We start from the raw sequence: 61,941 nt of genomic DNA, 5'->3' as shown, positions 1-61,941 counted from the left end.
GTGGCACACACCTGTAATCCCAGCTACTGTGGACACTGAGGCAGGAGAATCGCTTGAACCTGGGACGGGGAGGTTGCAGTGAGCCAAGATCACACCATTGCACTCTAGCCTGGGGGACAGAGCAAAAACTCTGTCTCAAAAAAATTAAAATAAATAAATAAAAGGGAATACAACTAGGATAGGAATGTAATAAACACCTTAGCATCATTACTTCATGTTAGGCCTTCATGCATTTTTGTTACCTGCCTTGCTCCCAAAAGCATTTGAGTTTGCTGTAGTGTAGACTCTTCCCTTAGCTTCTCAGACCTTTTTCTTGGTCTCTAAGCAGTGTGGTATAGTGAACAGGACATAGGCTCTGGAGTCAAGACAGAGCCAGCTTTGAATCCTAGACCTTTCTCTTCCCAGCTATATGAATTTGGACAAGTTACCTAACCTCTCTGAGTCTCAGTTCTCTCATGAGTCTCATCTCTCATGGCTAAAATGAGGATAATTAGCCAATATGCAGAGTAAAGGTGGCTGTGAATATTAGATAATGTGCCTAAGGCAGCAGTTAAAACAATGCCTTTTGACCGGATGCAGTTGCTCGCGCCTGTAATCCCAGCACTCTGGGAAACCAAGGCATTTGGGAGGGCAAGGATTGCTTGAGGCCAAGAGTTTGGGTAACCTGGGCAACATAGTGAGACCCTCTCTACAAAAAATAAAAAAAATTAGCTAAGCGCAGTGGCTTACACCTATAGTCCTAGCTACTTAGGAGGCAGAGGCAAGAGGATTGCTTGAGCCCAAGAATTTGAAGTTAGTGAACTATGATCAGGCTACTGCACTCCAGTTGGGGCAACAGAGCAAGATCCTGTCTCTAAAAAAACAACCAGCCAAACCAACCAACCAACCAACCAACCAACCGAAAAACACACAAATGCCTTTGCAGTAGGGCCTGATCCATTAAAATGTGTTCCTTTTTCTTTCCTTCCCCTTGGCTAGCCCCCTTAACTGTTAGTACCTGGCCCTCTGACACACTACCTCTAAGTAGCTGTGGCCACTTGGAAGTCCTGGCCCATTAAAGGCTTTCCCTACAGTTCCTGGAAGTGATATCTGAATAGTGGATCTTCAGTTCTGAGCCTCTCATTTCTGCTTCTGCAGACACCCAGGCTCTGTTCTACCCCTACTTCACCTTCTCCTCCAGCTCAGCTGCTCCTTCTGACTTAGGCTAAGCTCTCAGGGATCATCCTTCCCATCCAGACATGGTCCTTTTTTCTTATATACTCCATCCCTGGGCAGTTTCACTTATACCCATGGGCTCAATCACCCAACAACTCGCAAACCTCTCTAGTCCAGACCTCTCTACTGAGTCCTAGATCTAAACTTCCAACTGCTCTTTGGATAGCACTTTAGCACACCTTTCTCCCTTTTTGGCTTTCCTCAGTGGCTTCCCTTCCCAGAGTGAAGTCCAATGTATTTCTCCAGTGTTATGGGCCGAATGTGTCCCTGACCAAATTCATATGTCGAAGCCCTAACTCCAATGTTACAGTATTTAGAGATGGGGCTTCTCAGAGTTAACTAGGGTTACATAAGGTCGTGAGTACGGCCCTCATGACGGGATTAGTGGCCTTGTAAGAGAGTGAGCTTTCCCCACTGCATGGACCAAGGGAAAGGCCATGTGATGACATTGAGAAGGTGGCTTTTCCAAGCTAGGAAGAGTCCTCACCTGAAACTGAATTTGCTGGTACTCTGATCTTGGAATCCCCAGCCACCAGAACTGTGAAAAAACGAACTCAAAATAAAAATCCTGTGAAGTCACCTAATCTATGGTATTTTGTTATGGCAGGCTGAGACACCCAGAAAGCTCTACATCACCTGGTATTTGCCTACCCCTCTGACCTTGTCTTCTTACTATTCTCTTTGTTCTGTTTTAGACACATTGTCTTCCTTGGGTTCTTCAAACATACCAAGCATGCTCAGGCTTCAAGGTGTTGGCACTTAACTTGGTGTAAATGGATGGGCTTTATGGGGAACGGGGATCCATAACTCCCTAGAATTTATAAGCAATGCTTTGCATATGCTTCCTGGGGATAGGACTTGTAGTTTTGATCAGATTCTCTACGTGAACACCGATATCCCCCAGCCCCAGTACACTGCTCTGATCTCTCCTCCTTCCATCTACCATCCACACAGCTGTTGCTTAACTATCTAAAACACAGACCTGTTAATTGCCATCATTCCTTCAGTTTTAAAACTTGAACTGTCTCCCCACTCCCTAGTGGACAGTGTACAATCTTCTCAGCCTAGCATATAAAGCTTCTCACACTTCAGCTTCAGCTTACCTTTCAAGCTTTATTTCTCATTCTCCCCGTTCTCTGAATACAGCATGCCTCTCTAGACTTCCTTGCCTTTGTACTTGCAATCCCTTCTGCCCAGGAGGCCTTCCCTTCCTGTCTCTATATAGTGAATTCCTACTCATCCTTTAGGACCCAGTCCAGAAGGCAGCTCCTACAGCAGTTCTTCCCACCCAGCCGGCCACACTTCCACTGTGCTGTCACGTGCTCTGTCTTGCCTCCACTGACACACATCACCTGGATGACAGGTACTTGTTTGTATGAGTGTGTGGGAGGCATGTCATGAGTGTGTATCCTCTGGTGGGTGAGGCAGGGACTCTGCCTCAGAAAACTCTGGGATCTCAGAGCTGAATGAAAGAATAAATTCCTTCTCCTCCTCAGGCCAAAAAGAGCCCCATCATCTCTCCTATCATTCTTCAAGACAGAAAGAAATGATTGAACAGAATTTATTGGCTGTCTTTGAGTGTCTTTGGTATGGCTTTGGCAGGGCTGTCTGGGTTCCTCCGCTTTGCTTGTTTTTGGGCTGCTGCTGCAGCCTTTAAGGCTCTTCGTCGCTTCTTCAGCTTTTGAGTCTCCTGGAAAACCTGGGGGTGAAAAGGGGCAGAAAAAGACCTGGTAATCCTGTGCAAAACCTCAGACTTGGAACAAGTGGGATGGGAACTATTTCCCCCAGATGGTAACCCCAGCCTTTCTCCATGGGGTTGGTGGCCTGTGACCTCCCTGGATCCATTCCAGGGCCTGGGGCCAGTTCCATGCCTCTAACAGAAACAGATGATCCCTCCCTTCTGCTTCCTCCATCCCAGTCCCTGAGTGGGGCCAAGCAAAGCAGCAATTCTGACTCGTACCCGAATGCACAGAGCCTTCTTGGTCACGAATCGGCGGTGGGCTCTTCGGTAATACAGAGGGGGGAAGGTGTACTCAATCCCCAGCCCCAAGCATATCTTCTCAAAGACATCATAGTTGGTGTTACGGAGGTTTTTGAGCATCTTTTTCCTCTGGTCAATGCTCATTAGCAGATAGCGTTTGTGGGCTTTGTCCTGCAAGAGATTCTCATTACTTTTAGTATTATATAAGTGTTACTGTTGTTCACAGTAACAAACAATGGTCATTTTATTATTTCACTGAAATTTCTCAGTAATCTTATGCAAATATTAATGCAATTCTGAAGGAGGTATTATCATTGTTATTCCCATTTTACAGATGAGAAAACAAAGGTTTAAAGATGTTATCTGATTCACAAAAGGTCTTTAGAACTGTGAGTGCTGAGATAGGGTCTTGAATCTCTATCTATTGGTCTGACTTCAAACCTCATGCTCTTTCTCCTACACTACCCACTCAGACTCTCCATAGCTTAGCAAACTGTCAGCTGGGGTAGAGAGGAAGGAAGGCCTTGTGCTCTTCCTGGAAATGCCTACCCACAGCTGGCTGCTGCCCTGTGAAGGACCTCTGCAGTAGGGCTGCTGTCCCACACCTCAAATAAGCAAAACTGTGATCTTTAAGAAGCAGGCTCCAGGGAACACTGAGGTGCCAGGCATGGTGCTGGACCAGTCTGTATTCACAATCATGTGTTTATTAAAAATAACAGCATTTGCCTAATTACAGCAGCTCTGTGCCAGACACTGTGCTGAGATATGGTATAATGGTTAAGAATATGGCTGGCCATGGTGGCTCACACCTGTAATCTCAGCACTTTGGGAGGCCGAGGTGGGGAGATCACGAGGTCAGGAGATTGGGACCATCCTGGCTAACACAGTGAAACCCTGTCTCTACTAAAAATACAAAAAATTAGCTGGGCGTGGTGGCACGCGCCTGTAGTCCCAGCTACTCAGGAGGCTGAGGCAGGAGAGTTGCTTGAACCTGGGAGGCGGAGCCTGCAGTGAGCCGAGATCGCACCTCTGCACTCCAGCCTAGGTGACAGAGCAAGGCTCTGTATCAGGAAAAAAAAAAAAAAAAATATATATATGGGTCTCGGAGCAAGACTGCCTTGTTTCAAGGTCTCAGTACATCACTTCCCAGTGCTATGCCTTAAGGAATAACTTAATCATTCCATGACTAGATTATTCCTCATTAAGATGGGAAAAAAAGTCATGAGAGTCAAATAAGAAGATGCATGTGAAGTACTTAGCACAGGGCCTAAAGACTTTATATGCACCACATTGGCTGTTATTATTATTTCACAGAATCCTTGCAATCCTGTGAGCAAGTATTTGTATGATCTCCATCTTATTGAAAAGAAAACTGAGGCTGAGACCTGTACTTCCCTAATATCACACAGCTAGTTAAGTGGAAGTGGCAGAGCTCGGATTTGAACCCAGGGCAATCTGACTCCATTCATGCATTCAACAAATATTTACTGAGCACTCAGCATGTGCCAGACACAGTGATCATGCTCTCAAGTTTGTGTTCTTAACCCCTGGTGACACTCAGCATGGCCTTGTAAGGCTCCAAGTCCTCTGGAGGCAGGAGGGAAGCATTTTTCCCACGGGAGCTGAGGGGTGGGCACTCTGGTGCTACAGCCCAATGGCTTCTAAGCCTCCTTCTCTGGACCCAGAGCCCTTCCCCTCCGGACCCCTTTCCCCCAGGCTGCTGCTGTTTAACTGTGAATGACGTCCAGAGTTTACCTTTCGATGTTTCTCCAAGTGTTCTTCATAACTGCGGATCTTGACAGACAAGGCAATAACTGAAACCACAAACCACAGAGGATGAGAGTTGGGCACAGAGGAAGGAAGGGCCCAGGCCTGGTTTACGTTTTAAGAACTCAAGGAATAACAATCACCAATGCTCTGTACAGCTCTCTATAAATCCCAAATCACTCTGAATTTCAAGATTTCAAAGGCTTATCTTAGACATTACCTTCCCTTAAAAAGCAAAATCCAAGGAAGGGACATCCCTTAATATTATAAAGATATCATCCAAAAATCATAGCAAATAGTATTCTTTTTTTTTGAGACGGAGTCTCGCTCTGTTGCCCAGGCTGGAGTGCAGTGGTGCGATCTCGGCTCACCACAGCCTCTGCCTCCCAGGTTCAGGTGACTCTCTTGCCTCAGCCTCCAGAGCAGCTGGGATTACAGGCGCCCGCCACCACACACGGCTAATTTTTCTATTTTTAGTAGAGACGGGGTTTCATCATGTTGGCCAGGCTGGTCTCAAACTCCTGACCTCAAGTGATCCACCTGCCTTGGCCTCCCAAAGTGGTGGGGTTACAGGTGTGAGCCACCATGCCTGGCCGCAAATAGCATTCTTAATGGTAAGACTAGCCATTCAATTCAGGAATTAGACCAGGATACAGTGCTATCATGGTTAACAATTCAACATTGTATTAGAGGTCCAAGCCAATGCAGTAAAGTATTTTGGCACAAATAAGATTCTAAAACTGTCATGGGTCTACTCCTTGCCTCTGCCCTTCCTGCTGCCACCCTTATCTCCATGCTTTGACTAATGAATTTTCAGAATTATCAGCTCCCACTTGTCTCTCAAGAACCCAGGATATCCTTCATTCAGGCATCCTCTTGTTTAATTTACCCCCTGTACTGCAAAGATGGGGGCAAAAGCAGAAGCTGGCCCCAAAGAGAGGCTGTCACTACAGCAGGCCCTTCCCAGTACATATTGAGTTCTGGGAGCACTGCGGAAAGTGCAGTGGGAACCCTGACCCCGACCACATGGCTCCATCACAGCAACTTAAGTGTTGAGTGGAACAACACAGAAAGATGGGCCTTGGTTCCTGAGGGGTTCTCTAGAGCAGGCACTATGCTAGAAGCAACTGGCATTCAGAAAACTGAGTAATAATGGAAAGGCAGAAGTGACATCTGTGGGCTGGGCGTGGCGGCTCATGCCTGTAATCCCAGCACTTTGGGAGGCTGAGGCAGGTGAATTGCTTGAGCTCAGGAGTTCGAGATCAGCCTGGGCAATATGATGAAATCCTGTCTCTACCAAAAACACAAAAATTAGCTTGACATGGTTGTGCATGCCTTTGGTCCCAGCTACTTGGGAGCCTGAGGTAGAATTGCTGGAGCCCCAGAAGTTGTGCTGTAGTGAGCCATGATCACGCCTGCCACTGACTGCATTCCAGCCTGAGTGACAGAGTGAGATCCGGTCTAAAAAAAAAAAAAAAAAAAAAAAAAAGAATCAAAACTTGTGCTTAAAGACGACCCCAGTAACCACCTTGCCAGTCCAGGCCATTTGTTCCTGCCAACCTGGGGATTTCAGTAGTGATAATGCAGAAACAGGTGAGGAAAGATAAGCAGGCCTTTTGTGGCCGAGCTGGTCCCTAGCCCAGGGCTTTAGCAGGGCAAGGGAAGCTGAAACTCATCTTCTCAAAAGGGGCTATGGAGGACCCTTGAGTCCAGTTCTCAGTGGGGTTTTAGTATCCAAGATGAACTCACCAGACTTTAATCCCTGGCAGAGGGAGAAGAAAAGAATGAAGGGAGAAGAATGAAGGCAGGAGGGTGGAAGAGGAGGAGGAGGCTGTAATATAGGCCAATGGCAAAGGAGAGAAAGTGTGCAGATCCTCTGCAGGTCCACTAGTCTACCTCACTTGCTCTCAGTGGGCAATGAAGAGAAACTGCACCCAGAGAGAGGGGGAAATGGTGGCGCTTTTCACTCACATCTAATGAGGACTACTGCCAGTTCTAGCCCGAACCAAAGTAGCAACATTATTCCCTTGGGAATGCACCATGGTGTCTGTCTGGCACAAGAGGGTTCAAAATGTTGGTCTTACTATTATTTTTTTATTTTCGAGACGGAGTCTCGCTCTGTTGCCCAGGCGAGAGTGCAGTGGCGCGATCTCGGCTCACTGCAAGCTCCGCCTCCCAGGTTCACGCCATTCTCCTGCCTCAGCCCCAGTAGCTAGGACTACAGGCGCCCGCCACCACGCCCGGCTAATTTTTTGTATTTTTAGTAGAGACGGGGTTTCACCGTGTTAGCCAGGATGGTCTTGATCTCCTGACCTCGTGATCCGCCTGCTTGGCCTCCCAAAGTGCTGGGATTACAGGCGTGAGCCACCGCGCCTGGCCTAGTCTTACTATTATTATCACACATCGTGAGCTTTAGTTTCCAAGGTGTGTTTACATCCCCTAGCTGCCTCTCGCAATGCTGCCATGAGGTGGGTAACATTACCTCTGCTCTGCTCTCCCTTATTCCCCCATTTCCAGATGAGGAAGCAGGGGCTCCAAGAGAGGGTTGGTGACTTACCCAAGCTCACACAGTGGTACAAGGTCCAACTGGGTGTTGACTCCAGCATCAGAGCTTGGGATACAGGGTCCAATTTTCATTGCCCTAGGTCCTTCATGTCTCTCCCTTTCCCCAGCCCATGTGCATGTGCTTGTAGACAAGAGCCCTAGATCAGGTCCCAGCTAGCAGGCTTCCCTACACCCCCACTCCCCAAGGGTCCCCGACCAACTTCGAGCCTCCAGGGATCTGGTGTCCTCCGGGTTTGCAACAATCTTCTTCATAAACTGTTCTTGCTTGATTTTTAGCATCTCCTTCTGTTGAAGACAGAGACAGAGAAACTCTGTGGAGTCTGCCACCCTCTATGAACTAGCCCTCCTCCCCCCAAGGGCCCTGGCTACAGTTATAGCAACTAGGGCCATAAGGCTCAGGGCCTGACTTCACTCTGCTCACTGTGGCCTTGACCAACCACATGGCTATCCACATCCAGGTGAGCCCAAAGCCAAAGCCACTGACAGAGGAAATGACTTGTTGCATGAATGTCCCCAAAGCTTGCTCATTCATTTATGCTCATTCATTCATTCACTGAGCACCTGTTTGTCAGGTGCTAGGGGTATGGTGGGGGAACAAAAGTGTCCCTGCCCTGAAGATGCTCTGTCTAGGGATATTGACAAATGGAGGCAGAATGACAGTGGGCTAAGTGCTGTGACTGGAGAAGCATGAGATGCGGGGTGCTAATCAGGGTAGAAGGGAGTCCCAGAGGAGAAGACTGCGGGAGGCTGAGGCTTGGCAGAGGCTGCTCACCTTGTTGGCCATTTCCAAAGACAAGAGTCTTTTCACGACATCATCAACCCTGTGGATAAACCACAGCAATGAGACAGACATGGGGGGAGAAGAGGAGAGGAAAGCAATGCTGGTTTCATTTTAGTTTGAAAAGCAAAGATGATTGAAAAATTCCTTCTGTAGCAAATGAATCTCCCTGGAGGTGGGGAGCCATTTCCCAGGGATTAAAAGTCAGTGTGGATCTGGCTTGCTGGGCTGAAAACTATAGAAACTGGGGCTGTCAGCTCGACTGTTCCGGTCTCATCACAGGGAGGGCAAGGAGAGGATTTCCATTTTAGCTACAACATGGTTCAATCTGTTTTGAGACATTTCAAGTTAAATTGCACAGTGGGAGGGACTGACCAGCTCCCACCACACTGCATAGGAGCTGAGCAGAGGGCCTCTGGCTTTGGTGTCAGTCAGCCCTGGATTCAAACTCTAGCTCTGCCCTTTAGAACTGTATGACACTGGACAGCTTGAAAAATCTATAAAATGGGGACATACAGCTTTTGTGAGGAACAAGAGATGAGAGATTTCTACAAAGACCTGTGAAGTATGTTAGCTCCTTGGAATCTAGTGGTACAGGGTGTTCATCTAGAGTACAAAAAAAACCCCAAGTAGCCGAGCTCCATGATTGCCATCTGCCTTGCTGACCACCCACCCTCACACCTGGACACCTGGGCCCCTGCCTCCTTCAAGATCAAGCTTCAGCTACAGCAAGCCAAGTCTGAAAGCCACTGTCTTTCCCCACTCCCCGACAATCCTCCCAGGGCCCCCTGCCTCCTCTACTAGGTTTCTTCCTGCTTACTTCTCAATTCCAGGGACATTCTGGTAGTCTTTGAGCAGCGTAGAAGGAGGTGGGTCATCATCCAGCCTAGACTGGGCTGTCAAGTAAATATGGGGATAGAAAACACCCAGAGTCAACTCTCACTGCCCACCCTCCCAGACCTGGCTCTTTTCACCCACTCTCCAATTCCAGAAGGGACATCCAGGGTCTCAAGCAAAGCACTGGATATCTCTCGGCTCAGTTTCTCCTTTGCAAACTCTGTGGGCACCTGCTTTGATATTTCATGCTGGGAGTAGGTGGCTTTTCCCAAGACCCTACACTGTGCCTGCACCTTTCACATACCTATCTGGCTCTACAGTTCTCAGATCCCCCACTAGGATGGGTCCTCCTGTGGATAGGACAGAGTTTGACTCCCTTGGAATCCACCATAGTCTGGCCCATGGCTCAGCCTAGACTAGGCACTCAACAAACACTTGCTGGCTGACTGCATGTATGAATTAAGGGGTTTGAGGAAAGGCAGCTAGCTGTACGATGCCTGAAATGTAAGCACCAAGTACAGATCACAGGAAAACCTCAGTCTTGGTGTGTGCACCCTTGCTATCCCTTGGAGATGAGGAAGAGGAATAGAGTAGATGGACTTATCCTCTCCAGTCAGACCCTGCTATGCAAATAACATTAATGGGCCTCTTCTGTCTGTAACAGCTCAAGTTGGTTCTGACAGGGAGGCAGAAAAGAATTATATTAAAAATATATTAATAGCAATAAATTCTACTTATTTTATTTTTTGTAGAGACTGGGTCTTGCTATGTTGCCCAGGCTGGTCTTGAACTCCTGGCCTCAAGTGACCCTCCAGCCTTGGCCTCCCAAAATGTTGGGGCCATGTCCATCTTTCTTTTTTGTTTTTTTGAGATGGAGTCTCGCTCTGTCACCCAGGCTGGAGTGCAGTGGCATGATCGGCTCACTGCAACCTCCACCTCCCAGGTTCAAGCGATTCTCCTGCCTCAGCCTCCTGAGTAGCTGGGATTACAGGCGCGCACTACCATACCTGGCTAATTTTTTTGTATTTTTAGTAGAGACGAGGTTTCACCATGTTGGCCAGGCTGGTCTCGAACTCCTGAACTCAAGTGATCCGCCCACCTTGGCCTCCCAAAGTGTTGGGATTACAGGCGTAAGCCACCGCGTCCGGCCCCAGATAATAAATTCTAATATATACTATCAATATATTTAATTGAGCACAGTGTTAAGGATGCTTTTCGTGTATTATCGCTGAATCCTAACAATCCTTGCAAATGGATACTTTCACACTCATTTTAGAAATAAGAATCAGAGAGAGGAAGTACCTTGCCCCATATCATTTACCTAATAAGAAGGATCTTAACTACTACGCATACTGAGTTGCAATGGGAAATTACATCCTGCATCTCAGAAATGCAGACACAAAGTGCCATACTCTAGGTAGGCCTGGGTGGTGCCAGCCATGCACTCCCTCTGGCAAGCTCATTTTCACTCATTCACCTGGAAAGCTCCTGCTTCCGCCCTTCACACCCCTCTGTCCCCATACAGGCTGCAGGCCTAGGGCTTTGTGTAAGGTGGACGTGGGGTCTTTTGCTCAGGACCTCTGGCTCACCTCATCTAGTGGCTCTAACTCGCCACATCGGTCCCCTTACCCACCCCAGCCTTCCAGGAGGTCTCTCTTCCGCCCCAAGTCCCACCTTAGGAACTCCTACCTGGTTTCCGGATGACATATCCGCGCGCCGCCTGGAGGAGGAGACCTACGCAGAAAAGAGAGGGCTGAGGCCCATCTCCTTAAATAGTCCACCCTCAATTCCTTTCTGTGCCCCTCGCATTGCCCGTCCGCCATGGTCTATGCGCTTCTGAACCTAACCGCTGCCCCATTTCTTCCCTACCCCTTGTCTCTCACATCTTGTTTCACCTCTTGCGCAACCACCGCCCTTTCCCCCTTATCCTGACCGCTGTATATCTCCCCTACTCCTGTGCTTCCTTCTCCCCTACTCCTGTGCTTCCTTATTCCCTATCTTCGCCGAACCCTGTTTCCCTACGCCCGCCGTCCCATTTCTCAGCTCCTCACTTCGAGGCTGCAGGCCCCACTGGTTGAAAGGAAACTTGGCGCTCCCACCGCCCGGCAGCCCGGGTACTAGGGCCTGGGTAACTGCCTGGGTCCGAATCAAACTCAGCGTCCTCCACGCGACCCTCAGCATGGTGACCTCTAACCCCCGCGGGGCCCGCGCCGCGGCCGCCGTTCGCTTTGCGGCACGGACCGGGTTACATGGGCGCCGCCATGCTGGCCCAGGATCGACCAATCGAGGCAGTTGCAATACCGGAGCAGACGAAGACCGAGAGAATGGATTAGGTGGCGTGACTCTGATGCCGCAACGCACGGGGCGGAGCTCAGAGACCGGGTTCCCGCTGCGCGTGATCGGGCCGTGGTGGTTGTGTGCCCACGTTTAGCAGCGTGCTGGGGTGCTGTATAAATTCTAAAATGCCACTTTTTGGAGGGCATGCGTTCCGTCCTTAATCTCATTCCTGGCCCTCGGGCCAGGGTTATTTTGGGAGGTCCATGGCGCCTGCGGTAGCCTTCTACCCCCAACCCAATCCCCTCTCCACCCCACCTCACCCCTCCCTTAGTCAAGGATGGGACCGTGTAAGAACTACTACTGGGTTTCAGCCATGTCTCTGGCAGCCTCGTAGCCCGGAGACTAAAGTCGCTGAGTTTGGAATCGCACAGTCCTGGTCTGGAATCCTAACTCAGCCATTTACTCAACGTGTGATCTTGTGGGCAAGTCACTTAACCTTTGTGGGCCCTGTAGGGATAGTAATAACAATATCTCTCTTTTAGGTTGTTGAGAGGATTAACTGAGGCAGTTGTATGCAGACCACCTGGTATATAGTGAGCATTTAGTAAATCTTTACGGTGATGTTATTTGTGAAATGAGTGGTGTAAGGGTGAATACAAATTAGAAGTAAGAAAAAGAAAATTTAATTTTCCCTGGCGCAAAAAGGGAAAAGACTCCTTCCCCTCACTTTTCTGAGAGCATTTACTTTAGAAAACTTGTAATTGTGAATACTTTCTCTACTGCTTTGCGATGAATGTAAATCTTCTTAAAAGGTAAATAAACCTCTTGCCAGTTTTACAACCCCGGAATGTTTTTCTCAAGGACCTGGGGGCCAACCCTTTGAAATGTAATAATTAAGGAAGATAGTGCTCTCTCTCTCTCAGTTCCTGTGGGAGGGTAGGAGCCTAACTTCAGTTGGTGCCTAGCTCTTAGTTGCAACCTACCCTTTGTTATAAAGATAGGGGAAATCGATTTTTCCTTTGGATAAAGGCAATTAGCAGACAGGTGGCTTCCCACTTACCAGGTAAATTTAGAGTGAGGTGCAGCCAAGTCCTCTTGCTTGAGGACCAGTTATTGTTTATCTTGAGAAAATGGATACAATAAGTTGTATTCACTTGGCTACATAAAAGAGTAAGATTTTTGTCTCTTTGCAGTCTCTTTAGTGGATCACCAGTGTATCACATTCCGGTTTAATGCTTATTCAATAATAACACTGTTTTCTTTCTTTTCTACCCTTGTGAAGAGGTTTTCTGCGTTGGCAGGGGATTTTGTCTTTAATTTTATTTCCCCAACAGGGGTTAGTTTTTCCAAAGTCTCTTCACCGTGTCCCACCGCACTGTCACTCCCCCGATGTAACCCATGCCACTGTGCCCTAAGGATCAGTTTTCAAGTCTCCACCACTAGAATGCAGCTCTCTGAGGGTGAACTGAGCTGAGTCATTTGCATAGGGCCTAGATGCTGAGAGCTAGCAGAAGGAAGCAAGGGAAGGAAGGAGGGCAGGAAGGAAGGGAAAGGAAGGAAGGGAAGGGAGGAAGGAAGGGAGGGAGGAAGAAAGGACCAACTCTGAGAAGTTTCCCCCTGACTGCTGGGCCCTGAAAAATAAATAACAGAGACTCAGGTACACCCAAGAGTGTCTATAAACAACAACAAAAACTGCAAACCAAAAACTAGTTTACAATACTGAAGTTATAGGAAACAAGCACAAAAGCCCGTTGGGTGGGGCTGGATGGAGCATGATCTGGTCCTTGAAGTATGCAGATCGCCTGGGAGGCCCAGCCTATGGAGATTGGGAGGAGAGGGGGATGCTGGTGACTGGAGATGGTGAGAGTCTGGGCTGGGGTAGTTTTTAGTCATGGGCTTATGGACCCTCCCCTCTTCTCCAGTTAGCTCAGGCCTTTAAGAGGCAGGCCCAAGAAGGGAACCTCAGGAAGCCCTAGAAGCTCCCCAGCGCCTCCATCCCATGGACCCGGATCCCCTGCAGGAGGGGGAAGTTGAGCAGTGGCCCAAAGACACAGTCGTCCTCCTGGCTTGGGGCTGGGGTTACCAGGGTCCCCAAGGGGCTGGCCTGGAACCAGAGGTTCTCATAGGACTTGGGGCTGGGGGTGAGGCCCGCCAAGAGAGGCTGAGTGGAGTCACAGCGGAGATAGTGCCCTGGCCCTGGGCTTGTGGGGCTGCCCAGCAGCTGCCCATAAAGGACCTGATCGCTGGTGCCAGACTGGGATTGGGGCTGGGTGGAAGCTGCTCTTGGGTCCCCCTGGAGCACATAGGTCTGGACCAGAGTAGGGAGGCCACAGGTCTCTGAGCTGTTATGGGACTCCCAGGGCACCGGCTTCTTCTCATCCTCCTCCAGCACTGTGAGCTTGGTGATGGGTGGCGTGCCAAGGCCGGGCAGCTGGAAGGCATCCTGCACACAAGGATGTGGGGTGAGAGCACGGCTCATTTCAGATGTCTGCCCCAGCCACCGTCCCTGTCTGGGTCCGGGCAGTTGTGGGGACATTCAACTGTTGTTACTGGTGGAACACAAAGGGTTCCACTTGCAAAGCACTAGTATGTTCATCACACATGCCTGACACATGCCATGCGCCGTTCAGACTCAGCATGGTCAGTTTTTCCATATCACAGGGAGGTGACTGAGGCTTTGAGATGGACAGAGGTGGGATTCAAAGTTGGGTCTGCTTCAGTCCAAAGGGACGAGATGTTGCCGGAAGTGACAGGAAGGCCTGAGTACTTGGCTTCAGAAGGTGTCCCTTCACTGAGCCTGGGCCGACATCCCCATCTCATTTCCCTCTCCCTCCTGGATTCTCACCTCCTCCATGACTGTGGGCACCCAGGAGCCCAGGCTGCTGTGAGCTGGGTCTGGGACACTTGGCCAGAGGGGATTCTTCCTGCTGGAGAAGGGGGCAGGTGGAGGCTGGGTCAGACACACCCTCCGATCTTTCCATTTTTTGTCCCACCCACCCCACCTGAAGAGGTGCAGCTGCCCTTAGTGCAGAGAGAAGAAGCTGAGGGCTGGGACTCTCAGACATGGGCCCCAAAGTTTGGGAAGGCTGGAAGGGACTTAGATGGGCCCACCTGGACCTGAGGTTCCCTGTGGGTGGGGGAAGCAGGATCTCAGGTCTCTCAAAGGGACTCACTTGGGGCTGCAGCAGAGCCAGGCAGTTCCACAGAGGCAGGTGAGCAACAGCAGGAGGCCGAACAGGCCCAGGATGATGTGTAGCTCCGACCCCTCTGCAGTGAGGGCAGGGCCGGAAGAAGTTAGAATGCATGTTGGGAAGGCTGGGTCTCCTCCCTCCGACCAGGGGATTCAAAGTCAGTCCCCAGCTACTCTCAAAATCAGCATCCTTTGGGTGGGGTACCCTCCAAACAGCCATCTCTGCCCAGCCCCCGTCTCCCCTTACCTGGGGTCAAGGTCATCAGGGTGAGGACTGTACTGTTGGTGGCCCCAGCCTGGCTGGCAGCCATGAGGTGGATGTGATACAGACTGGCGGGCTCCAGGCCATGGAGGACAAAGCCACGGGAGGAGGCATTCAGGATGGCGGCTGGGAGGGGTGTACGGTCAGCATAGGCCTGGGTGGTAAAGCTGCCTCCGTGGCAGCTGAGCACCCCCTCCCAGGCCTTCTGGGGCTGTGGGGGAACTGAGGATAGACTCACAGAAGGACTGGTTCTGAGCGTTGGTACAGAAGATGGTGTAGTGGGTAAGGGGGCTCTTCCCCAGCTCAGGGGGCTCAGGCACCCACTCCAGCTGTGCCCAGGTCTTGCCAATGTGCTTTAGATGCAGCTCTGGGGCATGGGAGGGAGCTGTGGGAAGAGAGAGGTGCGGGGGCTGAAGGGAGTGGGGCAGAGCAAGAGCCTGATTGGACTTCTTGTGGCTTCCCAGACACTGTGGGGTGGGTGAGAAAAGAGTCAGTCCAAGGGGACTCATGCCCAAGCCTCATTTTTCCCAGGGATTTAATCCAGATTCCATGTACTGCTAATAAGTGTCTGAGCCAGGATTTGAACCTGGCTCTGCTTGACTCTAAAGCCTCACTTTCTGATTTCTACCAGGCCTGATTTCATCTGATTTACTCTCTGATTTCTGCCACTCACTCTCTGAATTTATGCCAGGTCCTTTGTCCAATTTCTTTTTGTTTTTGAGACAGGGTCTCGCTCTGTCACCCAGGCTGGAGTGCAGTGGCGCCATCTTGGCTCACTACAGCCTCGACCTCCTGGGCTCAAGCCCTCCAATCCTCCCACCTCAGCCTCTCAAGTAGCTGGGGTTACAGGCATGTGTCGCTGCACCCAGCTAATTTTTGGTTTGTTTGTTTGTTTATTTATTTATTTATTTATTTATTTTTCTGTAGAGACAAGGTTGCCTAGGCTGGTCTCAAACTCTTGAACTCAGGGGATCTGCCTGCCCTGGCCTCCCAGAGTGTTAGGATTACAGGTGTGAGCCACTGCACCCGGCCCCTCTGTCCAATTTCTGTTACATATAACACCTTATTTTTGTCTGGGAAATGGTTTGATTTTTGCCAGGTTTGCTCCTTGAATTGTGCCAACTCCCTACTCAATTTCTATCCCAGCACCTGATTTCTGTCCAGCTGTAGGGATCCAGTGTAAGCCAGGGGATTGGGAGAGATCCTCTCCAGGACTGGAAGTATGGTAGGAAGGCAATGTTCCCTATACTTCTGATTGCTCAGGACCAGGCAGAGCCTTGGGAGAGAGAGGAGAGGATTCTGGAAAGGGGCCTGATAGTTGACAAACCCATTTCTTGGGAGTAGGCATAGACATGCTGGGAGGGTCCCATGGTGTCCTGGTACAAGGGAGTCACGGTGATCTCATAGAGCTGAAAGGGCCTGATGTTCTCTGTAGAGAGAAAATGGGGTAGGCACTTCTGTTAGGGCCTAACCTGTGCTAATGATCAGGAGCTAGCCTCAGACCTCTAGTGAGGGCTAACCTGGCCTCATGATTCAGGGTTAACCTCCACAATATCTTCTTTAGATCATTTGATGAGAATTAGGGAAGAAAAGTGGAAGAGAGAGCTAGAAGGGTGGCAGAGTCAGGGCTATAGAAAAAGGATCAGGTTAGACTGTAGGAAGAACTTCCCGATTATGAGGATATGAAATGAGAACAACGAAGGATCAAGAAAGGCTGGAGAATCCATGTCTCTTGGGCAGTTCAGGTTGTCCCATGCCTATTGTCAGATAAGCACTGCCTCCCTTTGTCCCTGGCCCTGCCCAACTTTCCAGGCCAGCCTCACCCTTCAGCAGAAACCCCGTGGCTCTCCCATTCTGTTCCATCCTCCAGGTCTTGTTGCTATTGCTCGCACTGGGGGGGCCCAGGCCCCACTCAATCACATAGCCCTGAGGCCATGGACTGGGGGGCTCCCAGCCTACCCAGAGGCTGTGAGGGTCTCGGGCCATGGCATGGAGTCTTGTCAGGGCTGGGCCTGGAGACAGGGTGGGAAATGGTGGAATGAAGGTGAAAAGAATGCAGGCCCTTGAGCCAGAAGCCTGGGTTCAAATCCTGGCTTTGCTACTTACAGGCTGGGTGACCTTTGGTAGGTCAACATCTTAGCCTCAGTTTCCTCATCTGTAAAGTGGAAATGATGATAAAAGTTCCTACCTCATAGGGTCTTAGTGCAGATTAAATGACTTGATGCACGAAACAAGCCTGGCATAGTGCCTGGCATGGAGTAGTTCTTGTTAGTGATAACAGCTAACACTCTATTGTTCTTGGTATGTGTCAGGCGTAGTCCTTGATTTATTTTATTTTATTTTACTTTACTTTACCTTACTTTATTTTATTTTTTATGCAGAGACTTGCTCTGTCGCCCAAGCTGGAGTGCAGTGGCGCCATCTCGGCTCATTGCAACCTCCACCTCCCAGGCTCAAGTGATTCTCCTGCCGCAGCCTCCCGACTAGCTGGGATTACAGGCAACTACCACCATGCCCGGCTAATTTTTGTATTTGTAGTAGAGATGGGGTTTCACTATGTTGGCCAGGCTGGTCTTGACCTCCTGACCTCAGGTGATCCGCCTGCCTCAGCCTCCCAAAGTGCTGGGATTACAGGTGTGAGCCACCATACTGGACTCCTTGATACATTTTAATTCACTGAGTCCTCTAATAGTCATACCCAGGAAGTACTACTCTTTTCCCCATTTTACTAATGAGAAAACTGAGAGACACAGAGAGGTTAAGAAACTTGTCTAAGATCACACAGCTAGTAAGTGGGAATATTAGCTATGACTATTGTTATTGTGATTATTAGTCCCACCTTGCGAGGACCAATGTTTAGGGAAAGCAATGGGTGGTGGCAGCTGATTTCCTGAGAATGAGCAATTAACTCACAGACCATGTTCCAGGTGGAAAAGCCTGGGGCTTTCTCTCTTGGCTTTCTTGGCAGAATGGGCTGTGAGTGTGTGTGTGTGTGAGAGAGAGAGCTTAACCTGGTTCTGGCTAATGATAATAACAACAGCAGACAGATGTAGAGCAGTTACTTTGTGCCAGGCACTTGTCTTAACTCATGTACACCCCATGGCACCGCTCAGTAGGTGCTGTTATCATCCCCATCTGCTGGATGTGTAAACAGAGGCCGGGGATGGGAGGTAACTTGCTCAGGTCACACTGTTAGCAAGTGATAGGACTTGTTTTTTGTTTTTTTTTGTTTTTTTGAGACGGAGTCTCCCTCTGTTGCCCAGACTAGAGTGCAATGGCGTGATCTCAGCTTGCTGCAACCTCTGCCTCCCAGGTTCAAGCAATTCTCCTGCCTCAGCCTCCTGAGTAGCTGGGATTACGGGTGCCCGCCACTATGCCCGGCTAATTTTTGTATTTTTAGTAGAGACAGGGGTTTCACCATGTAGGCCAGGCTGGTCTTGAACTTCTGACCTCAGATGATCTGCCCACCTCAGCCTCCCAAAGTGCTGGGATTACAGGCGTGAGCCACCGCGCCCAGCCAATAGGACTAGATTTGAACCCAGGCAGTCTAGCCTTTGAATTGATGCGCTTGACCTCTGTGCTCTTCTGGCTGCCAGCCCCCTTTACCTCTGCTTTCTGAGAAGACCACCGGGGTGGGACGAGAGGTCCCGGCTGAGTTATAGGCCACAAGGGCCACCTCCTGGGCTTCTGAAGGCAGGTGGAAGGTGCAGCTGAGCTCTGTGGTGTTGCAGAGGGGCAGGATGGCCCCAGCCTGGCCTGAGGGTCTCCAAGAAACCACATAACCTTGGATCCGTCCGCTGTCTTCCTCCAGGGGCACTGGCTGTGGGGCACAGGAGGAAAAAGAGAAGGGGATGTGCAGCTCATCTTGAGTTGAGGGAGCCTCTAGGTGGGGTGGATGGATCATACAAACGGAGCCTCCCCAGGCTGGGGTCCAGGCTTCTCACCCCCGTCCCCTTTTCCCTCCGTTCCCTTGTGCTAGGTTCTAGGAAGGAGGGCAGGAAGAAACAAGTCGGTGGACACAGCAGGCTCTTAACTATTCACTGAACCGCACTGTGACCTGCGTTATAGTCTGTCTAAAAGCTAACTCAGCTCCCTAGGCACATGCAAAGTGCATGCAAATCACATATAAATGCATCCATGCCTCCCGGACCTGTTGGAGTCCTAAGCCCCGGTTTGTAGGGATCTGTTTGGATTGGAGGAGGTGTCGAGGTGGAGGGATGGCCTTCAGAGGGAGTCACCTTCCAGAACAGCTGCACTGTCCTGGGGTCCAGCTGCCTCTGCCGCCACCATGTGTCCAGTCTGACAGTGGGGGCTGTGGATGGAACAAGAAGAGGGGGTGCCAGCTGGGGAGGGGCCTGGGGCCTGGACTGGATACTGTTGGCTGCTCCCAGCCTCTCATCACCTCCTTACCCCATTCGGTAGTTCTCAGCTCCAGGCTGGGGCTCCAGTCGCTCCAGTGGCCAGGCAGGGGCCAGCGGATGCAGCGTATCTGCAGGGTGTAGGCCGTGGCTGGGAGGAGCCCGCAGAGCTCATATTGAAGGGCCTCCAAGGGGAGGGGGCCCACCTGGTGAGGGGCGGACATGACTTTGAGCCTTGGATCGCTGGGCCATTCTAGGGCCAGCTCGAGCCCGACTTACCCTGCCCCCTGCCCCCACCACCTCAGGCTCTCCAGGTTGCCCTCTGCCTCACCAGTGCCCAGTTGGCTTCTGCACGCTGCGGCTTGTGGCGCAGCTCACACTTCTGATTTATGTGCAGGCCTGGCTGCCATGGCTCCCAGCACAGCTGTAGGCAGCCTGCCTGGGGAGGGGCTGCTTCAGGGCTGGGGTCCATGGTCCGCAGCATGGGGGGCTCCAGTTTCACTGCAAGGAGTGGGGCTGTCAGAAGGTCTCCCTATCCCACCCTAGAGGGCTCTGCCTTAGCTCCCTCTTGTCTCCCTTTCTGTGGTTCACCATCTGTCCACGTTGCCAATGGCACGTTTCTGTGGTTCGGTCTCTATGTGTCTTTGTTTCTCTCTAGGTCTCTGTTTCCGCTGTTGCCCCAGGGCCTTTGCACTGGTTGTTACTTCTGCTTGAAATGTCTTCCCTCCAGATATCCAGCGGCTTGCTCCCTCATTTCCTTCAAGGATCTGCTCAATTGTCACCCTCTTAGTGAGGCCTTTCTTGACCAACATATTGAAATAGCCAGTGCTCTCCTTCTCCTCTCTCTCTCTATGCCCTTCTCCTCCTTGAATTTCTCCTTTCTGCTTATTGCTATCTGAAATTCTATCTTATTTTTCCCCCCACTGGAATCTAACATTCTGAGGGCATTTTTGATGCTTTGTATCCCCAGTACTTAGAGCAGTGCCTAACATGTAGTGGGTGCTTCAGGAAACGCGCTGAAAGCATGACTGAATGTGTCTCTTTGCCTCTGTGTCTCTTCCTGTCTCTGGGTCTGTGTCCCCATTTCTCTGTCTCCAGCTGCACCTTTCTTTGTCTCTGTCCCTCTTCTGTGCCTCTGTCTCTAGGTCTTCCAGTGTCTTCTTGTCTGTCGCTAGTTCTGTGTTTCCCTCTCCATTCCTCTCAGTGTCTGCCCATTTTGGGGATCCCCTCCCTCCCCTGCATCACCCACCAACGTCCATGGGATCAAGGCACAGTTGTGGGGACATGCTGGTCCCCAGCGCGTTCTCCGCCTGCACCCAGATGCCCATATTCTGGTACAACAGCAGGTGTCTGCGTGGGATGGAGCAGTGGCTCTGCCCGTCCTTGGGCACGCAGTCCAGGATGGAGTCCCCTTGGGTCTGACAGTTGCCCCGGCTCCTGCCAATAGTCCAGGCTTGGGTGCCAAGCAGAGGAAGAAAGCGAGGCTCCCTTCTCCCTCCCAGAGGCATGCCCAGCATCCTACCCATGCCCTACCCCAGAATCCAAAGGGAGGGGACCAAGGTGGGGGCCCCTCCTCACTTGAAGCTCTTCAGAGTGAAGCTGGTGGGTAGGTGGGTCTCAGGTCCTGGCTCCCACTGGCAGATGAGGCTGCTGGTTGTGAGGTTCATGAGGCAGGAGAGGTTGTGGGGTATGGCTGGAGGGTCTGCATGTGGGTGGGAAGAGTGTGAGGGCTTTGGGTGGGACCACTCAAAAAGCTTCCTCTGGGACCAGCTGGCCCTGTCGCCTTGCCCTGGCTTGGTTGCTCTGTTGTCACCTTGTCTGTCCCCCTGTCTCCAGGCAGAGTGGCTCTGGAAGGGCAGCCCTGGGGGAAGCTAAGTTGCAGGCACGCACAGGGGCAAGCATCACAGACTCCCAGCAGCCCAGTGGTGGCCCACTTCCAAGCCCCCCAACTCCAGACCCTTTGTCAGTGACAGTGTAGTGTTTGAGTTTTCATCCTGGTCCTGCCATTCATTAGCCCTGTGATCTTGAAGTTATTTCACTGCTCCGTGCCTCAGCATCCTCATCAGTAAAATGGGGATAATGGTAAAATCCCGCCCCCTAGCGTTATCACAAGGGCTAAATGACTCACTCTACATGAAGTGCTCAGAACAGTGCCTAACTTACAGGAAATGCTATGTAAGTGTTAGCAGTGGCCATTACTGATGCTTTTTTTTTTTTTTTTTTGAGACGGAGTCTCACTCTGTGGCCCAGGCTGGAGTGCAGTGGCGTGATCTCGGCTCACTCGGCTAATTTTTGTATTTTTAGTAGAGACGGGGTTTCCCCATGTTGGCCAGGCTGGTCTCAAACTCCTGACCTCAAATGATCCACCTACCTCAGGCTCCCAAAGTTCTGGGATTACAGGTGTGAGCCACTGCGCCTGGCCCATTACTGATTCTTAAACAAGAACCTCGGTCTTTGTTTTTTCCTTATGCCTCAGCTTGGCACAAACTCCATCCTGCTCAGTTTGAAAGGAAGTTTTTGAAACTGGGGTGGGGGACAAGCTGGGGACAAGCCCAGCTGGTAGAGGATGTTCTCCCTGGAGACACCCTCTGATGGCTGAGGACTTGGGCTATGTAGAGTAGTGGTCACAACACTGGCTTTAGAGCCACACTGCCTCCATCCTTATTAATGTGTGATAAGGGCAAGTCACTTACCCTCCCTGAACCTCAGTTTCATCATCTGCAAAGTGAGGCTACATAGTAGTACCAACTGGTACTACTGTTACCTGATATCATGCCCATAAAGTGCTTATTAGATAAGAGCTCAATAGGTAGTACTCTTTTTTTTTTTTCTTCTTTTTTTTGAGACCAAGTTTCGCTTTTGTTGCCCAGGCTGGAGTGCAGTGGCGTGATCTCAGCTCATTGCAACCTCCGCTTCCTGGGTTCGAGCAGTTCTCCTGCCTCAGCCCCCCGAGTAGCTGGGATTACAGGCACCCGCCACTATGCCTGGCTAATTTTTTTGTATTTTTAGTAGAGGCGGGGTTTCGCCTTGTTGGCCAGGCTGATCATGAACTCCTGACCTCAGGTGATCCGCCTGCCTCGGCCTCCCAAAGTGCTGGGAATACAGGCGTGAGCCAACGTGCCCGGCTGGTAATATTCTTATTAGTATCGGCAGGAGGGTGTTGGAGGCAGAGTAGTTGGATGGCTGGAAGGACTTACAGCCTGCGCGCAGCTCAACCTGGTCCAGGATCTGCAGGCTGTTGCCCCAGTTCAGGCAGCAGGAGAGAAAGGCCTGAGTGTGGTTGAGGTGGGGCAGGGTGATGATAGATTCCTGGGTCCCATCAGACAGACGCTGCTGCCTGCCCCCGGGCTGAAGCTCTGCTCCCAGTCTCCACAGAATCTGTGGCTCCGGGTCCAGATGGCTGCAGTTCTGCTTGATGATGCAGGAGGCTGTGATGGGATCCCCCAGGTGGACGATGGGGGCTGAGACACTGATGTGCCCGCACTCCTCCAGACCTGGGGTGGAAGAGAATGGGCCAGGAACAATGCCTCTGCCTAGCAGAGCTGGGCTATAATCTAGGCCTTTGTACTCCTAGACTCAAGAGGCCTCACCTTCCTGTCTCACCCTTCAAGATATGGGGGCTGGAAATGGAAGGATGGGGATGGAGACTTCGAGAGGCTACGGGGGTGAGACAGAGATAGTGATGTGCTGGTAACTGTTTATCAGCCAGCTTGGCAGAGAAAAGCAGACCCTGGTTTGTAGTGTGTGCCTTTCCGCGGTGTAAGTGCTCTCACCGTAGCTGATTTCAGCCTATTGATGTGACATTGATCGGGGAGTTGGGAAGAGAGGTGCACAATTAGTTTTTGCAAGCCAGCACCAGCACACCACCAGATGGAGACTGTTAACTCCCCAGTGCCCTCCCCAAGGATGGTGCAAGCAGTGATTAGAGTGATAAGAACCCATAGCCACAGCAATCTTTTCACAATTCAAATCTGATTCTGCTACCCCATCTCCATCGCAGCACTTCAATGGCACATTATTGCTCTGAAAGGCAGTATGGTGTGATGGATGAGTGTGGATGTTGGAACTAGACTGCCTAGGTTTAAATTCTGGTTCTATTGCTTATTAATTACATGATCCTGGTATATTTCTGAGACTTCCTGTGCCTCAGTTTTCTCATCTGTAAAATGGGGATAAAAATCGTCCCTACCTTAGTGTTGCTGGAAGGATTACATGCGATAACATATGGAAGGCATTTAGAGCAGTGTCTGGCATGTGAGTATTTGCTGCCATCATTAGGATAAACACTCAAATCCTTCAATAGCTCCTGTGGCCTGGCCCCTGCCTGACCCTCTCAGTTCTAGCTTTTACCGTTCTCTCAGCTCCAGCTATTCTGGCTCATTCTTGCTATTCTTTGAAAACTCTAAAATCTTTCTAATCTCTGGATCTTTGTACCTGCTGTTTTTTTTTGTTGTTGTTGTTGTTTTGTTTTGGTTTCCTTTTTCTTTTCTTTTTTTTCTTCAAGTTCTTGCTCTGTCACTCAGGCTGGAGTGCAGTGGCACGATCACGGCTCAGTGCACCCTTGACCTCCTAGGCTCAAGTGATCTTTCCACCTCAGCCTCCTGAGTAGCTGGGACTACAGGTTCATGCCAGCAAACCTTGCTAATTTTTTGATTTTTTTTTTTTGGTAGAGATGGGGTTTCACTATGTTGCCCAGGCTAATCTTGAGCTCCTGGGCTCAAGCAATCCTCCTGCCTCAGCCTCCCAAAATGCTGGGACTACAGATATGAGCCACTGTGCCTGGCGTGCTGTTCTTTTTGGAGGGACTCTTCTTTCTCTTTCCCACCCCTGTTTCACCTGGTTAACGCTTAGGCATCTTGAAGAAACCAGACCAGGCACTAACGAACTGGAGGAGGCCAAGGTCCCTGTACTTCCTCAAAGCTCTTATTATCCTTCATAATTATAGAGTCTTATGATTATTTACTTATCTATCACTCCAGCTAGACTATAAATTCTGTGAGGCCAGCAGACCTTGGCTGTTTGCTTATTACTGTATTCCCAGTGCCTAGTACAGAGTAGGACCTTGGTGAATATTTATTATTATTATTATTTTGTGAAGGAGTTTCGCTCTGTCACCCAGGCTGGAGTGCTGTGGCACAATCTCGGCTCACTGCAACCTCCGCCTCCCAGGTTCAAGCGATTCTCCTGCCTCAGCCTCCTGAGTAGCTGGGGCTACAGGCACGCACCACCATGCCTGGCTAATTTTTTTTTGTATTTTTAGTAGAGATGGGTTTTCACCATGCTGGCAGGCTGGTCTCGATCTCCTGACCTCGTGATCCACCCGCCTCAGCCTCCCAAAGTGCTAGGATGACAGGCATGAGCCACCGTGCCCGGCCGATGAATTTTTTTTGATAAATAAATAAACAAACAAATCAACATACACTTTGCCCGCAATGCTTTCTGTCCTCTCTCAGGTGTTCTTAGGCCCGTTTTACTGATGGGGATGCGAAGGCCCTAAGAGGAGAGGCAGTTTGCCCAGGGTCACAGAGCAAGTTCATGATTCTCAACAAAGGGCTTCTACTGCTTCACAGGCTCAGGATTTCTTTTTTTTTTTTTTTGAGACGGAGTCACTCTGCCGCCCAGGCTGGAGTGCAGTGGCGTGATCTCGGCTTACTGCAAGCTCCGCCTGCTGGGCTCACGCCATTCTCCTGCCTCAGCCTCCCGAGTAGCTGGGACTACAGGCACCCGGCACCATGCCCGGCTAATTTTTTGTATTTTTAGTAGAGACAGGGTTTCACTGTGTTCGCCAGGATGGTCTCGATCTCCTGACCTTGTGATCCACCCGCCTAGGCCTCCCAAAGTGCTGGGATTACAGGCGTGAGCCACCGCGCCCGGCCCAGACTCAGGATTTCAGGCTGGAAGAAACTTTACAAGGTTGTTTGCTTCAAAACTCTACCTGATGGTCTGCCCTCTACAGCAGGGCTTGAGTGGCTTATTTTCGTATGGCCTAACAACTAAGAATGTTCCTTACATTTTTAAAGAGTTAAAAACAAGCAAAGCAAAAACCAAATAAAAACATGCCACAGGGCTGGGCGTGGTGGTTCATGCCTGTAATCCCAGCACTTTGGGAGGCCGAGGTGGGTGGATCACCTGAGGTCAGGAGTTTGAGACCAGCCTGGCCAACATGGTGAAACCCCATCTCTAGTAAAAATACAAAAATTTGCGGGGCCTGGTGGCAGGTGCCTGTAATCCCAGCTATTCGGGAGGCTGAGGCAGGAGAATCGCTTGAACCCGGCAGGCGGAGGTTGCGGTGAGCTGAGATCCCGCTACTGTACTTCAGCCTGGGCAAGAGAGTGAGACTCCATCTCAAAAAACAAAAAAACAAAAACCAAAAAACATGCAATAGGCAGGGCATGGCGGGTCATGCTTGTAATCCCCATACTTTGGGAGGTCAGGGCAGGTGGATTGCTGGAACCCAGGAGTTTGAGACCAGCCTGGGCAACATGGCAAAACTACATCTCTACAAAAAAAAAAAAAAAAAAAAAAATTAGCTGGGTGTGGTGGCATGCCCTGCACTACCTTGGAGGCTGAGGCAGGAGGATCACCTGAGCCCAGGAGGTTGAGGCTGCAGTGAGCTGCGATTGTGTCACTGCACTCCAGCCTGGGCAACAGAGGGAGACCCTGTCTCACAAACAAACAAGGAACAGAGACAGCATGTGGCCTGCAAAGCCCAAACATTACTGTCAGACAAAGTTTGCCAACCCCTGCTGCACAGCATCTTTGTCAATCCTGGCTTCAGCTTGCATACCCCTGGGGATGGGAAGTTCTGTACCTCTCAAGACAGAGTTTCCATGGTTGGAAATCAAGCTCTGCCTGGGCTTCTTTGTTTCAGGATGAAACCTGTCCCCTTGTAGCTTCCATCCTGATCCCTTTGCTGCCCACCAAGGCTGCATAGGACCCATGGGTTGCTTCTGACAGCTTGGTAGAGATTTGCGGACAAGATCTGCGCCTCACTGGCCTTTTCCAGGATGACCAGCCCGGGTCGTCTCACCATTCCTCTTGGGTGGTGGTTTGCCTGTGGAAGTCTGTGGGTGGGAGACCAGCTACCCCACATCTGTGGCTCAGTCTTGAGTCTCTTGGGATTCTCTGGGAATCCCAGGAGCCATGTGGCAGTGCAAGGAAATTCCCAATATCTCTCCTTGTAGCTTCCCCTCCCCACTGCACCCTCATCCTTGGCCATACTCACTTCCGGGGAGCAGCAGGATGATCAGGGCAGCCCAAGTCAGGCTGCAGGTTCCCAGCCTTGCCATAGCACCAACTTGATGTTCACCTGGAGGCAGAAGGGTTGTTTAAGACCATGGGCTTTGGAGTCAGAGCTGATCTTAATCCTTGTCTGTCACTGTGCAGCTTTGACTAGGTTGCTTCACTTCTCTGAGCCTTAGTTTCTTTGCAAAATGGAAGTAACAGCAGCCTATACTGCATGAGACTTTGAGAGGAAGACACAAAATGATGCAAGTCAAGGGCTTTTCACAGTGCCTGGAACATAGGAAATGACAGTGACAGCCACTGTTATTATACTTGCCTTCCAGGAAAGAGCAGGGAAAGGAGCAGTGAGGAAGAGCATTCTTCTGCCTTCCCAGCTATCTAAGCTAGGCTACCCCTAGAGAGCAGAACCTGAGATGAGGAATTGCATGCTGGTAGTTTATTTTGAGAAGATCCTAGCAGCAGATAAGGGACTGGGGAGAATGAAACAGGGAAGGAGAGAAAGCCAACACAAAGTTACATCATCATGTTGGTCACCTCTATGGACAACTGGGGCTCTATCCTGCTGGAACCTTCCAAAGAGCCATGTAGAACACTTCTCAGAGCTGTCCACTGGAGGGTCAATTTATCCCTTGGATGGGAGGGAAGATGGGAAGATTTACCCACTGACTCCTGCCCCCCATTGGTCAAGGGATGTCTCTTGGGGTGTTCATTCCCTGGCACATCCAGGTTGGGCATGCATGAGTACTAGGCAGGTTCTCCTGGGGAAGCCATGCCAGTGTTGTCAGGGACGCTCCCTGGAAGAAAGGGAGAACTCTATGGAGCAACTGAGGCAAGGGGCTGTCAGGTTATGCCTGCAGGAAGCTGGCTGCCTCAGCCATGTGGGCTGAGAGAATATCAAGTGGGGCACCCGAAGGGTCCAGTATGCCCCCAATTTTGGGCACAGACCTCTGGTGGCCTTCTGGGGTCAGGCATCATGAGGTCACGGCCATAGCACCTGGATGGAGGGTGCCTTGGCTCCAGTCTTAGGAAGTATGCAGAGGTTTCTACCACTTGGGTGGGTGTCCAGCCTCATCTTCACCCTGCTCCCACTGGGGTCTTGGAGCCAACACCTGATCCTCCAGCACGAGTTGGTGCTCTTGGTGGCAGATCAGTGGGAATCACTGGTCAGCTTGCATGTACATATCTGGACACATACACGCAGGTGGTGTCCCAGCAGATCCCTTGTGCTCAGCAGGGAGAAGGGTAGGAGAATCCTTTTCTCTTCCTCCCAGACAGAGGTGTGGATAAGAACTGCCCAGATACCCAAGGTTGTTACTGCTCACAGGGGCCTTACCCAAACCCCCAGTCTATCCATGTATATATTGCAGTATCGGAATACCCAGTGACTGCTAGCCCGTAAGTCTCCTTTGTGCAAATCAGAAAGAAAGCACCCCTTCCTCTGGATGGATGCAGCACCACACTAGGACCTGGCAACTAGGGAACAGCCTGGATTTCGGCTCCAGTTACTCCTCAGTTTTGTGCAGTGAGAAACCTGTACAACTATCCCGAGCATCTGTCTACCCATCGGTGGTTGGTAACCTTCTTACTATAGCATACCAGTTTGATTATCCCCCCACAACACTGGTTGGGGAAGATTTAGCCTCCAAGGCCCAGATTTTGGGACACTGGTTTTCATCTCCATGTGCTTTTGATCCTATCCCAGCCCTGTTGCCCTAGCCAGGGTCAGCTTCAGGCCCAGCCTATGCCCCGTGCAGTACCACCCTATCTGCCTCCACTGGCTCCTGTCCAGAGTAGACAACCTAACCCCAAGAGGCCCCGGCATCCTTCCCCTGGGTGCTGGGTGTTGGCCTGCTTGGCCTCAGTCTGTGGTCCTCCACTGCAGCCCTGGACATCCCCCAGCCTGGTTAAGTGGGCCTAGGACCTGTTGGAGCATGGTCTCACTCTCTGGGGGGCCGATATGCAGAGAGGTTTGGAGCCCAGCTAAGATTCAGGTCACCTGACTTGATCTCCAGCTCCGCCACTTACCAGCTTTGTGATCTTGGACAAGTTACTTCACCTTTCCGAGCCGAGCCTCAGTTTCCCCATCTGTGGAAAAGAAATAACATTAGCACTCACTCCTCAGGGTTGTTGTGAGGATGAAATGAGATTATTTTGGTAAAGGCAGTTAGCCCTGTGCCTTGCATGGAGTTGGCACTCAGCAACCATAGGTTATTTTCACGAGCCATAAAGCAGGTCAGCAGCTCACGGAATCCAGCACAGTTCAGTTTTCCCCTCACCCCTGCCTCCCTCACAGCCTGTGTGGTCACACCTCCCAGGACTGCCACCTTGCTTTTGTCTGTGCCACACTGCGCAGTTCCAAAGCCCCCTTTCTGGATCCTCTCCTCCTAACTCCTGGGCCCCCTGGCCCTCCTGTCACTGCGGCCATCTCTGCTGGGCTCTGCAGGTGCTCACTCCTGTGGCCCAGCACAGCTCGATGCCTCCTGGGCTGGCTTCACATTCCCTCTTTCTGTTTCTCCCTCATCACACTCAACCCTCTCCCCTCACACTCTCTTCCCCAGTTCACACCCCTCGCTCCCTTGCTGTTTCTACTCTCACCTCGAGATTCTTTCTGTGGGAAGGGTGGGGAGGGAGGAGGGGGCTGGGAATAAACAGAGGGGAGAGGCATTTCCAGATATGCTGCAGATAAAGAAAAAGAGAGAGCAACAGGAAGAGTGACAGAGTGAGGCGGTGACTGAAATCCACACAGACTGAAACGACAGAGAGACTCGCCAAGAGGACGATTGAGGCCAGAGAGATGTCGAGAGACAGAGAAAAAGGGCCCAATGTACGCCAACCCAGAGAGCGGGGAGGGGGGCACTCGGAGGCCTGGAGCCCGGGAAGCGTCTGTTACCGAGAGTTTAAGATTCAAGAGATAGCAGGAAATATGCGAGACAGAGAAACTCAGAGAGATAGCAAGCCAGAGAGAAGCTGAGGAGGAAAGATGGAAACAGAGAGTGAAATAGAGACCCAGACGGGGAGGGGTTGCGCGGCTGGAACTCACAGACACACACGTCCTGAGAGACAGAGGCATGGGGAGGGGAGAATGATTATGCCTGTCCCCAGCCCAGCTCAGTGTCCCCAAGGAGATACTTGGCTGTGAGTGACTTCCCTGGTGCAATACCCCCAAAAGTAGGGGCATCCTGTGAAAAGAGACTCAGTGTCCAGGGCTGGGGTTCCAAAGGACGAATCCCTGGCCCCAGGCCTAGGACCCCGGACATGAACACTTGGCAGAGCTGTGGGGAGTGGCCCCAGGATTCCAGCTCTCCATCAAGCCCAAGGCTCAGCCCCTCTCTAGGGATCCCCTACTCACGTTGGCACCTCTGGCCCAGCCCCTGCTTGGCCTCCTTGGTCTCTCTTCTCGTCAAGAGAAGTTCCTGAAACCAGCTGCAGTCCAGCTTCTCTCCCCGAGCTCTGTCGTTAATGGCTCAGCCTCTGACAGGCCCGGGGGCTGGGGATTGCAACACCTTCCGAGCCTCCCTCCTGCCCTCCCTTGCGCCTTCGAGGGCACAGGCAGCCCCTTCCTCCCAGGAAGGAGCCTGTGAGGGAAGCTGGTGAGGCCCGGGCAGCCTTCCTGCCTTGGGGGTCTTAAAGGGCTGGGGAATGTGGCAATGATGTCCCCCTCCCCTGCCTCCGGATTTCCTGAGCTCAAAGCTTTGAGGCTGGGCAGGGCCCAGGCTCCCACCTGGCTGGGTGCCATCCTTATGCCCCCCGCCCTGGGGGAGCATCACTTGGAGGCAGACCCTGGCTGGAAGGCTCACCCAGCCCTAAGCCTCTTTTCAGCTCTAGCCTTGGGGACCACATCTTCACAGTACTCAGAAGGGTGTGTTCCAGGTTCCAGGGAATTGTGTAACCCAATACTCACTGCTCCCCTCTTCATTACGTATTCTGTGCATTGCCCATAGACCAGGCAGATGGAGAAACAGGAATTCTGGGGGCAAGACAGGAGGATGTCTTGGTGAGGCACGGGGTCTTTATATGTTCACTAAAAATTAGGAATGTTTACCCACAATGGTTCTGCAACACTGAATATTTTGTAATTGAGTGAAATAGACTATATTTTATGTCTTTTATTGTCTGTATTCATGATTCTTCTAAAACTACAAATAATTTTCTTTGCATTTTCTGAGAAAGGTTCAAACTGCTCATAGTTTATTGGATTCACAACCCAAAAAAGGTTAGGTACCAACAGACCAGCAGACTGTCCTTAACATATAATCCTTTTGAGGTGTCTGGGTCTGGTGTGATGCTGCAGACCAGGGCTGCAGTTCTAGTTCCAAGTCAAATGACCTGACTGCCTGCTGCAACCCTCCCAAGATATCCCACAGGCTCTGCTCGCTCAGTGAGTCCCATGGACTCTCTTCTTTCCAAATATAACCAGAATCCTGGGTATTTACTGTAAAGTTCAACTTGGCTCTACATTTGAATATTTTTATGATAATATATTGGAAAATATAAATATAACTGAAACCAATACTAGCCAGCTCCAAGCTACCCTCATCTCTTGCCTAGATAATCGCAATAGCCCCCTGCCTGCTCTCCTGCTTCTATTTCATCCTTGTTCCCTCACCTGTCTGTAATTCCTTCAGCAGCCAGTGTGATATCAATCAAACAGAAGTCTGATCAGGCCATCCTCGTCCCAACCTTTCCAATGGCTCCTGTCTCATTCGGAGTCAAAGTCAAAGCCCTTTGGATGGTCTACAAGGCCCTACAAAACCTGGTATCCCTGTTACCTCCTGGATCCCTCTCCTGTTATTCTCCCCCTTGCTGCCTTGCTCCAGCTACTCTGTATTCTTTGCTTCTTGAACTTGTTATGCTGTCTCTTGCCTCAGGGCCTTTGCACTTGCTGTTTCATTTGCCTGGACTCTTTCCCCCGCAAATAGCTACATGGGCTGGTCCCTCCCCTTCTTCAGGTCTTTGCTCAAATGTCACTTTCTCATTGAGGCCTTCTCTGAGCACCCTTTTCAAAATTTGCAAGCCCCTTCCCTCCCACTCCCTATCTCTCTCTCCCCCAAATCCCTTTTCACCATCTGATATTGGCTGTCTCAATCCCCACTAGACTGAAAGTTCCATAAGAGCAACAGTTTTTATCTGTTTTGTTCAAAACTTTATCTCCAGTGTCTATAACACTGCTTGCCACAGAGTAAGGCCTCCATGCGTGTTTGTTGAATGAATGATCAACTGGATGAATCTTCCCCCACTTCACCAAATCTGTCTCTAATCCCCACGTACCTTGTCATGGTGAATTAACCACCATCCCCTCCTCTCCCTAGTCATGCAGCTCAGGGACTCAGGAGTCATTCCTTACAACCCTTTCTCCACATTCCCATGTCCAGTCAGTTCTTTTAGTTCTTTTTTTTCTTTCTTTCTTTTTTTTTTTGAGACAGAGTCTCACTTTGTCACCCAGGCTGGAATGCAGTGGCGCGATTTTGGATCACTGCAACCTCTGACTCCCAGGTTCAAGTGATTCTCCTGCCTCAGCCTCCCAAGTAGCTGGAATTACAAATGCCTGCCATCATGCCTGGCTAATTTTTGTATTTTCAGTAGAGATGGGGTTTCACCATGTTGGCCAGGCTGGTCTTGAACTGCTGACCTCAAGTGATCCGCCCACCTCAGCCTCCCAAAGTGCTGGTTTTATAGGCATGAACCACCACACCTGGCCTTCTGGTCATTATTTATTTATTTTTTATTTTTATTTTCATTCTTTTTTTTTGAGATGGAGTCACGCTCTGCCACCCAGGCTAGAGTGCAGTGGCGCGATCTCGGCTCACTGCAACCTCTGCCTCCCAGGTTCAAGTGATTCTCCTGCCTCAGCCTTCTGAGTAGCTGGGACTATAGGCATGCACCACCACGCCCGACTAATTTTTTTGTATTTTTAGTAGAGACGGGGTTTTGCCATGTTGGCCAGGCTGGTCTCGAACTCCTAGCCTCAAATGATCTGCCTGCCTCGGCTTCCCGAAGTGTTGGGATTACAGGCATGAGTCACCGCGCCTGGCCCCAGTCAGTTCTTAATGAAGGAGAATGGGCCTTTTGTTCATCATTCAGAGAACTTGCTCCTGGAGCAGGTGCAGGGACACAATGGTGAGACACAGTTTTAGTTCCTGCATTTATGGAGCTCCCGTCTCAGCCTTGCCAATGGCCCTGCGATCCTTCTCCTCTCCCTGTCTTTCTTCAGAGGCCCGTCGTCACATCCTAACTCCTGAACCGGACATGCAAGTTACCCTCGCCTCCCTCTCCTGCCTCACCAGCCCCTGCTTCCTCAGATCCAGCCCGTCATGCTCCGGTCATGCCAAATTCACTAGTATTTCCCTGCCGGCCCCAGGCTCTGGAACAACCCTGTGCCTTTCTTCTGCGGAGTGCCTGTCACCTCCTGCTGGCTGAGTCCTGTTCCTGACCCAGTTCAAGCATCCAGCCTGAGCTCAGCATCTCTCTGGGCTTCCACACCTTAGTCAAGCTGAATTAGGGGCCCTTCTCCCCATTCATCCTGTAATACTGTAGTAGGCTGCTGGCCACCTGCCTCCTCCATTATACTGTGAACTCTTTGAGGGCAGAAACTGTATTCTCACCTCTGCCTCTCTAGCCTCAGTACAGTGCCGGACACACAGAGGATACTCAATGCATATCTGTTGGGCTGCAGAACCTTGGAGATGGTGTTTACCTTTTCCAAGCCTCTGTTTCCTAATCTGTCACAGTGATAATAACTCCTCCCAGGGATTTTGTGATAATTAAATTAGCTATCAGAAATACAATGCCTAGTATGGTAACCAGCGTATAGTAGGTGTTCAATAAAGTTGCTTTCCTTTGTTCCCTTCTGCATAATTCAATATTTAGGAGGGAGATTCTACTATTCTCCTTTGTGCTCCATTCTCTGTTGAGGACCTGCACCAGGAAATGGAGCTGCAGCAGCCAGAATAAAAGTTAGATTTAAGGAAATGAAAGTTAGATTTAAGGAAGAGCTTTCTTTAGAGTGTACTGAGGTTAAGATGATGAGCTGAGGAGTCAGGCTGCTTCAATTTGCCACTTGCTGCCTGTGTGACTCCAAACAAGTGTTTAATCTCTTTAAGCCTCGGTTTTGTCATCTGTAAAATGGGGCTAACAGTATTGGCTTCATAGGATTCTTGAGAGAAATCAGTGATCGTAAGGCTTGTGGAACACAGCCAGGAACACAGTAAATGCTTAATAAGTGTTTACTATGGTGCATTGAAGAGCACAAGACAGACGAGGAGTCATCCCCTCTACCCGCACCCAGTGTCGGCTTTGTGGATACTTCCTCTTCCAGCTGTCCTGCCTCCCGCCCCTCCCCCATCAGACAAGGCCTCTGTGTGTTGGAAACCCTGGGTAAGGGAGTGCTGGTGAGGGAACCCTATTCTTGGCAGCCTAGCTACTGAGCCCCGAGTTGTTTCTGTTTCTGTTACTGCCTGTGATGTGTGGGGCTTCTGGGTAGGTCAAGGAGCAGCTTGTTTCAGAGGGGCCGGGGCGGGGTCCAGGTGGGCAAGCTGGGGTGAGTGCCCGGAAGTTGAGGCTGTGGTGCTCAGCTGCCAAGGCCGGGGTTGGCTGGAATACAGCAGGCAGCTAAGATTGTGCAAACAGGTCATTGTGCAAACGCGCCCCTGTGTGTGACCTCGATTGTGCAAACAGGTGTTTACTGGAGGCTGCTCCGCTTGGGCAGCCCACTTACAAAAAGCCCTTGAGCTGTTGACTTAGAAAGAAACTGGACACTCCTTCTTCCCTGAACCCACCCTGAACTTTCCGCCTCCTGGCCTTTGCTCAGGCTGTTCTCTCTGCCTCGAGTGCCCTCCCTCACCTCCACCTCAACTTGCTGAAATTCTACTCATTCTTCAAGGCTCAGAGAAAATGCCACTAAGTCTTTTTTTCTTTTTCTTTTCTTTTTTTTTTTTTGAGACAGAGTTTCATTCTTCTTGCCCAGGCTGGAGTGCAGTGGCGCGATGTTGGCTCACTGCAACCTCTTCCTCCCAGGTTCATGCGATTCTCCTGTCTTAGCCTCCCAAGTAGCTGGGATTACAGGCGCCTGCCACCATACCTGGCTAATTTTTGTATATTTAGTAGAGAAAGGGTTTCACCATGGTGGCCAGGCTGGTCTCGAACTCCTGACCTTAGGCAATCCGCCTGCTCGGCCTCCCAAAGTGTTGGGATTATAGGCATGAGCCACCGCACCGGGCCACTAAGTCTTTTTTCATAAGCTTTCTCCTCATTTGTAGAGTGTGTCCTGTGGTATACCTTCAGTGTCCTGATGATGTTTTACCTTATGGTGCTTTCCAGATCTGTAACTTCAAGGATCTTTCCTTATTCATCCCTGAAAGGTTGGGAAGCTGAGGCCCAGAGAGGGAACGTGACCTGCCCATGTCCCACAGCCATTTTGAGGGTGAGCTGGGCTCTAAATCAGGCTTCTGCATTTTCTGCCACACTCACCACCACTCTTTCAGGCCCCATCCACCTCTGACCTCGGACCTTTGCTCTAACCACTTGGTTGAGGTGGGAACTGAAGGGCTGGGTGGGACTTGTATGGAAGAGGGGAGGTATGCTGGGCAGGGGAACAGTGATAACCAAGACATGGAGGCTGGAATGGGTGCCATAACAGAGGTAGAAGGTGGCCCAGGCCTGGGAATGACGGTGGTGGTGGTGGTGGGGAGGGAAGGCCTGCATTCTAGACCCACAGATGACATTGATGCTGCATGACCCTGAGCAGCACCTCATAGTCCTGCCTCTCAGACCCCCAGCTCCCCTTGAAGCTCCACACACATCAAAACTAAACACGCCTCCCAGCTGAGCTCCTCCATGTTTTCTCCTGAAAACCTGCTTTTCTGTCCTGGTGAATCCAGAAACTTAAACTGGTCCTGAACACCTCCCTGCCGGTCACCCCCTACATCCAGTCTGTCGCTCCTTCCAGTGGGATTTGTCCCTTCTCTCTCACCTTATGGCCCCCGCAGGAAGCCAGGCCACCATTGTTGTCTCCTTGGATGACGTCTCGGCTTCCTCCTGGTCTCCCTGCCTTCATTCCTGGGATACACCCTTGCTATACTTAGCTGGAGTGCTTCTTCCAAATTGTGAATTCCAGTATGTCACCACCCAACAGAAAATTGGCTGGGCGCTGTGGCTCATGCCTGTAATCCCAGCACTTTGGGAGGCCAAGGCAGGTGGATCACCTGAGGTCAGGAGTTCGAGACCAGCCTGGCCAACATGGTGAAACCCCATCTCTACTAAAAATACAAAAATTAGCCAGGCGTGGTGGTGGGCACCTGTAATCCCAGCTATTTGGGAGGCTGAGGCAGGAGAGTCACTTGAACCCGGGAGGTGGAGGTTGCAGTGAGCTGAGACTGTGCCACTGCACTCCAGTGTGGGTGACAAAAGCAAAACTCCTTCAAAAAAAAAAAAAAAAAAAAAAAAGAAAATCATCCATCCATTGGTTCCTCGCTGTCCATGGGCTAAATTTCTAAGTCTTCCTCATGTCCTTTGAGGCCCTTCAAAACCAGACCCTGAAGGGGTGGCCTGCCCCTCCACACCTGTGGGTGTTTCTCACCGGACTGAGAAAAGAGAGAGACACAGAAACAAAGTATAGAGAAGGAAAAGTGGGCCCAGGGGACTGGTGCTCCAGAGGACCCGCGACGGCACGGGTCTCTGAGTTCCCTCAGTATTTATTGATCATTATCTCTACCATCTCCGAGAGGGGGTTGTGGCAGGACAGTAGGGTAATAGTGGGGAGAGGGTCAGCAGGAAAACATGTGAACAAATGTCTCTGTATCATAAATAAGGTTAAGAAAAAGGTGCTGTGCTTTGATGTGCACATACATAAACATCTCAATGCATTAAAGAGCAGTATTGCCACCAGCATGTCTCACCTCCAGCCTTAAGGCGGTTTTCTCCTATCTCAGTAGATGGAACATACAATCGGGTTTTACACCGAGACATTCCATTGCCCAGGGAGGAGCAGGAGACAGATGCCTTCCTCTTATCTCAACTGCAAAGAGGCCTTCCTCTTTTACTAATCCTCCTCAGCACAGACCCTTTACAGGTGTCGGGCTGGGGGACGCTCAGGTCGTTCCCTTCCCACGAGGCCATATTTCAGACTATCACATGGGGAGAACCCTTGGACAATACCTGGCTTTCCTAGGCAGAGGTCACTGTGGCCTTCTGCAGTGTTTTGTGTCCCTGGGTACTTGAGATTAGGGAGTGGTGATGACTTTTAACAAGCACAAGCATGCTGCCTTCAAGCATTTGTTTAACAAAGTGCATCCTGCATAGCCCTAAATCCATTAAACCTTGAGTCGACACAGCACATGTTTCTGTGAGCACAGGGTTGGGGGTAGGGTTACAGATTAACAGCATCTCAAAGCAGAAGAATTTTTCTTAGTACAGAACAAAATGGAGTCTGTTATGTCTACCTCTTTCTACATAGACACAGTAACAGTCTGATCTCTCTTTCTTTTCCCAGCATTTTCCCCTTTTCTTTTAGACAAAAACACCATTGTCATCATGGCTTGTTCTCGATGGTCGCTGTCTCTTCAGAGCTGCTGGGTACACCTGCAGACTGGGGCCTGCCTCTGGGGAAGGATTAATATGAAATTTACAATAGTAGTACTTCCGATGGTCTTAACCCAAGTGACAGGGTTAAGATTTGTGAGGCCATCAGCAACTCCCGCGATTACCTCAGTTCCTGGTACCAAATTTAAATGGACTTTTGATGCTTCGAAAATTTGTTCTTTTAATTTGGAAATGTCTAAAGTGGGATTATCTTCTCTTCCCTGCAGATGGCGTCTAACCATGTCCCAGTGATGCTCAGACTCATTATAAACTCGGGGTGTAATACAAAAATCTGATGTATCCCAGTCACACTGTAACTGGAAATGATGTTCTAGGCTCATGAGCCTATCTCCCATCAGGATTATCCATCCATGTGACTGCCTGAATTAAGGGCGGGAAAGGCACATAGGCCCAGTAGGTATAATTAGCTGCAGCTGCTCCTGCAGGCATGGGGAGACTTACCACAGTTGATACAATCATCAAAGCTGCAAGCAGCATGTTCTCTGGAGTTTGTGTCACCTTTGTGTTCTCTAGGCTTTTTTTTTTAGTTAACTGTGTCAGCTTCTTTAATTGTGCCCAAGTCGGCGCCTCCACCTTCTTGGTGGATGGCAACTTCATCTGTTCTTCTGACATCACCATTCTGTTCATCTTGTGAATTGATGGTGCTCGATTGCAGTGTCTCCGTCTCCGTGGAGGTGCTTTTCTTTGCATCTCCAATGGGTTCATTGTAGAACTTCAAATGTCTAGTGGGTCTCCAAACAGGAAGCTGATTTTCTCCTGGTGAAACACAAGCAAAACCTCTCCCTTACGTTACCACCTTCCCTATTTCCCATGTCTTATTTTTGTTGTCTTTCCACCAAATCAGTTTTCCTTCATATGGGCTGTTCTTTTTACCAGTAAGATGTTGTTCTGCAGAAGTAGTAGTCTGATTTCTACAAATGTTTAAAAAATTTAAAGTATAGAGGGCTAGATTAAGTTGCATCTGAGGAGTGGTACACTCCTTACTGTCTTCCCCTTCTTTCTGTTTAACTAATTGAGTTTTGAGTGTTGTATTAGTTCTTTCAACTATGGCCTGTCCTTGGGAATTATAGGGAATTTCTGTTGTATTTAGGTTGCAGTGAGCTGAGACTGTGCCACTGCACTCCAGTGTGGGCGACAAAAGCGAAACTCCTTCAAAAAAAAAAAAAAAAAAAAAAGAAAATCATCCATTCATTGGTTCCTCGCTGTCCATAGGCTAAACTTCTAAGTCTTCCTCATGTCCTCTGAGGCCCTTCAAAACCAGACCCTGAATCCTTCCTCACCCTGCAGCCTCATCTCTTTCTCTTTTTTGTCCAGGTCCTAATCCCTGGAACCTGTGAATATGTCACCTTACATGTCAAAAGAACTTTGAAAATGTGATCAAGGTTAAGGATGTTGGGATGAGGAGATTATCTTGGATTATCTGGGTAGATCCAAGAGCCTCATCTCTTGATACTCCCTTTCCCAACTCCTCTTCCTCATTTTTAAAAAAATTAATTAATTTTTTATTTTTTTGAGACGGAGTTTCGTTCTTGTTGCCCAGGCTGGAGTGCAATGGCTCAATCTCGGTTCACTGCAACCTCTGCTTCCTGAGTTCAAGCGATTCTCCTGCCTCAGCCTCCCGAGTAGCTGGGATTACAGGCATGTGCTACCACGCCCTGGTAGTTTTGTATTTATTTATTTATTTTTTGGAGACAGAGTCTTGCTCTGTTGCCCAGGCTGGAGTGCAGAGGTGCAATCTCGGCTCATTGCAACCTCCACCTCCTGGGTTCAAGCGATTCTCCTGCCTCAGCCTCCTAAGTAGCTGGGACTACAGGCATGTGCTAATTTTTTTGTATTTTTAGTAGAGATGGGGCTTCACCGTGTTAGCCAGGATGGTCTCGATCTCCTGACCTCGTGATCTGCCCGCCTTGGCCTCCCAAAGTGCTGGGATTACGGGTCTGAGCTACCGCGCCTGGCCCTCTTCTCTTCATGAACCTGACACTTCAACCATTCCAGTTACCATCATCGTCTAATCATGTGCTGCTTTTTTCATGGCTCCAGGCCTCTTCTCATAGTTTCCCTCTGCTTCAGAATGTCCTTCCCTTATTTCTATGTCTGAAGAAATCTCTTTCATCCCTCAAAATCCAGCTGGCATGTCACCTCTTCTGTGAAGGCTTCCCAGATTTCCCAGGCTGCATTAGGCGTTACTCCGAGATGCTCTGTGAAGCCTGGGATGGATCCGTTACCTCAGTACCCAACATGAGGTCTGGCATGGAGGAGGTGTCCATAAAAGGTTGCTGTACAGTTTGGATGTTGGACCTGGATTTTCAGGCCTTGGGGCCCCTGTGGCCATCCAGTTACCTACTGAGAGGTCTGGAGGTCTCTTCCAACACGTGGCAGCCAGCACTGCATTCTCCTGCTTCCCTGGTGCTCAGCTGAGCAGGATTTCCTTCCTTTGATTGGTGCCCCAAAATGAGAAATGAATTAATTAGGACGTCGTTGATACCGAATACTGGTGGGCAAAACACCCCAGCCTCTCTCCCCAGGCTGCAGAGAGGCTGGGATGGCTGCCCAGATGCTCTCCTGGGGCCTGCCTCTGGGGAAGGAAGCAGAATTCTAGCTTTGAGTGGGCAGAAGAGAAGACTTCCCCTCCCTCTTATCCCCTGCTTGTGGTCTTCTGGTCAGGAGGGCCTTATGTCTGCTCTCCGGGCCTGGCCTGCCGTGGTATGGCTGGGGAGGGGCATGGTCCTGGTGGTCGGGGTGATGCGGAATCAGAGACTGAAGGGAGATGAAGCTCGTATGCTTATCTTGGCTCAGAGGAAACCTATTCCCTCTACAACCCTGTGGCTGGAGGATGGGGATGGGTGCAGGAAAGAGTCCCTAGGCCAGGCCAGTTACTGCCCTATTAGTGGGCTTCCTTGGGTGAGGGAGCTGGACCCATCTTTCTGGGGTCTGAGGTCCCCTTTCCCATCAGGCAGCTGGTTTATGTCCCCACAGCACTGGGGTGGGCAGGTGGAAGGGAGAAGACAGGGCCATTTTTCCTAAAATTCTTGCCAGGAAGAGTGGCCAAGAGAAGTCAAATGACCTGTGTAAGGACAGAGAGAGGCAAAGGCAGGTTCAGAGATTCTGGGATCAGAGCCTAAGGCCAGCATTCTCCCCTGCTTCCTGGGGAGTCTGACCTGGATCCTGAGAAGGAAGAGGAGTTTCCAGAGGTAGCCAGTCTGCTCCTTTGGTCCCATGTCCTCTGCCATTGCAGCCTGGAACCAGGGGATACAGATGGGGGCTCCTGCCCATAGATAAGCCTCTAGGTTGGGGGGCACAAGGGAGTAGAGGGATGGTGGCTTTTGCAGCCTCCTTGTGGTTATACTGTTCTTATGAGTGGTCTAGACTGCTGAGGTGAGGCTGGATGTGTTATCTCTATCACATCTCTGACCTCCCAGGCTATTCTATGTTTCCTGGAATGTCCAGTTTATTCAATTCATGCACTTATTTATTCACCCACTCCCGTGCCCCATGAGCTCTTCTTTCTATTCACCCTCTCACTCACCCATTTATTCACCCATCTACTTACCCATTCATTCATCTATGCACCTACCCATCCATCCATCCGTCCGTCTGTCTGTCCATCTGTCTGTCCATCCATCTGTCCGTCCATCCGTCCATCCATCCTTCCATCCAACCATCTATCAACTCAGTCATCCATCCATCATCTACGCATCCATCTGTCCATCCATATATCTATCCACCCTACCATCCATCCATTCACCCACTAATTCATCCATTTATTATCCATGCATCCATCTGTCCATAAGTCTATCCATCCACCCACCACTTATCCATCCATCCATTTACCCATCATACCCATCCATTCATTCATCCAGCCACCACCCATGCACTCACCTATCCACCCATTCAGTCATTAATCCAGTAAAAAATTTTGAGCACCTACTACCAATCAGGCCCTGCACTTGGACCTTAGGGTAGTGTGTAAATAAAACCCCAGGCTGTAATGGTCTGTGGCAAGCACACTTTCTCACAGGACCTCTGAATGTCTGCCATCCCTAAGGACACCACACTATCACCCTGCAGCCCTTATGAATGGAGGCAGCTCCTTCTCCCAAACTCCAGGAACCAGAAATGACAGGATCCAGAAATGTGGTTGGATTTCCTCTTGATTCCAGATGTGTTACTTGCAGATGTGACTCCAGTATCCTCATTTAAGGCTCTTGCTCTATGAAGCTGCACCACCTTCTACGACTCCCCATCACCCTCCTGCTGGCCTCCAGTTGCTTGGCTTCTTTTTTTTTTTCAGATGGAGTTTTGCTCTTGTCACCCAGGCTGGAGTGCAGTGGCACGATCTCATCTCACTGCTACCTCCGCCTCCCGGGCTCAAGTGATTCTCCTGCCTCAGCCTCCCGAGTAGCTGGGATTACAGGTGCCTGCCACCATGCCTGGCTAATTTTTGTATTTTTGGTAGAGATGGGGTTTCACCATGTTGGCCAGGCTGGTCTCAAACTCCTTACCTCAGGTGATCCACCCGTCTCGGCCTCCCAGAGTGCTAGGATTACAGGCGTGAGCCATGGCACCCGGTCGGCTTCTGTCTCTTGACATGAGTAGCCCCTCACAGTCTTTCTCTCTACTCCCATCCTGCCACCATCTGGGGGAACTTTACTGGCCACAAGTGTGCTGTGCTGACCCACTGGTTTTCAATTCCTTGACTGGGTTATCTCTAAGGGCTTTTCCATTTTAGACACCCAATATCTTGTTTACATCATGGACCTTGCCATCACCTGGATCTGCTCAACCTCTAGAACCTTCCACTCCAACACCTCCTCTTTGTCCATGGGCCTCCCTCTGTCCATCTCTCACCCCCTCACCCCCACAGCTCCTGCTCTCTAAACTCGGAGAGGCCTCCAGGCTCTGCTCCCTCTATTTCCTCATCTATCACCTCCTCCTCACTTCCCTTCCTTTCTCTCCCCCTCGGGATCCCAGCATTAATTCACTGAAGATTCTCTTACCTGTGCTCCAGGATTTGTGCAGTCCTGTCCATCCATCTCCCTGCCCAGCAGAGCTTCACGGGTTGGATTATTTCTTTTTGGACTGGGTCTCATCCTGTCACCTAGGCTGGGGTGCAGTGGCACAAACATGGTTCCTTGCAGCTTCGACCTCCCTGGCTCAAGTGATCCTCCCACCTCAGACTCCTGAGTAGCTGGGACCTCAGGCACACACCACCATGCTTGGCTAAATTAAAAAAATTTTTTTTTGTAGAGATGGGGTCTGGCCATGTTCCCCAGGCTGGTCTTAAACTCCTGGACTCAAGCAATCCTCCTACCTTGGCCTCCCAAAGTGCTGGGATTACAGGTGTGAACCATCTTGCCTGGCCTGGATTGGATTCTTAAGGTAAACTTTTTATTGACAAATGATGTATATACACCATTGTAAAATTCTAATTGCAATTTTTAACCTTACCATAAGTGTATATAACTATATACACATATGATTTTAAGTGCTTAATTTTGACATAACTGAGGTTTATATAAAATTTGCAAGGGCTGGGCACGGTGGCTCATGCCTGTAATCCCAGCACTTTGGGAGGCTGAGGCGGGTGGATCACGAGGTCAGGAGATTGAGACCATCCTGGCTAACATGGTGAAACCCTGTCTCTACCAAAAAATATAAAAAATTAGCCAGGCATGGTGGTGGGCGCCTGTAGTCCCAGCTACTCGGGAGGCTGAGGCAGGAGAATGGCGTGAACCCGGGAGGCGGAGCTTGCAGTGAGCTGAGATCGTGCCACTGCACTCCAGCCTGGGCGACAGAGCAAGACTCCGTCTCAACAACAACAACAAAAAAATTGCAAGACTAGTGGGAGAAAACTCCTGTATACCCCTCACCCAAATCCTTAAAATGTTACCAACATTGCATCAAATTTGCTTTCTCTCTTTCTGTGTGTGTGTATACACGCGTTCACAGGTAGTTTTTTTTCTGAACTGTTTGAGAGTAAGTTGTATGTGTGATCTTCCTTTACTCCAAGTTCTTCCATTGCGTGTTTCCTAAAAAACAAGGACATCATCTTACATATGACCACAGTACAGAAGTTACCACTGCTACAATATTACTAGCTGATCTACGGATTTTATTCAGATTTCAGATCTTATTCAGATTGTCCTAGATATAGATTTTAAAATGTATTATGTAACATTTGATATGTAAGAATGCTTGAAAACGATGAAATGTAATAATAAAATGGTCATCTGTCAACCAATCACCAAACTTAAGATCTAGAACAAGGTCAAGAAACTATGGTCTGCAGGCTAAATCCAGCCCACTGCCTGGTATTGTGGCACAGTCACACCCATTCATTTACACCTTGTTTATGGCTGTTTTGGAGGTACAAAGCTGCAGAGTTGAGTAGCTGTGACAGAGACCTTATGTTCCATAAAACTAAATCATTTACCACCTGACCCTTTACAAAAAAGTTTGCCAACCTCTGGTCTAGAGCAGAGCTGTCCAGTAGAACTTTCTGTGTGATGGAAATATTCTATAAATCTGTGCTGTCCAATGCAGTAGCCACTAGCCACATGTGATTAGCATTTGAAATGTACTAGTGTGTCTGAGGAACTGAGTTTTATTTTTTTAATTGTTTAAAAAATTAAAAAAAATTTTTTTTATATTTATAAAATAGAGACGGGGATCTCACTGTGTTGTCCAGGCTGGTCTTGAACTCCTGAGCTCAAGCAATCTTCCTGCCTTGGCCTTCCAAAGTGCTGGGATTATAGGCATGGGCCACCATGCCTGGCCCTGAATTTTAAATTGTACTTAATTTTAATTAATTTAGATTAATTAATTGACTAATTAATTATTTTTTTTGAGACAGGGTTGAGCTCTGTCCTCCAGGCTGGAGGGTAGTGGCGCCATCATGGCTCACTGCAGCCTTGACCTCTCAGGCTCAATTGATCCTCCTACCTCAGCCTGTAGTAGCTGGGACTACAGGCATGTGCCACCATGCCCAGCTAATTTTTGTATTTTTTGTAGAGATGAGGTTTCACCCTGTTGCCCACACTGGTCTTGAACTCCTTGACTCAAGTGATCCTCCCACCTTGGCCTCCCCAAGTGCTGGGATCACACATGTGAGTCAACGTACCTGGCCAATTAATGTAAATTTAAGTCAAAATGTCTACATGTGGCTAATGCTATCATATTGGAAAGCATAGTTCTAGAATGTCACTTGTATGTTTTCATCCACTCGTAAACTCCTTCCTATTGTACTTCCCTGTCTCCTCACTCCCAGAGGCAACAACAATGGAATGTGTTTATCATTCCATTTCTATTGCAACATATAATTATCACATTTGGTTTTGAACTTTATAAAAATGCTATCATTCTGTACGTAGTGTTTTGCAACTTGCATTTTTTCATTCTGACTTACATTTCTGCCATCTTGTGATGGGTAATTGAAGCTTACTCACATTTCTTCCCTGTATGGTTCACTGTGTACCTATACCAAAATATAGTTTTACCCATTTTCTGTTAATGCCTGTTGGGATGGTTTTCATTTTTTGTTACTGGGGACATTCTTGTACATTTTTTTCTGGTGTCATAAGTTCATGAGTTTCTTTAGAAGAAGAATTGCTGGGCAAGTAGAATATCAAATGTTCAGACTTACAAATGGTATCATCTTGTTTTCCAAGATGTTTGTTTATGCTTATTTATGTTCCCACCAAGCAGGGTATAAAAGTTCCTATTGATCCGGATCTTTACCAACCATTGGTGGTGTCAGCGCCTTCTTCATTTTGCCAACTTATTGGGTGTAAAATTGTATCTCGTGTTGTCGTAATTTGCAGTTTTCAGATTATTAATGAAGTTGATCTTCTTTTCATGTGTTGATTGGTCTTTTGTGTCCCGCTTCTGAGAAATGCTCTTGTTCATGTCTTTTGCTCATGTTTTCAGCTGGGCTGTCAGCTGTGTATGTTGCAAATAACTACTCCCAGTTGGTGGCTTGCCTTTTCATTTTCTTTATTATGTCTTGACAGAGAAAATTGCTTAGTTTTAATGTAATTGAGTTTATGAATATATTCTTTATGGTTGGTACTTTTTATCTTGTTGAAGAAAGCCTTTCCTATTCTGAGGTCATAAAGATATTCTTCTATATTTTCTTTTATGAGTTTAAAAGTTTTGCCTTTCCTGTTTGTTTTGAATCCACCTGGAATAGATATCACTTATGATTTGGTGAAAGGATTCGATTTTATGCTTTTCTGTGTAGATATTGAACAATTCATTTATTGAATAGCTCTTCCTTTCCCCAGTGATCTGCAGTGCTACCTCTGTGTCATATATCACATTTCCATATATTTGTGGCTCATTTTGAGGCTCTTCATTCTATTCCATTGGTCTACTTCATCATCCCTGTGTCAATCTCATTCTGTCTCAATTACATTACATTTATAAGTCTTGATATCTGATAGGGCATGCTATCCCACCTTGTTTTTCTCCCCAGTTTTGCCTATTCTTGTGCCCTTGCTCTCCCTAAGGTATTTTAGAATTAGCTTGTCAGGATCCACACAAATTCTGTTGTGATTTTGATTGGAGTTGCATTGATTTTATAGATCAATTTAGAGGAAATAGATATATCCAAATACTGAGTCTCCTTATTCATGAAGGATTTTTAAAAGTTATTATTTATTGTCTCTTTATTTTTTCTTTTTTTGAGATGGGGTTTGCTCTGTCGCCCAGGCTGGAGTGTAGTGGCATAATCACAGCTCACTGCAGCTTAGAGATGAGGTCTCGCTATGTTGCCCAGGCTGGTCTCCAACTCCTGAGCTCAAGTGATCCACCCTCTTTGTCGTCCCAAAGTGCTGGGATTACAGGCAGGAGATATTGCGCCCAGCTGTGTCTTTAAGGTTTATAATTCTTTCCATCCAGGTCTCACATATCTTTTGTTAGCTTTATTCCTGGTTACCTTATTTTTTGTTGAAATTGTAGATGATATGTATTTTTAAAATGCATCTCTTAAATATAATTGCTTTAACTAAAGGTATTTTTCTCCTTTCCTCTTATATATTGTTTTTAAAATCTAGCGACTTTGTTAAATCTCTTATTCTAACATTTTATTTGTAGATTTTGGGGTTTTTCTATTTCTTTCTTTTTTTTTCTTTTTGAGATGGAGTCTCGCTCTGTTGCCCAGGCTGGAGTGCAGTGGCACGAAATTGGCTCACTGCAACCTCTGCCTCCCAGGTTCAACCAATTCTCCTGCCTCAACCTTCCAAGTAGCTGGGATTACAGGCGCCCACCACCATGTCCGGCTAATTTTTGTATTTTTAGTAGAGATGGGGTTTCATCATGTTGGCCAGGCTAGTCTAGAACTCCTGACCTCAGATGATCTGCCTGCCTCGGCCTCCCAAAGTGCTAGGATTACAGGCATGAGCCATCATGCCTGGCCTGATTTTGGGCTTTTCTAGGTAAATAAACATAGAATCCATGAATGATGCACATTTTTTCCCTTCCAACCTTTATATGTTTTATTTCATTTTTTTTTTTTTTTGGTTTCACTGCATTGGCTAGAACTACCAGTCTGGCTTTGAAGAGAAGCAGCAGTGGTGAGCATCTTTGCCTTTTCGTTATTTTAAAGGGAATGATAATGTTTCCCATTAAGAATAAAGTTTTCAAGCTGAGCATGGTGGCTCATGCCTGTAATCCTAGCAGTTTGGGAGGTTGAGGTGGGAGGATAGTTTGAGTTCAGGAGTTCAAGACCAGCCTAGCCAATACAGCAAGGCCTCATCTCTACTAAAAATAAAAAAATTAGATGGGTGTGGTGGTGTGTGTGCCTGTAGTCCCAGCCCCCACTCTGGAGGCTGAGTCAGGGGGATTGCTGGAGCCCAGGAGATGGAGGCTGCAGTGAGCTGTGATCATGCCACTGCACTCCAGCTGGGTGACAGAGTGAGACACTGTCTCAAAAAAAAAAAAGACATTTTCCTTCTATTCTTAGTTTTCCAGGAGTTTTTAAAAAAAATCATGAAGGTTAAATCATATAAAATACTTCTTCATCTATTAAAATGACAGTTAATAATGTATTGCACATTTCAAAATTGCTAAGAGAGTAAATTTTCAATGTTCTCACTACAATAAATGATATGTATTTAAGGTGATAGATATGTTAATTAGCTTGATTTAATTATTCCACATTATATTTATAAATCATAATATCAGTTTGTACTCCATAAATATATACCATTATAAGTTGTCAATTTACAATAAAACATTTAAAAATTTTTTAAAAAGAAAAAATAATGTAGTGTTTCTCATGTAGTCTGTTAATGTGATGAGTACATTTATAGCTTTATAATATTGAAACTTCCTTGCAGTTCTAGGATACACCCAACTTAGCCATAAAATATTGTCATTTTTATGTACTGGTGGATTCAAGTTGATATTATCTTGTTTAAGACTTTGGTGTCTATGCTATTGAGTGAAATTGGCCTGTAATTTTCCTTTCTCACACTCTCTTTGTTAGATTTTGGAATCTAGGTTGTACTGTCCTCATGGAATGGGCTGGGGAGTGCTCTGTCTTTTTCTATTCTCTGTAAGGGCTTTTTAAGTTGGAATGATCTGTGCCTTGATACACAGTTGATCACAGTATTTCACTTTCTATCTTTCTAGTATCTTCTGGATCTGTAAATATGTTGCCTCAAAATTTTTTAATAAGAATTTTTGGTGACTTCTCTCTTTTATTTTCCATCAATCTTGCCAGAGGTCTGTCTTTTATTAGCCTTTTTGAGAAACCAATTTTTGACTTTGTTGTGTGTGTACATTTTTTTTTTTTACTGCATCTTCACTTTGATGTAATTAATTTTTCTTCTTAGTTTTATTATTACTTCCTGTGGACTTATTTTATGGTTCTTTTTATAAGCTCTTAAGTTGGGGCTTCATTTATTAATTTTTGGGCTAAACTTTCAAGGCTCTATATTTTGTTAGAAGTGCTGCTTTGGCTCTCTCTGTTTCGATAAGCACTGTTTTCTTTCTCTCTTTCTTTTTTTTTTTTTTTCTTTTGAGACGGAGTTTCACTCTGGTTGCCCAGGCTGGAGTGCAATGGCGTGATCTCGGCTTACCGCAACCTCTGCCTCCCTGGTTCAAGCGATTCTCTTGTCTCAGCCTCCTGAGTAGCTGGGATTACAGGTGCCCACCACCATGCCCAGCTAATTTTGTATTTTTAGTAGAGACAGGTTTTCTCCACGTTGGTCAGGCTGGTCTCAAACTCCCGACCTCAGGTGATCTGCCCACCTCAGCCTTCCAGACTGCTGGGATTATAGGCATGAGTCACTGTGTCTGGCCGATTAGCACTGTTTCCATTATCATTCTGCTTTAAGTGCCTTAAAATATATAGTTATTTCTTTGACTTATGAATTACTCAGAAGAAAGCTTTAAAGTTTTCAAATGTATGTGAATTTTAAATTTATCTGTTTCTCACTGAGTTCTAATTTAAATGCAGCACAGTTAGAGAAAATGATGTGTGTGATGATGATTCTTTGGAATTGAGTCTTGCTTGATAACCTAGTACATGATCAATTAAAATAATTTTTATAATCTCAGTATTTTGGGAAGCAGAGGTGGGAGAATCCCATGAGACCAGGAGTTTGAGACCAGCCTGGGCAACATAGTGAGACCCTGGCCAGGCATGGTGGCTCATGCCTGTAATCTCAGCTCTTTGGGAGGCTGAGGTGGGCGAATCACGAGGTCAGGAGTTCAAGACCAGTCTGCCGAAACCCCGTCTCTACTAAAAATATGAAAATGAGCCGGGCGTGGTGGTGCGTGCCTGTAATCCCAGCTATCTGGGAGGCTGAGGCAGGAGAATTGCTTGAACCCAGGAGGCGGAGGTTGCAGTGAGCTGAGATCACACCATTGCACTCCAGCCTGGGCGACAGAGGGAGACTCAGTATCAAAAACAAAAACAAAAACATAGTGAGACCCTGTCTCTAAAAAAAAATTAGCTGGGCATGGTGGTATGTGCCTGTAGTCCCAGCCACTGGAGAGGCTGAGGTGGGAGGATTGCTTGAGCCCAAGAGTTCAAGGTTACAGCGATCTATGATTGTGCCACTGTACTCCAGCCTGAGCGACATAATGAGACTCTGTCTCTAAGAAAAAAAAAAATTAAAAAAATTAAAAAAAATGTGTGCTTGAGAAGTTTAGTCTCTAGATACAGCGTTCCATAAACTTCCATTCCACCTTGCTTGCGATATATTATTCAAATCCTGCTTGACTAATTTTCTGTCTGCTTGACCTGCCAGTTACGGAGACGTGAGTCTTCAAATCTCTCTCCATGAGGGTGGGTTTTGTATTTTCCCTGCAGTCTCATCAACTGCTGATTTATAATTTTTGAGGCTACTTTACATGTAGATTAAGAATTATGTCTTCCAGAAAAAGCTAACTTTTCTATCCCTTTTAAGATGCTTTGCATCTTAAAGTCTGTTTTTCTTCTGATTTTAGTGTAGCTCTCCCAGCTTTCTTTTTTAAAAAATGTCGTAAATTTTTTTTAGAGACAGGATCTCGCTCGCTCTGTCACCCAGGCTGGAGTGCAGTGGTGTGATCATGGCTTACTGCAGCCTCAAACTCCTTGGCTCAAGTAACCCTTCCACCTCAGCCTCCTGAGTAGGTGGAACTATAGACACACACCACCATGCCTGCTAATTATTTTTTATTGTAGAGATGGGGGTCTTGCTATGTTGCCCAGGCTGGCCTCAAACTCCTGGCCTCAAGCAATTCTCCCACCTCATCCTCCCAAAGTGCGGAGATTACAAGTGTAAGCCACTGCATTCGGCCTCCAGCTTTCTTTTGATTAGTGTTTGTGTGGTCTTTCAATCTATCTCCTTATGTTTCAGTGTTTTAGATATGCCACCATATGCAGCATAGAGCTGGATTTTAAAAAATCCAATCTAACAATATGTATTTTAAATAGCACACATAGACTTTTAGTTTATTGTGATTATAGATACATCTCGAGTTATTTTTGTTATCTTTCTTATCCTATTCCCCCTCCCCCTATTCTTTCTCTTCCTACTGGTTCTTCCTTTGGATTTATTGAGTTTGTTTATTTTCTTACTCTATGCTTTTCTACCTCCTTTATTGATTTGGAATTTATATACCCTACTTGTATATTTCTATTGAAATAGATAGATTGCTTCTATATTTCTGTTGAAATAGATAGATTCTATTGATTGCTTTTGAAATTCTATCCTGCATACCTAAAGAAATCTCAGATTATGAGTTTCTCAACCACCTTCCTAAATAATAGAAGGACCTTTGAACCCTTTGGCTGTGATCTTCCCCTACAGGTTTACATACTCTTTTTGGTGCAGTTTTTGAATTATTTCCTTACTGTTCCCGTCTGTTGTCATTATTTTATATAATATTTGTATAGATTTATCTGTTTATCAATTTCTTTGCTTACTATTCTTTTGTGCATACCAGTCCTTCCTTCTGGGGTAATTTCCCTTTTTCTTGTAGCATATTCTTCAGTAAAGATTTGTTGTTGGTAAATGCTTTTTGCTTTTCTTTCTCTGAAAAAAATCCAGATGTTTCCATTTCACCGTCAGCTTTGGAAGATGGTTTTGCTAAGTTCACAATTCTAGGTTGACAGTTATTTTCTCCCAGAACTTTGAAGCTCGTCCCTGTCTTCTGGCTTTCACTGTTGCTTTTGAGAGGTGTGCTGTCATCTAATTATCCTTCCTTTGTGGGTGGCATGTCTTTTCTGTGTGGCTGCTTTTAAGATCTCTGTCTTTGGTGTTATGCAGTTTCTCCACACTGTGATTAGCTGTGAATTTCCTTTTATTTATGTTGTTAGATGTATGTTACGTTCCCAGTGTCTGTGAAGTCATGCCTTTCATCAGTTCTGGAAAGTTCTCAGCCATTATCTCTTCAAATATTGCCTCTCCCTCTTTCTCTCTCTATCCTCTTTCTGGGACTTTTATTCTACCTGCTATTGCTTTTAACCTGTCTTTCATATTTTGCATTTGCTTGTCTCTGTGCTGAAAATTGTGTAATGTCTTCAGATTAATCTTCCAGCTCACTCTGTCTCATCAACTGTGTCTAATATGCTGTTTAACCCATTTGTTGAATTTTTGGTTTCAACAAGTTATTTCATTTCTAAAAGTTCTATGCTGTTCTTTTCCAGATCTATTTTTAAAAATTATCTCTTGTGATTTGATCACTTTTGAGATTTCATTTTTTATTTCTTTAAAATCTTCAATTATAGTTATTTCATTTACTGTAATTATGATAATTACAATTTCTGTTATCCTTAGGGATCTATATCTACTGTATGTTATTTCTGCTAACAATTGCCTCTTGTGCGTTTGGTGATTTTTTTTTTTTATTGTGGATTTATATGTATAGTTGGTCCTCTGTATCTGTGGGTTCTGCATCTTGGATTTAACCCATCAAGGATGGAAAATACTTGGAGAAAAAATTCCGCTAAGTTCCAAAAAGCAAAACTTGAATTTGCTGTGTGCCAAGTACTATTTTCCTGTGTGCCAAGTACTATTTTCCTGTGTGCCAAGTACTATTTTGAATCCATTAGAACAAAGTGATGTGTATGCATTGTATTAGGTATTATAAGTAACCTAGAGATAATTTAAAGTATATGAGAGGGTGTGTGTATGTTATATGCAAATACTATGGTGTTTTGTTCTGTTTTGAGACAGACTCTCACTCTGTCTCCCATGCTGGAGTGCAGTGACACAATACAGTTGCTCACTGTAGCCTCCACCTCCCAGGCTCAAGTGATCCTCCCACATCAGCCTCCCAAGTAGCTGGGACTACAGGGGCACAGGTGCACACCACCACATCCAGCTAATTTTAAATTTCTTTTTATGTATGTATGTATGTATGTATGTATTTATTTATTTTGTATTTTTAGTAGAGACGGGGTTTCACCATGTTAGCCAGGATGGTCTTGATCTCCTGACCTCCTGATCCACCCGCCTCGGCTTCCCAAAGTGTTGGGATTACAGGCATGAGCCACTGCGCCTGGTCTAATTTCTTTTTAGAGATGGGGGTCTCACGATGTTGTCCAGTCTAGTCTTGAGCCCCTGAGCCCAATCATCCTTTCACCTCGGCCTCCCAAAATGCTAGGATTACAGGCATAAGCCACCATGCCTACCCCACTGTCACTTAAGATAAGGGACGTGAATATCCACAGATTTTGGTATCTGTAGAGGTCCTGGAACCAATTCCCCATGGATACCAAGGGATAACTGTATATTCTTTGGCAATCTTGAGTGCCTAAGTTGGGGATGCTATCCTTCAGAGAGGCTTTGTTTGCTGCCTGGTGCTATGTTGTGGGTAGCAATAATAGTGCTTATTATATAGGATTGTTAGAAATATTAAATAGGGCCGGGCATGATGGCTGACTCCTGTAATCCAAGCACTTTGGGAGGCCGAGGAGGGCAGATCATTTGCGCTCAGGAGCTCAAGACCAGCCTGGCCAACATGGTGAAACCCCATCTCTTACTAAAAATACAAAAATTAGCCGGGTGTGGTGGTGCACACCTGTAATCCCAGCTACTCAGGAGGCTGAGGCATGAGAATTGCTTGAGCCTGGGAGGTGCAGGTTGCAGTGAGCCGAGATTGTACCACCGCACTGCAGCCTGGATGGCAGAGTGAGACTCTGTCCCCCGCCCAAAAAAAAGAAACAATAAATGAGATACTAGATGCAAAGCACTCAGCTCGATGCCTGACACATAGTAGCTGCTCAAAAAATATGTTTTTTTTTTTTCCTGTTAAGGTTTGAATTATTTGAGGTTAGGAGCCCTGTTATTTTTTATTTTATTTTTTGAGATGGAGTTTCACTCTTGTCACCTAGGCTGGAGTGCAATGGCGCAGTCTCAGCTCACTACAACCTCCGCCTCCCTGGGTTCAAGTGATTTTCCCACCTCAGCCTCCCGAGTAGCCAGGATTACAGACACACGCCACCACGCCTTGCTAATTTTTGTATTTTTAGTAGAGACCAGGTTTCACCATGTTGGCCAGGCTGGTCTCAAACTCCTGACCACAGGTGATCCACCCACCTTGGCCTCCCAAAGTGCAGGGATTCCAGGCGTGAGCCACTGCGCCTGGCCAGAATTCTGTGTTATTTATTTCACTGGTCTCCATTCCACCTAGTGCAACACCTGGCACAAAGGGACCCTTAATAGAGATCTGATAAGTGAATGTGTACATGACATCTCACCTTTCCAAACAGAACTACCCTTCTTGGAGCATTTCTAGTTTCCATAGCCTAGGGTTCTGCAGCCCCCACCCCGCCCCTGGAAGTACTTTGAAAGCTGTCAGAAGACCAACTACAGTTGTCTATTCTCAGAAGATAAAATCTAGCCAAGAGCTGAAACATGTAGAGAAAATTCTAGCTTTTCTGAGCTCTAGCCAACAGGCAGTCCATATGCTGGGGTCCCTGAGTCTGCTATCTCCAAGCTCGCCTGACACAGTGCCTACCCTGTGCTTACACTGAAAATTCTCTATCTGTTCTTTTTGTCAAATTGTTTAGAAGATTTAGAAGATTTTATGATGTCACACCATGTCCCGATATGAAGCCCCATGTGAGAAGCCTCTTTCAGAATTTGTTCCTGGAAATATTTGTCCCTGTGGAGGAACTGATCTGCTTCCTCTTTTCTGATAGTAAGAGTGTTTCAGTTTTTGCCCCGGCTGCCAGGAAGCTCAAGTCCAAATTTCCAGATTAATCACAGCATCTATGGCAACCCTTAAGATTGCTATTTTTTCTCTTGAGCAATAAGAATCCATTGAATGAACGAATCTTTCCTATTATAATGCCATTTCATGTCCTTTTGGGAAAAAGATGAAGCATACATATGTTTCAAAATTATGACAACAGCATGGTCAATGGAAGCCATGTAGGATACTATTGAGAGCTGCAGCTCTGGAGCCAGAATGACTGTGTGCAAATCCTAGCTCTGCCTTTCACTCACTTAGGGCTTGTGTGCAAGTGTCTGGTGGAGCCCCAACCCTTCAGCTAATGTACCAGGGAGCAAGTAACTAGTTGCAGCCCCCTCTGGGCCTCAGTACATTTATAAAATGAGTTCTTAGAATTCTGAAGTGAAGCAAAGGATGTTAAAGACAAAGAGAAAGCCTTTGGTGAGGAGCAAGTGACTTAGGCAAGAGCTATTTCTGGGCACGGAAGGGGAGGAATCAGGGGTCACAGGTGCTGACCTCGTGGGGCAGGGGAGGGAGGGGAAGGAGAGGCAGAGAGAAAGTCCAGAGCTCCTGCTAGACAGGGTGTGGGGAGTGGGCATTTGGAGTGAGTTGCCCCTCCCAGCCTGTGCCCTTCAGCCCTCCTGGAACTCCTGGCTGGGCCACTGTTTCTTGCTGGGGGTGGATAATGGAGAGTCAGTGACTCCTCATCTGGCCTTGGGTTTGGTGTTTGGTTTTGCTATAGCTGCACCAATGGCTCTTTCAGTGGTGTGGCCAAGATATGTGGGGGTGGTGGAGGGGATGGACTTGGGGGGACAGGTACATGGAAAGGTAGAAGGCAGTCACTGCCCTTGAGGGCAGTCTGCAGTCTCACTGGGCGACCCAAGGCAGTCCCTGGAGGGACCAAGCAACAGACACCATAGGCTGAGTCCCTAGGTGCCCTCAGGATTTGGAGGAGACGGGCAGCTAAGCAAAGCTGGCTTTTTGAAGGAAGGCTTCTGGTACAGGTGGGAGAGCATGTGGGGCAGTAGAACAGAGGGGAGTGGTCCACGCCAGGCTCAGAGGGGACAAAAAAGCTGTGGTGATGGGGTAGGTGATTTGTTTCAGGGGCAGTTTGGGGTGTGGTCCCTGCTCCCTGAGTGTGTGGCCCAGAGTAGGTGCCCTTCGAATCTGCTGAGCACTGAGATGGAGGACTGTGAACCCCATTTGGTAGGGGTTCATTTAGAAAGATTGCTGGTATTGGGGAGGGCAAGTTGAGGACTGACAGAGAGAGCTAGGCCTACATCATCCTGCTCCTGTTTCAACAGTCCCTCCCCTATTGCCAGTGCCCCAGCGGAGGGGCTCAGTCCCATGCCCCAGACCTTCCAATGGCTCCCCATGGCTGCAAGCTCTTCATGGTCTGATGGTGGATGGGGATCTAGAGAAACCAGGAAGACCAGCATGGGACACTCCTCTGACTGGCAGCCTGGTGGGGTGGGAGTGGTAGGGGGTGGTGGAGTAACTCTGAGAAATCGAGAATGGGATCAGGAGTCCCTTTGGGCCCAAGCCTGGTACTGAGAAGGCAGAATTTTTCCAACAGGTGACATGTGGGGAACAAAACCATCAGAGAGGTCCTTGCTGGGGCAGAGATTGGGCGCTCCAGGGCAAGACACAGGGGAGAAGAAATAGAGCTGGGTGTCAGAGTGGATCTGAGCAGTGTGAGCCACTGCACTGCAGAAAGACAGTGAGGGGGAGCATGGGGCAGGGTGTGTAACATGAGGAGGACTTCACCTGCCCAGAGAATTGTGGGGGCAGGGATAACATAGGAGCTCAGAGTCCTTTGTTACCCTGCTGTCTGGAATTTTCCATAATAAAAAGTTTTTTGAAAAGAAGAGCGCACATTTTGCTACAATCACTGTCATTATTTCTAGGCCACTGAGATGTTCCATCAGCCTCCACAATGTCCCGGGGGAGCCCCCTGCAGCATCTTGGTAGCCTGTCTGCCCTAGACAGGGTTCAGGTGGCCTCCCCTGGACCTGGAGTGATGCTTCTTGAAAAATGTTTTCTTGGGATGGAGAAGGCCTTTCTAAGCAAGGCACAAACTCAGAAGCCATAAAGGAAAGTACTTTTAGGTTTGACCTCATAAAAATAAAAATCTTCAATAAGACAAATAACACCATAAACAAAGTTAAAAGACAAGCAACAGACTAGGAGTTGAAGGGTAAAAAAGAAAATAGCCTCAATGTTCCCCACAAACATCTCTCCGTGTGAGGAGAGAAGTCAAGAGGAATAATTTCTCTGAGGGAGGTCTTGGTGCAGTGGTGTCTCCACTGGAACAACTATGAATTAATACAACAAAACTTCCTCTATCAGCCAGAAATGAAATCACCCTTTTTAGGTGGACCACCTGCATTAGTCAGTTTTCACACTGCTGATAAAGACATACCCAAGACTGGGTAATTTATAAAGAAAAAGAGATTTAATGGACTCACAGCTCCACCTGGCTGGGGAGGCTTCACAATCATGGTGGAAGGCAAAAGGCACGTCTTACATGGCAGCAGGCAGAGACAGAATGAGATCCAAGCGAAAGGGGGTTTCCCCTTATAAAATCATCAGATCTCGTGAGACTTTTTTTTTTTTTTTTAAGACGGAGTCTTGCTCTGTCGCCCAGGCTGGAGTGCAGTGGCATGATCTTGGCTCACTGCAAGCTCCACCTCCCAGGTTCATGCCATTCTCCTCCCTCAGCCTCCTGAGTAGCTGGGACTACAGGCGCCTGCCATTGTGCCCGGCTAATTTTTTTTGTATTTTTAGTAGAGATGGGGTTTCACCATGGTCTCGATCCCCTGACCTCGTGATCCACCCGCCTCGGCCTCCCAAAGTGCTGGGATTACAGGTGTGAGCCACTGCACCCGGCCAAATTTTTTTTTTTTTTGTGCTTTTAGTAGAGATGGGGTTTCATCGTGTTAGCCAGGATGGTCTCGATCTCTTGACCTCGTGATCTGCCCATCTCGGCCTCCCAAAGTGCTGGGATTACAGGAGTGAGCCACTGCGCCCAGCCCAGAGACTTACTACCGTTGAACAGTATGGGAGAAACTGCCTCCACGATTCAGTTATCTCCCACTGGGTCCCTCCCACAACACGTGGGAATTATGAGAGCTACAACTTAAGATGAGATTTTGGTGGGGACACAGCCAGACTGTATCACCACCTCAACAGGGAAGAGTTTGTAGTTCATTTTTCATGGCTTCCCATTTAACAGATTCCTGGGTAGGTTTATGGGGCCAATAGCCTGACACACCTCACATAGAGCCCTGCAAGTCACTAAGTGGCTAGTACCTCCTGCCACAAGCTACTTCCAGTGGAGAGTTTGCACGTCTCTACTCCCTCCCAGACATGATTCTCGTTAGTTGATTCCCTGCCACCAGCACAGCATGAATAATGCCATCCCCACTGCCTGCCCATCTTCTAGTGATCAAAGGCCCAGCTTGAAGGAAGCAAGGAGGATGGTTCCATGCAGGGGACACTATGGGCAGGAGAAGGGGTGGTGGCAAGATGTGCACATTCATGGTCATTTGGATGGCCCCCGGGATCCTCAGGTGCCCTAACAGCCCAACTGTGGCACCTGTGATGGATACAGTGATCCTCCCCTCCAGCCACCCTGCCAAGTGGCCGCTGATACCCTTAGGGTATGAGTGCCTGGCGAGTCCTGCCAGGCTGTCCTCTAGGGAGGCCAAAGAGCTTAAGCAGCAGGGACTTGACACATGCAGACAGCGTGGATTCCACTCAAGTGAGGACTAGAAGGATGGAAGGGTGATGGTTCCACTCACTTCATGGGCATACTGGAACTGAGGGTTCTTAGGTCCAGCAAGCTCCTGGGCTGTCAAACATGTCAGTGTAGGCTTGGGAATGGGGGCGCCACCGCTCTGTCCTGCTGGACTCATTCACAGGCCACTTATGGAATCCCCAGGGTAAATGGGGCTCTTGAAAGAGTGAGAGTTGGCTGGGCACGGTGGCTCACGCCTGTAATCCCTGCACTTTGGGAGGCCGAGGTGGGTGGATCACCTGTGGTCAGGAGTTTGAGACTAGCCTGGCCAACATGGTGAAACCCTGTCTCTACTAAAAATACAAAAATTAGCCGGGTGTGACAGAGCATGCTTGTAATCCCAGCTACTCAGGAGGCTGAGGCAGGAGAATTGCTTGAACCTGGGAGGTGGAGATTGCCATGAGCCAAGATCGTGCCATTTGCACTCCAGCCTGGGCAAGAAGAGAGAAACTCTGTCTCAAAAAAAAAAAAGAAAAAGCGAGAGTTTCAGGAGTGGTCAGACAGCAGCTGCTCAGAGCTGCCAGACCCCCTCGTGCTCCCATCTGTTCTCAGTGTGCGGATCAAAGGGAGGAGGGACAGGGGCCCCGCTAGAAGGCTCAGGACCCTCCTTAGGTGCACTGCCATGTCATTGTGGGCACTGGGGCAGACAAAGTCACACAATGAGAAACTGTGCCAAGGGTGGTGGGAACAATGGAGATGCCCCCAAATACCATCCTTTGACCTTATGAGCCCCACAAGATGACTTTGACCATCTAAAGAGGGACAGAACTCCAGTGAGTTCAGCCTCAGTTTTTCTGTTCCCAGGTGGCAGAGAATGTCAAGCACAAATGGGAAGAAGCCTGACTTCCTCTTTTTTTTCTTTTTTTTTAAGACAGGGTCTTGCTCTGTTGCCCAGGCTGGAGTGCAGTGGCACAATCATGGCTCACTGCAGCCTTGACCTCCTGGGCTCAAATGATCCTCCTGCCTCAGCCTCCCCAGCTGGGATCATAGGCACATGCCACCACACCTGGCTAATTTTTAAAAAGGAATGGAAAACTAAACATCGTATGTCCTCACTGATATGTGGGAGCTAAGCTATGAGGACCCAAAGGCATAAGAAGGATACAATGGACTTGGGGGGAAGAGTGGGAGGGGGCAAGGGATAAAAGACTATGAATAGGGTGCAGTGTATACTGCTTGGGTGATGGGTGCACCAACATCTCACAAATCACCACTAAAGAACTTACGTAACCAGACACCACCTGGATCCCAAAAACTTACAGGGAATTTTTATTTTTATTTTTATTTTATTTTTTGTGGAGACGGGGTCTCCTTATGTGGCACAGGCTGGTCTTGAACTCCTGGCTGAAACGATCCTCCCATTCTCAGCCTCCCAAAGTGCTGGGATTGCAGGCATGAGTCACCGCGCCCAGCCAAAACCTGACTTCTAAAGGCAGAGGCCCACGTGAGAAACTCTTTGAGGGAGTGAGCCACAGAGGATGAGTCCTTACATTTCTCATCTGTGAGAGTCAAAGCCCATGGGTTGAGGTGGATTGCTTGCCTACAATGCCCAGGCTTGTCCTTCCGGGATTCAGAAGGCATGTGCAGTACCTCTTGTGGTGTGAGAGAGTCGTCCTTTGGTGTGTGGGTTCCCGACTGGCATTCTCAGCTGGAGTGCCCAAGTCTGGGGCCACTGTTTTCATCTTCATGGCTACTGGGAAAGTGTATTTGCTTGGGGGCTTAAACAAAAGGAAAGTTTCTTTCTGTGTCATGTAGAAGCCCATTTGGAGCAGCCCGGGGCTGGAGAGGGGCTCTGCAGTGTCCGGGGCACAGGCTCCTTCCAGCTTACTGTTCTCATCCCCAGGGTGCGGCCTCATTCCTGTGGTCGCAGATGGCAACTCCAGAAACAGCTTGGAGGATAGGGTACAGAAGGGGTGCAAAAGGCCAGCCCCAGCCTTCTTTGCAGTAAGGTTCCAGAAATTGCCACACAACACTCAGATCCAGGTTGGGCATGGTCGCTCACACCTGTAATCCCAGCACTTTGGGAGGCGGAGGCAGGAGGATTGCTGGAAGCCAGGAGTTCAAGACCAGCCTGGGCAACATAGTGAGACCCCATATCTGCAAAAATAAAACACAAAAACTCCCCAAATTAGCCAGGCAGGGTGGTGCACCTGTAATCCCAGCCATCTGGGAGGCTGAGTCAGGAGGATCACTTAAGCCCAGGAATTAGAGGCTACAGTGAGCCATGATCATCCCCACTGCACTCCAGCCTGGGTGACAGAGCAAGACCCTTCCCCCAACCCCCCCAAAAAACCCCAAAGAACAAAACACTCAGATCCAGGGGCATGGTGACATGACCAGACCTAGTTGCAAGGGAGTCTGGGACATGTGGGTTTTATGTGGGAGGAGAGCACATGTGTCAACTGGGCGAGTTTAATGGAATTTTGATAAATAGGTAGAAGACATATTCAACAAAAAGAACAATGGGACCTGTTGCCACATTTTTTATTCATGTGATGTTCATATATTGCTTGCTATGTGTTAGTCATTCCAACTAAGCCCTTTCCAGGTATTAACCTGTTTAACCTTTTCAAGAGTCTGTGGAACAGTTAGCGTGGCTCCTGTTTTTTTTTTTTTTTTAGTTGGAGTTTTGTTTTTGTTGCCCAGGCTGGAGTGCAATGGAGTGATCTTGGCTCACTGCAACCTCTGACTCCTGGGTTCAAGTGATTCTCCTGCCTCAGCCTCATGAGTAGCTGGGATTACAGGTGTCTGCCACCACGCCCAGGTAATTTTTTTTTTTTTTTGTATTTTTAGCAGAGACACGGTTTCACCATGTTGGCCAGGCTGGTCTGGAACTCTTGACCTCAGGTGATCTGCCCGCCTCGGCCTCCCAAAGTGCTGGGATTACAGGCGTGTGCCACTGCGCCTGGATGGCTTAACCCTTTTGAACGGAAGTGCCCACCTAGGTGGATGGGAAAATAGGGGAACTCACGGCTGGTAGGGGAGTCTTTCCTCACAGTGAGAATGAGGAAAGGCCTCCAGATCAGGGAGCCAAAAAAGCCAGCAAGGATCCTTCTCCTCCCCTTGGCCTCCAGGCAGAGTGGCCACACTGCGAGGTCCTCTGTTTTGGGTGGCAGTGATGTCTTGGGGGACTCAGCTGAGAACAGGGACTCTGGTGTCCAGCCTGGACGACCACCCCTTTTTGCTCTTTCCTCCCAGGGCCTATGGGAGAGGCAGTGGACATTCTGTGCAAGGTGCTGAGATGATATCTTGCAGACAGTCTAACAGGGTGGGAGCATTTTTCTTCTCTTCCAGAGCCCTTTCACCTGTCCTGGTCGGGTGGTGGTGGCAGCAGCGGCGGTAGAGAAGCAGCAGGAAGAAATGGAAAGATATTCCTTTACTTCCACCGAGGAGCCAGGACCCTTCCTGTTTCTAAGGGTCAGCTTTCCCTCGGCACTCAGGGAGCGAGTGTGTGCGCGTGCACACCCATATTGGGAGGAGTGGGGGTTGTGGGGGTTTCTGATGGTCCTTTAAATTCTCTCTTTTGGGCATTTTTGTGAGAGGAAAGAAGCAGAACTAGGGTTGTGTGTGGGGCAGCTCTACAGAGGGAAGGACCAATCAGGGGACAGAGAGACAAACCCAGAGGCCATGAACAGCTGGAAGCCATGACCACTCTTAGGCAGGAGAGACAAAGGGAGGAGGCCAGGTTCCTGGAACGCAGGGGCTGAGTTAGCCTTGTGGTGAGCCTGGCAGCGAGGAGGAAAACACTGGCTGTCAGAGGTGCTACCTGAGGTGGGAGGGAAGCTGGGACATGCCCTGGCCCTTCCTCCCATCCTCCAATCTCCCACCAAGGCCTCTTTCTGATTGGCCAAATCCAGGCAGAAGCCCGTAGACCAGGACCCTGGGACACACAGCCTGCAGGGGTCAGCCCCCCACTGCAGAGTACAGGAAGGGCAAGGAGGGGTTCTGTGGGCCAACAGGTCTGGCACTGACATGGGGAGAAACAGGAGGAGAAGCTGGTAGGGAGACTGGGGGTGCGGGCTATCTCCCGACCATGCTGCAGAGCAGGGCATTACCTGTGGGCTGCTGGAGTGTCCTGCCAAGGCCTAGGACCAGAGGACTGACCTGGCCCCGTGTCCGCGGTGTCGTGTGAGTGCCCTGCTCCCTGGTAGGGGATGAGCTCCCTGCTGGGCACGCAGTCCTTACACAGCACGAGCATGTGATCCTCTGGGCACACAGTCCTTACATACCACGAGCGCGTGATCCTCCAGGGCACACAGTCCTCACACACCGCGAGCGTGTGATCCTCTGGGGCACGCAGTCCTTACCTATTGTGAGTGTGCGATCCTCCAGGATGCCCTAAACCCTCAGGGGACCACAGGGACCTGGTGGGTCTGGGAGAGGTGGCAGAGGTGCTCCTG

The 61,941-nt window shown here is 48.7% G+C and overlaps 2 protein-coding genes across 4 annotated transcripts; both read right to left on the bottom strand.

Moving 5' to 3' along the window:
• Positions 1 to 2,762: 2,762 nt before the first annotated feature.
• On the bottom strand, positions 2,763 to 11,461 carry MRPS15 (mitochondrial ribosomal protein S15). Its single transcript, XM_524665.6, has 8 exons — positions 11,195 to 11,461; positions 10,833 to 10,877; positions 9,127 to 9,202; positions 8,301 to 8,349; positions 7,729 to 7,813; positions 4,952 to 5,010; positions 3,176 to 3,367; positions 2,763 to 2,914 (listed from the first exon to the last, which is right to left on the bottom strand). The coding sequence occupies exons 1-8, from the start codon at positions 11,322 to 11,324 to the stop codon at positions 2,777 to 2,779; spliced, it is 774 nt and encodes a 257-aa protein (XP_524665.3). The 5' UTR covers positions 11,325 to 11,461; the 3' UTR covers positions 2,763 to 2,776.
• A 1,617-nt stretch (positions 11,462 to 13,078) lies between these two features.
• Positions 13,079 to 29,927, bottom strand: CSF3R (colony stimulating factor 3 receptor). Of its 3 annotated transcripts, XM_016959374.3 has the most exons (18): positions 29,825 to 29,927; positions 28,501 to 28,560; positions 26,456 to 26,539; positions 22,428 to 22,724; positions 20,809 to 20,932; positions 20,480 to 20,667; positions 19,562 to 19,731; positions 19,283 to 19,436; positions 19,111 to 19,184; positions 18,479 to 18,692; positions 16,696 to 16,884; positions 16,200 to 16,301; positions 15,111 to 15,257; positions 14,858 to 14,998; positions 14,594 to 14,687; positions 14,266 to 14,347; positions 13,657 to 13,863; positions 13,079 to 13,236 (listed from the first exon to the last, which is right to left on the bottom strand). In XM_016959374.3, exons 3-18 carry the CDS (start codon positions 26,517 to 26,519, stop codon positions 13,132 to 13,134), a joined length of 2,352 nt encoding a protein of 783 aa, XP_016814863.1. In that variant the 5' UTR covers positions 26,520 to 26,539; positions 28,501 to 28,560; positions 29,825 to 29,927; the 3' UTR covers positions 13,079 to 13,131. The 3 variants fall into 3 exon arrangements, with proteins under 3 accessions (XP_016814863.1, XP_016814847.3, XP_054521830.1); XM_016959358.4 differs by lacking the exon at positions 13,079 to 13,236 and having other exon boundaries at positions 13,287 to 13,863; positions 29,825 to 29,914; XM_054665855.2 differs by lacking the exon at positions 13,079 to 13,236 and having other exon boundaries at positions 13,287 to 13,863; positions 14,266 to 14,344; positions 29,825 to 29,914.
• Between the last annotated feature and the right edge of the window lie 32,014 nt (positions 29,928 to 61,941).

Source organism: Pan troglodytes, chromosome 1, assembly GCF_028858775.2.
Source record: "Pan troglodytes isolate AG18354 chromosome 1, NHGRI_mPanTro3-v2.0_pri, whole genome shotgun sequence".
Taxonomy (NCBI): domain Eukaryota; kingdom Metazoa; phylum Chordata; class Mammalia; order Primates; family Hominidae; genus Pan; species Pan troglodytes.
Note: the sequence above shows the minus strand (reverse complement) of the source record. Positions and strands in the feature narration are given on the sequence as shown.

Bases quoted from the DNA above. Each gene is read 5' to 3' on its own strand.
- MRPS15 (XM_524665.6), bottom strand. From the start codon at position 11,324: ATGCTGAGGGTCGCGTGGAGGACGCTGAGTTTGATTCGGACCCAGGCA. The intron at 8,350-9,126 runs GTAAGCAGGAAG...GTTTATCCACAG, and splicing joins AATGTCCCTGGAATTGAGAA to GGTTGATGATGTCGTGAAAA. The intron at 5,011-7,728 runs GTTGGTCGGGGA...TTGTGGTTTCAG, and splicing joins CAGATCCCTGGAGGCTCGAA to TTATTGCCTTGTCTGTCAAG.
- CSF3R (XM_016959358.4), bottom strand. From the start codon at position 26,519: ATGGCAAGGCTGGGAACCTGCAGCCTGACTTGGGCTGCCCTGATCATC. The intron at 19,185-19,282 runs GTAAGGAGGTGA...TTCCATCCACAG, and splicing joins GCTGAGAACTACCGAATGGG to CCCCCACTGTCAGACTGGAC. The intron at 14,999-15,110 runs GTGAGTCTATCC...CACCCCTCCCAG, and splicing joins CGCTCAGAACCAGTCCTTCT to CCGCCATCCTGAATGCCTCC.